The 72,089-nt window shown below is 36.0% G+C and overlaps 1 protein-coding gene and 1 pseudogene across 1 annotated transcript; one reads left to right on the plus strand and one right to left on the minus strand.

The window, feature by feature from the left end:
* Nucleotides 1-2,575: 2,575 nt before the first annotated feature.
* LOC145574570 (4-coumarate--CoA ligase-like 9) lies at nucleotides 2,576-33,018 on the minus strand (annotated as a pseudogene).
* Nucleotides 33,019-33,595: 577 nt separating this feature from the next.
* On the plus strand, nucleotides 33,596-34,534 carry LOC145574579 (uncharacterized). The gene is made up of 2 exons (XM_081632408.1): nucleotides 33,596-33,919; nucleotides 34,079-34,534. The coding sequence occupies exons 1-2, from the start codon at nucleotides 33,596-33,598 to the stop codon at nucleotides 34,532-34,534; spliced, it is 780 nt and encodes a 259-aa protein (XP_081488534.1).
* Nucleotides 34,535-72,089: the final 37,555 nt, after the last annotated feature.

A 72,089-nucleotide genomic window follows, 5' to 3' on the forward strand; every position in this document is an offset into this window, starting at 1 on the left:
ACAAAATAATTTTGAATGGTAATTGTCAAAATCTACTTAGGCCCTTTTCACTTCACCTTAAAAAAATAATCAATCAATCAATCAATCAAAGCCTTAATCCCAAAAGTGGGGTCGGCTAACATGAACCAAATTTGATTATTCCGTGTAGTCATCAACATAAATCTTTCTCCTCCATCCCTTACGATCCAAAACTTCATCCTCACGTAAATCCATGCACTTCATATCCTTCCTCACTCCTTCCAACCAAGTCATCTTTGGTCTCCCTCTTCCTCGTTTAATCCCTCCATGGTCCCACTCTTCCACTCTTCGCACCGGTGCACCCTCGGGTCTCCGTCTTACATGTCCAAACCAACGCAGACGATTTTCCCTTAATTTATCTACAATGCCCGCCACACCTACTTTCTTGCGAATAACCTCATTTCTGATTCTATCTCTTAAAGTGTTTCCACACATCCACCTTAACATGCGCATTTCCGTAACCTCCATCTTTTTAATATGCTCTTTCTTAGAAGCCCAACATTCTGTACCATAGAGCAACACTGGTCTTATGGCAGTCCTGTAGAATTTTCCCTTCAACTTTAAGGGAATGCTGCGGTCGCATAACACTCCCGTGGCCGCTCTCCATTTAAGCCACCCTGACTTAATCCTGTGGGTCACGTCTTGATCAATGTCACCATTCTTCTGGATGATCGACCCTAGGTACTTAAAACATTCACTCATGGTCAAATCCTTTCCATCCAAACTCACCACTTCATTGCTTGTCCCCCTCTGAGTGCCAAAACGACATACCAAATATTCAGTCTTACTCCGACTTAGCTTAAACCCTCTAGATTCCAACCTTTGCCTCCATTGCTCCAACTTGACATTAACCCCATCCTTAGTCTCATCCACCAAAACGATATCATCTGCGAACAGCATACACCATGGAACCTCATCTTGAATTGGTCTAGTTAATTCATCTAGAACCGTTGCAAAAAGAAAAGGGCTTAATGCAGACCCTTGATGCAATCCGATTGTAATAGGGAAATCTTTTGTCAACCCTCCGCATGTCCTCACATTTGTTGACACATCCCGATACATATCCTTAACTAGGTCTACATACCTTCGTGGGATACCTTTCTTCAACATTGCCCACCAAAGTACCTCTCTTGGCACCTTGTCATATGCCTTCTCTAAATCAATAAAGACCATATGAAGATCTTTCTTCTTTACCCTATAAAACTCCATCATTTGTCTTATCAAATGGATTGCCTCCATAGTAGATCTCCCAGGCATAAAACCAAATTGGTTATCTGAAATGCTTGTGCATGCCCTCAACCTTTGTTCAATCACCCTTTCCCACAACTTCATAGTATGGCTCATAAGCTTAATTCCTCGATAGTTAGAACAACCTTAAAAAAATAATATTATGTAAAAATAATTTCAATTCAGTAAAGTAATTTCACTTCAGTAAAAATAAGTTTAGTTCAGTAAAATTCAGTTTTCTTAAAAAAAGAATTATAATAGAAAATTAGTAAAAATAATTTCAGTTCAGTAAAAATAATTTCAGTTCAATAAAATTAATTTAATTTCAGTAAAAATAATTTTATTTCAGCAAATATATATAATTTTGTTTCAGTAAAAATAATTTCATTTCAGCAAAAATAAGGTGAAGTGAACGGGACCTTATACTAGATTAGCCTTTAAAATACCTTTTTTATTTTTTAAAAAAATTACTACCTCCGTTACATATTAGTTGCAACTTTGGGGATTATTTGTGAGAGATAAAATATTCCAAAGTTGCAACTAATATGTAACGGAGGTAGTATTTACTATTTCAATGGCAGCTTTTGTGTTGAACTCTTTCACCAAACAACTACTTTCACATCTTAACTCCAACTCTCTAAGAGCTATTAGTTGTCATTATAGACAATTGACATCTACTTACACACAAAACCCAAATAATACAGCTTGTTGGATTTGCAAGGCTCCTTGTTCGCGGGTTGCTCTAGCTCACTAACCGGCTATTCGAGCTCGTCAGCGAACTTTCTTTTCATGGTGTTTTTAATTGTTTGTTTTTCATTATTAGTGTCCTTGTTTTTTAAAAAAATAAATAAATAAAACTGGTATTTTTCCCAAACACATATGTATACATAATACAAGTACATTACATTTACAATATCAATCTTACATTTGAATTTTTATAGTTGCAAATGATGAAATCCATAGATACAATAGAACAAGAATTCAAATATTCAATAATGTATTTGAGTTTAAGCGCATAATTTAGAGGTTTTAAATTGTACAAAATTTATTTAAAAATGATCTTCACAAGGAATGTCAACACTACACATAAAAGTTGGCACCAAACTTACACGATAGTAACTCTGGCCTATTTATCATAGTTATAAAATAATGTGATTCCTTGAATGAATTGAACAACATTAAGTAGCCCAACCGACAGCAACTGATATAAGTATTTTAGCCTTAAATTAATTGGACTTGCTATGGATTTATTGATGAGCCCTCTCCTAGTGATCTTCCAGCAACATTAACTTTGTAGCTCAAGCAACTGCAACAAATATAAGTATTTTAGTCATAACTTAGCTAGACTAATTGTAGCTTGCTTGATGAGCTCTCTCCTAATGATCTTCCCCGATGGATTCTTCGGAATAGCGTTGACAAAAGAAACACGACGTATCCTCTTTTATGGACTAACCTGCACAAAGTAATAAATCCCCACTGACATAAATGCACAATTTGATAGCATAATTCCATATATACCACCGCTTTTCTTTGTCAGATCAGATAGCCAAAAAGGAACTTGATAAATGAAGGTTAATGACCAAAAGTTTAGAATATGATATTAATGGTTGCAACATAGCTTCGTATATCTCTAAGTAATTCTTAAGGTTGGCCAACTTAGAGTTTTAAATTAAGATCATCCAAGCTTATGATCAATGGCATAAAGTTTCAACGATGTACACAATACTAAATTTGTTATCGACTAGAAGAAGACATGCCTCTTTTGAAACATAATCCATCACTTGAGATGCGGTAATGTTGCTTTCAGGCTCACGGACTATGAATGCCATGGGTATTTGTCCAGCTTTTTCATCGGGATAACTGCAATCAATGGAAACAAGATTTCTACACATAAGGTTAAAAATTAAGGCTAGTTCAAAAATAATATTAACAAATGAATTTTGGGTTAAAATGACACTAACATGTGGAAAAGAAAGGAAAACATTATGAAAATTTCCCAAGCTATGAGCTATGTTGTCATCGAAGAAACTTACAAAATATTAAGCATGAATGAAAGTGAAAGAAATGTTATATTATTACAATCATGGAGGTAAATGCAACGAGAAAAATAATGAAATCTTCAATAGGATCACTTGTGCACAATGTGAAGGTAATAAACTTACGGAATGACAGCAGCATCAGCAATTTTTGGGTGAGATGTTAGCAAACGTTCCAACTCAGCTGGAGCAACCTGGTAATTAAAAAAGATGTGATCAATGAATGCAAACCAACATTTAAGTTGAAGTATTTGTCCTCTTCATTAATAAAGGACTATCTTGTAACCTGATATGCCTTGTACTTAATCAATTCCTTTAATCGGTCAACAATGTACAAATATCCATCAAAATCAAAATAGCAAAGATCACCGGTCTTCAACCACCCATCTGGATGGAAGGTTGCAGCAGTAGCCTCTTCATCTCCAACATAACCTACAATACATTTTTTAGTCATTGCAATTAAACAAACATCATAGTCAAGATAATCACTTTTAATTAAAAATGTACTAGAACCCTATGATAGAGTATAAAACATATTCCTAAGCTTCAACCATCAGCTTAATCTTTTGATTGAGATGGTCTTCCAACACCCTAAAGAGTGAGATTTCCTTATGATTGTATAAATTAGGCAAAATAGGATAACAAATAGTCATTGACCTTAACCATTGTAATAAGTAGGGCTAAAACAATGATATTTACTAACATTGGCATATGATAGTTTTGACATAATAGTTTTGCTTAAACTACTCACAATCATTGACTATATATATATATATATATATATATATCATATAACTAATATATAAAGCTAAACTTTTAGCCAGGCCACGAGACAGCGACACTTGGCATTCCAACTTTTCGCCAAGTGTCGTGCCACGTTGGATATATTTGGATAGAATTCAGAAGATAAAAAAATAGTTTAGAATTCTATTTGGATAGAATTTTAGGATAAAATTGTTAGTTAAAGTTTTATTTTCGATAAAATACCAATTTTTTAGATGTACAAATTGAATTGTATTTTATTCAAAAAAAAATTATTAGATTATAATTCTAAAAAATTATCATATAAATTTACTTTTTTATATCATAATATTTTTTGGAGCGAAGGAATTACTTCAAGGAGTAAAACATACATTTATAATATATACTAACCGGTTAAAATAATATAGTTCACAATCTAATAGAATTTTATAACTATGTATACCTGTCAATTAGGGTCGGGTCATGAGTAATCTCGGATCGAGTCACTTCAGGTTACGAGTCAAAACTGTTCAACCCTTGCCCAAAGTTTTGGGTTCGAACCAACCCGACGGGATTTGAACATTTATTTAATTAAATTTATTTTTTGCTAATTTTTAATTTTATTTTATGTATTAAATCGAACATTTCCACTAATATTATTAGGCATTACATGACCACTAATCTCACAAAAGCACATCAATTCCTAACTAATTTTATATCAATGATATATTTTAAAATTTGATATATATAGAATAAAATTTATCTTAAAATTTTATAAACAACCCGAGCATCGCACGAGGCCCGATACTAGATTAATTTTCTATCATATAACTAATATATAAAGCTAAACTTTTAGCCAGGCGATGAGATATCGACACTTGGCGTTCCAACTTTTCGCCAAGTGTCACGCCACATAGGATAGAGTTATATAGAATTCAATTTGTAGGATAAAAAAAGTTAATTTAGAATTCTATTTTCAGTCAAATTTGGATAGAATTTTAGGATAAAATTGTTAATTTAGAGTTTTATTTTTGATAAAGTACCAATATTTCATATACAAATTAAATTATAATTTTATTAAAAAAAAAATTATAACACTCATAAATTATCATATAAATTTATTTTTTGTATCATAGTATTTTTTTGGAGCGAAGGAATTAGCACCACATCCATTATTTATAATATATTCTAATCAATTTAAACAATATACTTTACAATCTAATATAATTTTATTACTCTATGTAGACCTTTCAATCGGGTCGGGTCACGAGTCATTTCGGACAGGGTCATTATTTCAGGTTACGGGTCAAGAAATGTTTAAATCATCATAAAAACACATCAATTTCTAACTAATTTTGTATCAATGATATGTTTTAAAATTTGACATATAGATTAAAAATTTATCTTAAAATTCAATAAACAACCCGGGCATCGCACGGGCACGAAATAGCGACACTTGGCGTTCCAACTTTTCGCCAAGTAGAACGCCAAGTGTCGCGCCACGTAGGATAAAGTTATATAAAATTCAATTTGTAGGATAAAAAAGTTAATTTAGAATTCTATTTTCAATCAAATTTGGATAGAATTTTAGGATAAAATTGTTAATTTAGAGTTTTATTTTCAATAAAGTACTAATATTTCGTATGTATAAATTAAATTATAATTTTATTAAAAAAAAATTATGACACTCATAAATTATCATATAAATTTATTTTTTTTATCATAGTATTTTTTTGGAGCTAAGGAATTAGCTCAAAATGCACCACATCCATTATTTATAATATATTCTAATCAACTAAAACAATATACTTTACAATCTAATATAATTTTATTACTGTGTGTAGACCTGTCAATCGGGTCGGGTCACGAGTCATTTCGAACAGGGTCATTATTTCAGGTTACGAGTCAAGAAATGTTTTTCACCAATGTTATTATTATTAGTCATTACATGCCTACTATATAGTTTAAATCATCACAAAAACTCATCAATTCCTAACTAATTTTGTATCAATGATATGTTTTAAAATTTGACATATAGATTAAAAATTTATCTTAAAATTAATAAACAACCCGGGCATCGCACGGGCACAAAACTAGTTTATATATAAAGCTAAACTTTTAGTCATGTCACGAGACAGTGACACTTGGCGCTTTAACTTTTCGCCAAGTGTCATGCCACATAGGCGACATATAAGATTTAGTATGATACCTCTAACGCTAGATAAGAGAATTTAAGATAGATTTTTTTAAGATAAAAAAGTTATTTAGAGTTTTATTTCTGATAAAAAAGTTATTTATAGTTTTATTTCTAATAGGACTTCTAATTTTCCATATGAATAAGTAGATTGTAACTTTAAAAATATATCTTATAAATATGTTAAATTGAATTTATATCATAAAATTTATAAAGTTGTACAAAATTATTTATGATACACTTTAATCAACCAAAACAAAACTTGGCATTTTGATTTTTCGCCAAGTGTCACGCACGTCATGTAAACAACAAATATGAATTAGTGTGACACGCATAAGATAAATAATTATAACTTTTAAATACGTTTAACACAACTTTAACCCGTCTTTATAAATAGTGAATTAATGTAAGGATTTTTAAAACATAAAGATATATATTGCGGAGGGAACTCGAGGCATCGCCCGGGATACGTACTAGTATATATATATATATTTATATATATATACTCTTAACTTTATAGGATGAGTAAAATCCAACTTCTTAATAAAAGCATAAAGACATAGCCGGCTAAGGCGTTGTGCATCCTGGTCCTCAGCGCCCCGGATAGATAAGAGCCTTATAAACCAAAAGCCCAAATTTTCGTATTTGCTTTATATTTCTCATTCAAAGCTCTAGTAATAAATTACCCTATAAATCTATGCTTTAAATATCTGTTGAATTTACCCAAAATGTGCGTGATTACTTTTTCTCTTTCCAATTCAGATTTTTTGTATTCTAGCTTCCTTAATTGTAAACTTTATTTCCTTCTTATAGCCAAAATTACCAATAAAGACATACTCTCATCTAATTATTCTCAATTAATTTGCTACAAATTTGAAGAATATTTTCTCATTTCCTTATTATTTTTTTAAAAAAAAACATTTTTCTTTAAATTTTTTTCAATCCTTGAATTACTATGAACTGAAATATTTTTCTATGCTTTTGGATTGTTTGGAAAAAGAAAGCCACCACTCCAATATACCAAGTAAGCAAACAAATTGCATACATTTTTTTCCTGATGTTTTAAAGGTTGAGATTAATGGCAAAATTTTAAGCGTTAAAATTATTGTGTTTTTTTGGTACTTCATTTGGTAGATATAATAATGATAATGATAATAATTTGAGTATTATATTGTTTTTATTAGGGCCCAATATTCAAGATTAGAACAGGGCCTCTAAAATGTATAAGACTGCCCATAAAGAGACTATGAATTACAAATTCAATAAAAATCCAACAAACCCCTTCAAATGAAACTCTTATCAAAATTTTGTTTCAAAAAAAAAAATCCTATCAAAATTATTATATAAACTCAGGGTGATTAGGTAAAATAACTGTGAAATATATGTTTGATAGTTAAATGCCTAATATAATTTTTTTTTCTAAGCTAAAACCCCATGGTGATTGTTTATGCAAGGTTGGAGCCATTTTTTATGTTACTAAGACCCCTATTCAAGTATCCACATAATCTTATAGTGCGACCTGTCTTTCTCAAAGTTATACTTATACTTCAAGTACCCACATAATCTTATAGAGAGACCTGTCTTTTCTTCAAGTTATACTTCAAGTAATTAAGAAAGATGTATTTCATGTATCATCACTCAATTATCATATGCTTTGCTATTTTTCGGTTTTTGAAATTAGATATATTGAAGTTGTCAAACTTTGTTAAACTTGCAACAAAGTCATTCTTCACAGCAAAGCAATTTTCATTAATAAAATACATGAAAGAGAGCCACTAATAATTTGTTAACTCTACACTTCAACTAAACAATGTGTCTCTACTTATCAAACTTCACATTCTAGTAAAATTTTCGACATCTATTATTGGGTCAAGCCACGCACAAAGCTACATTTGATGTTGATGCGCCGAAGGAGTAGGATGGTGACTCAATAAGAGGCTACAGTAGTGAGATCTTGAAAGGTTATGTTATTAAGTTAAGAGCCAATCCATAATTGAAAATAATATATAGTATCTTAGCAAAAACATTATTTGAGATGGGTGTAAAACCACAAAAATTACAAGGAGTTCCAATTTGGTAAATGTTAATTGCAGTACAATGCAAGAGACAGGAAAATCTAGATAGAGAAACGAATGAAAGAATTTTTGTGTTTTATTATTTCTGAATAAAATGATATTATTACAAGAGGAAGGTATTTATAACTCAACTAACAACTAACTAATTTGGGCATCTGTACAAAGTGGATGCTGACTCAACAATCCAATAACAAATTCTGTTATAACAACAAACTAGTGTGGTGTAGGTCAGTTATCCTACACTGTAGCTATGCTGTTATAATCAATATCCCCCTTCAAGCTAGGAAGGGGAGACAACCATTCCGATCTTAGACAACAATTACTTAAACTGATGAGAGGGCAAAATCTTTGTGAAGACATCTACAAGTTGCTATGTAGTAGGTAGATATGAGAGTTGCAAGAGCCCTTGAAGAACCTTGTCACGTGTAAAGTGACAATCAATTTTTATATGTTTTGTTCGAGCATGAAAAACAGGGTTTTGAGCAATATGCAAAGCACTTTGATTATCACAATGCAAAGTAACAGGTTGTAAACTAGTGACCCCAAGCTCTTCTAATAAACGAACAATCCATGCTACCTTAGAAGAAGCTGATGCCATAGCTTGATATTCTGTTTCAGAGCTAAAAGTAGAAATTGTCCCTTATTTCTTGCTTTTCCGGAGATTTCCCAAGTAATAAAATGTATCCTGTGACTGAACTTCTTGTGTCTGTACAAGAGCCTCAATCACTGTCTGAAAAAGCCTGCAATCAGTCCCTTTAAGCAAAATCCCTTGCCCTGCAGTACTGGCAATGTATCTCAATGTGTGTAGTAAGGCCTAATAGTGAGGTTCTCTTAGAGTTTGCATGAACTGGATCAATACTTGAATTGTGTAAGAAATATCAGGACGAGTATCGGACGAAAAATTCAGCTTCCCTAATAGAATTATGTAAAGCTCAGGATCTTGAAATAAGGCTCCATCTGATGCACTCAGTTTCAGGTGCATTGGTAAAGGTGTGACAACAGGTTTGAATTTTGACATGCCTGGAGGAGCTCTTTGGTAAACTTATGGTGACACAAAGTAATATCTTCAGAAGAATAACAAACTTCCAGTTCCAAAAAGTAACTTAACCTCCCTAAGTCTTTTATTCCAAACAAAGAGTCAAGATGCTTCAAAGAATGAATGCTGGCAGGATCTGTTCCTATGATGATCATATCACCTACATACACAACTGCAAGTGTTATATGCCCATGCCCTTTCTTAATAAAAGGGGAGCAATCATTCTTTCTCTGTCTGAAACCTTGAGAAAGTAATTCATCATACAGTTTAGCAAACCATTACCTTGAGGCTTGCTTCGGGCCATACAGAGACTTGTGCAGTTTGCAGACCAGATTAGTTGCATCATCTAACCCCTTAGGTGCCCTCTATACACTTCCTCATTTAGATCCCCATGTAGAAAAGCGTTATTAACATCAAGCTGAGAAACATCCTATCCCTGACAAGCTGCCAAAGCCAGGATGCACCTTATTGTTTCCATTTTTACTACAGGAAAAAAGGTCTCTTTGTAATAAATTCCATATTTCTAGGAGTACCCCTTTGCAACTAACCGAGCTTTATATCTCTCAATTGATCCATCTTATTTTCTCTTGAACTTATAAACCCATCTATAACCAATGGGTTTCTTTCCAGTTAGAAGAGAAACCATTTGCCAAGTTTCATTTACTTTTAAAGCTTGTAGTTCTTTTTCCATGGCAGCTCCCAATTTGGGTTTTTAGAGGCTTCCAAGTAGAAAGTAGGCTCCTGTTCTTTAGAATATTTAGCAATAAAAGCTCTTTGACTGAAAGGTAAAGCACCATATTTAGCAAGGTACACTAATGTTTACTCACATGGGCAGATTTTGTGGGTGTAGATTTAGTGTTTAGAAGTCTTAGATAGAAATCTAAAAACTTCTTGGGGATTCTAACTGGTCTGTTAGAAACCCTGGTTTCTGGTTGAGCAACATGTCAGGACTGTCAACTGGTGCAAAAGAAGAAGAATAAAGAAGAAAGAAAGAAGAAAAAGTAGAAGTAGAATGAGAAAAATCAAAATGAATGGGTGAAGATATGGATGTATGACTAGAAGATGGAAAAATAGGCATATGAGAATGAGATGCTGGTAAATTGTTTGGAGTAAATATGTCGGGAAAATCAGGGAAAGAAATATCATCTAAGGGTTTGGAAGAGGGAAGAAAAATGTGAAAAGAAGGTGAAGAGTAAGAGGAAGGATCTGATGGGTTAGAATGATGGAAAACGAAAAAACAATTTCATGGAAGATTACATCTCTAGAGACTGAAATCTTCCTGTTTTTCAAATTAAGGACTTTATAGCCTTTTTGAGAAGGTGAGTAACCAATAAAGACATAAGGTTCTACCCTGGAATCAAAATTGCTTCTATTTTGCTTCAAGGTTAAAATAAAATAGAAACACCCAAACACTCTCAAATCATCAATATTAGGTGGATTCCCAAACAATTTTTCATAAGGAGAAACAAGACCTTATACCTTAAGGGGTGTTCTATTCACAATATGAACCGCACACAAAACACACTCACCCCAATAATGTGCAGGATTCCTTTATTAGAAATATAGACTTCTAGCTACTTCCAAAATGTGCTTGTGTGGTTTTCTCTCCACCACCCCATTTTGTTGTGGAGTATCAACACAACTCTTTTGAATCACAATCCCCTTAGAATTATAGAATTGCAACATTTCCCCTTCAATCAACTCTCTAGCATTGTCACTTCTAACAGACATAATAGAGGTTTTGAACTGGTTCTCAACATAGGCAATAAAATTTTGTATAATACTTACAGCATCAGATTTGAACGTAAGCAAATGAATCCAAATATTTCTAGTAAAATATCCACTATTGTAAGAAACATTTCAAAACCATTATGATATGATTTGGAGTGGACAAAGGACCCCAAATATCCAAATGAATAAAATGAAATGGAAAATGGGAAATAGAATAACTAGTTGGGAAAGGGAGCCTAGGCTGTTTAGCAGCAGGACAAACCTGACAGATATAACTGTCAAGAGCTTTTACATCAACATTATTTCTTCTCAACTTCAACTTATCTATAGGTATATGACCTAACCTCAGATGCCACAACTTTCCTTCATCATTATTAGACAAAGCTGCTAAAGCATTACAAGGAGAAGATGTCACAAGTTTATTAGATCTATCAACACTTGAACTGGAAACTTCTTTGTGCTGTGAAACCTCTAGATAGTATAAACCATGCCTTAAATCACCAAGATGCACTGTTTTGGTCATGTGAAGGACCTGAAGGACACAAGAAGAATGAGAAAAAGACACATAATAATTGAGGTCTTACACAATTTATGCACTGATATCAAATTAAACTGAAAATCAGGAGCATAAAAAACATTTTTAAGAGTGACTTTGTCAAAAATCTTTACATCACAAACATGTGTAACATTGACAGTACTACCATTAGGTATGGTTATAGTATTGCCAAGGTCAGAATCTTCTTTAATAGTTTGAAAAACATCCAAACTATGACATATATGGTCTGTAGCACCACTATGCATAATCCACATAAAAGTAACAAAAGACATAAGGCAATGTTTACTTGCAAACAATGCATTTCCAGCAATGGAAGTGTCTTTAGAATTCTCTCTTTTATAAGTAGTAAGATCATGTATCTGTTGTTGTTTAACCAGCATATTCATGATCTTACTACACTGTGCCACGGGCCATCAAGGAGTTATCATTTCATCATCATTATTAGCAGTAACTTGCTAAGTCTGATCATAATCAATTTCACCACCTTGAGTAAGATGAGCAACCCTCTTGTTATTATTCTGATTGAAGGAATTAGGACCAGTGTTTCTGTTGTTGTTACAGACATTCTAACTAGGAGGATAACCCTTCAGTTTAAAGCATCTGTATATCCCATGTCCTGTCATTTTACAATGATCACAGAACCATTGTCTTTTGTTCCCAACATGCACTGTGCTTTAAGTTCTTTTTGCACCAAGATTACCACCATTGTTATAACCTCCTCCACCAGAATTATAAGTACCACTAGAATTTTGCTTGAAAGACTTGTCAAAAGGTCTATCATTAAATCTTCTTCCAACCGTAAATGCCATAAACTCAGCACTTGAAGATCTTGCACTCATTTCTTTATGATTCTCTTCTTGTATACATAAATGATATGCAATAGAAATTGTAGGTAAAGGTTGCATCATCAATTTGTTAGTTCTGACCATAGCATATCTCTCATTCAGCTTCATGAGAAACATCATAAGTCTCTTATCTTGTTGGATCTTCAATATCTTCTTGACAATCAAACAAGTACAAGCAGTATAAGCACAGATTTGCAAAGGCTCATTTATGTCCATTTCATCTCAGATTGATTTTATCTTAGTAAAAAACACTGAAACAGATTCAGTAGAACCTTGCTGAAGGTCTGACAACTACTTGTATAAGGCATACTACTGGGTAGCAGAGGTATGCCCAAACCTCTCTTCTAGATCATCCCAAAGACTCTTAGCAGTTTTGCAATACCAAACACTCTTTGCAATGCTCTTTTCCAGGGAAAATAATAACCAACCTAACACCATATCATTGCATCTACACCATGCCTTGTAATTTGGATCAAAAACAGGTGGCTGTTCAACAGATCCATCTATGAAACCTAATTTGTTCCTAGACGACAGACTCGACAAAATTGACCTCTTCCAGTCACCAAAACCAGTGACATACATTAGAAACTAGTGTTTTATTCGATGCATCCGAAGGATGGATGTAGTAAACACTACCGAAAACAGCAGTAGGATCCAAAGAATGAATATCGTTCTCAGGCATTGTGAATCAAAATATTGCGAACTCCAATCAATAACAACTCAAACAACCAGAAATCTCAAAAAGAATCAAGAATCTCCAGAAATCAAACCAAGCAATATAGCTCGTATCTTAATCACCAAAAAAGCAACTTAGGTGCCGCAAATATCAAAGAATCAATCAGAGAGTATCAATTTGATTAAGCAACAACCTCAACAGCAATCAACCTCAAACAACAATCAACCTCAAATTAACAATCAACCTCAAATCGACAATCAACCGAAAACAACAATCAACCTCAAAACGACAATCAACCTCAAATCGACAATCAATCTCAAACAACAATCAATTCAAACACAACTTTCAACAGAAAAATCAACAATCACAACCAAAATTCAAAGAGTCAACTAATCGCAGTCGTTAAGAAACGATTTAAGAACAAATGAATCGAAGAATAGCGAACGAATTCATACCAAAAAATGTAGAAGAAACCTTGTAAGATGCAGCGGAAACATTCCACAAGCTTAGCAACACGAACAATCAATCAGCACAAGCAAAATGATTGAGGAAAAATCGCGGAAGAAACAAGCTATGAAGGCTCTGATACCATGTTAATTACAGTACAAGAGAGAGGAAAAATCTAGAGAGGGAAATGAATGAAAGAATTTTTTTGTTTTATTATTTCTGAATAAATGATAATATTATAAGAAAAGGTATTTATAACTCAACTAAAAACTAACTAATTTGGGCATTTGTACTTCACGGCTAGCTTGCCCAAACCACCTTCAGTCCTTCACCCACCTAAACCACCTTTACCCACCACCACTACCCACCTTTACCGACCCTTAAACACCACCTAGAATACACCTTCACTCCGAGTAAACCCCAATCAACCACCACAAAATCTACCCATAAACAAAATTAACAATTCGAACATAAAAATCAAACAAAATTAAACCTACTAAAATTAACGAAAATCAAATCCAAAAATAAAACAAAAAAATCAACATTAATGAACCACAAAAATCAAATAAAAAACAACCAAAATTAAATCAACCAAGAAACACATACATCAAATCAAACTAAAAAAATAGACCAAAAACAAACAATAAAAATTAACCAAAATCAACCAAAACGAAACGAAAATCAGCCATAAACAAGACCAAAAATTAACAAAAAAAAAAAAAAAAAAACATACCTCAAACCCCAAATTGGCTTCGAACTTCACCTCTTATTTGGTTTAATAAGGCCAAATTCGACCATGAAAAAGTCTAGATCTAGATTTTTCATGGTCGAATTTGACCTCAAAAACCATAAGCTAGATATCAACACCAGCTAAGCACCGAACATGGAGTGCTTGCGGTGGACGTTGAGAGGTAGAAGACGGTGGCAGAGTAGGCTTAGCATTAGGAAATTTTTCCTGAAACATAGGGCAGCGGTATAAGGAATGACCAAGTGTATGGCACCATTGGCATTTGCCTTGGTAGCCCTGAGGTTTGGTATTGGTATTGGTTTGGTTGTGCTTCTTATAAGGAGCAGCAGATTTGGGTGGATTGGGGAAAGAGTTGCGATTATAGGAATCAGTAGAATAAGTGTTTGGGGGATGAGAGCGAGTGGTGGTAGCATGAGCGGTGACCGATAGCGGGGTAGATGTAGAGGTCTTACGGATACTGACTTCTTTGATAAGAAGCTTCTCATGCAATTCATCGAAGCTAATTACGGTATCACGACCATTGACAGAGTCAATCACAGACTGATATTTATCATCATCTAGACCTTCGAGTACGCGCTCTATAAGATCATCTGGTTTGTAAGGTTCGCCGAGGACGGCTAACTGATCTGCACATATGCGAATTGCATTCATGTACTCGGTGATTGTTTGAGTACCCTTTGTGATAGCCTTCATGTTAGCTTTAACAAGCTTAGCATGACCACGAGAATGACGAGCAAAAGTGTGGGCAAGAATATCCCATGCCTCCTTGGTGGTAGTAGCACGTGAGACAAGGGGGACGATAGACGAATCTAAGGTTCCAATCATGGAACCAAATAGGAGTTTGTCTTGTCTAACCCATGTAGTATATGCTGGGTTTGATGAAGAGACGTTATTAGTGGTGAGTGTCGAAGGCGGTGCGGCATGTGAACCATCCAAGAACTTGAAAAGTCCATAGCCAATTAGAGTGGATTCAAGCTGCAATTTCCATGAAAGGTAATTGGTATTTTTGAGCTTAATGATATTAGTAAGATCAACAACAATCAAAGGAAGGGTGGGTGGGTTCAATATCATTAGGAATGGTAGCACCTCCCATTATGCGTAGAGTAGGAAAAAAAATGTTTAGGATTCTTCCAGCTTTGATACCATGAAAGGGTAAGAGTATTTCATAACATCATGAATACAAGGTTACAATATTTATAATACAAGAGTATCTGCTAAAGATAGGTAGCACTAACTAATTAAAGAATAAAATATATCTAATACAATAAGAATATTGAGAGAAGATAATAATATACAATAATAGAATATCACAAGATATTTGCATGATCAAAAGATATATGATAAGCATAAATTACGGTTGTGATATCAAGGAGAATAATATCAATATACTTCCTTGATATTATCTCCAATAATCGTTAGGGAGGAGTTTCCAAACTCAGAACCACCACACCGACGCCGCCGGAGAGTTAAGAGGAAATAAACTTGACTCGTTCCGAAATGATATGGAGATGCGAAAATTGGAACAAAAATAGAGAATGAATTTAGAGATGTGAAAATGGAGAACGAAAATGGAGAGGAAGGAGAAAGGAAAGAGAAGGACATGGAGGATCATAAGAAAGGAAAAGAAGAAACAAAAAGAAAGAGGAGAAGAGAGGAAAGAGAAAAGAAAGAGGAGGGAGAGCGGCGTGCAGCTAGTGAGTAAAGTGAGGAGAAACGACTTAGGGTTTTGAGAATAAGGGTCGTTTTATACTATATTATTTTATTAAAATTTAAAACCTTTTTGCGACCACTTTTACGACCGTCTATGACGATCGCAAAAAAGTTATTTTAAATTATAATTATTTTTAATCGTTCAAACATCTTTGCGGCCGTTTAAAAGGATAAAAACAGTCGCAAATCAGCCCGAATCTGCGACCGTTTCGAAAACAGTCGTAAAATTGCGACCGTATGACGGTCGCAAAAAAGTTATTTTAAATTATAATTATTTTTAATCGTTCAAACATCTTTGCGGCCGTTTAAAAGGATAAAAACGGTCGCAAATCAGCCCGAATCTGCGACCGTTTCGAAAACAGTCGTAAAATTGCGACCGTAAAAAAAATGGTCGCAAATATCATATAATTACGACCGTCTATGACGGTCGCAAAAAAGTTATTTTAATTTAGAATTATTTTTAATTGTTCAAACATCTTTACGACCGTTTAAAAGGATAAAAACGGTCGCAAATCAGTTCGAATCTGCGACCGTTTCAAAAACAGTCGTAATATTGCGACCGTGAAAAAAACGGTCGCAAATATCATATATTGCGACCGTTTTCTTGACGGTCGTAGAAAAACGGTCGCTATTTAACCGAATTTCTAGTAGTGGTGGATGCTTACTCAGCAATCCAATAACAAAATCTGTTACAGCAACAAACTAGTGTGGTATAGGTTAGTTATCCTACACTTCAGCTATGCTGTTATAATCAATAGTAAATGATGAGATTGAGTGGTTATCCTTTGTATGATCCGAAAAGTGGCAAAGCCCTAAAGGTTGGGTAGTTTAATTACTAGTGAGATCCAAAACCATCCAACTCATCAGTGTAATTTTATGAAATTTTAACCATTGTGATCTTCAATAATATAAGAGAATTGCATACTTCTTCAAAGCTAATGTTAGCCTCCTTTTACAGTGTCTTGGTGCTCGGGTTTGGGTAATTGTGGGGACTGCCATTTTCTGAGGTATGTTTAGGTTCTTAGAATTGATATTGGCTTGTTGTTTGTATGTTAGTTAGCTCTTTGGATTACTACGGTCAAGAGAGTTTTCAAAGGTTATCCCTTGATAACCTTTATTTTAGCTTAGTAATGGGATTTTCAACTCATTGCTTGGAAAAACCTTTATCTTAGCCCTGCTCTCAACCATGGGGGCTCCCTTAAGTTTCTTTTGGGGTTTTACAGTATGGTAATGGTCTTTTTTTATTAAAGAAGAGACCAAAGGTATCAACAATTAAGGGTACTGAGTCACTTTTAAAGAAACTCTAAGTGTGTTGTTAAGCGTGGGTCTTCTGTTGTTCCTACCCCTGTTGCCTAATGTTAAGGACTATTGGAGTCGTTTTGAGCTCATGTTATTGTAAACAACCAACAGATGTGTGGTCTATGCTCTTCCATCCATTCTCCAAGATCAATGATATATGGAATGCAAAGATAACAACGGTAACATTAGGTATCTTCCGAAGCATGTTCGAAGGCAAACACTTGGTTTTTCAAGCCGACTTTTTCTCGCAAGGATGATGTTTAGTAGTTTTATTTGTAATAGTTATACCATTTGAGTTAGCAAATTAAAGTTTCTTTGGGTAGTTTATCGATCTTACTCCATAGTTTGTAATTTTTATCTTAAGTTTATTATGCCGATGTAAAAAAAAAAATCTAATGTTATGCATAAATCCCCCGATCCTTATGATATTGGCCTTATAAATAAAAGAGGTCCAATGGTACAACCTACTTCATTGGTCATACGAAGAATAATAATAAATTTTTTAAAAAAAAATCACCCGTTAGAATTTTCTTTTATGGGTATGAGAATTTTTTTATTATAGTTTTGTCAGTAATCCTACCTTCCTATATTTGTTGATATCAGAGGTTACCGGGGCACATATTGTATAGAAGAACTTACCTTTCATGATGGTTGGAGCACACAACCAAAGCTCTCCTTCTTGGCCAGGTGGCAAGTTATCTTCATTTAAGGGGTCTACAATTTTTGCTTTAAAGTGAGCATTTATGCGGCCAACAGAACCATAACGTTCACATTTCTTCAGGTCCAATTGTAAAAGATATCCCACCTGCCTCAGTCATTCCGTATCCCTAAAAAGAGAACAAAGTAAAAATGGCATATATAAAACAAATATTAAAGGGATGACCTTTATTAACTCTTAGAGTGACACGTACAATTCATTCCCTTGTACTCCCTCCGTGTTTTAATAAGTGTTACATTTTGACCGACACATAGTTTTAGGTAATTTAATTGACTTAAATAAAATAAGAGGTGAGTGGGGTATTTGGTGTATTAAAAAATTGTAAAAGAAAGATAGTGGGGTTAATAATTTATTGAAAAGTAATGAATGTGAGAGGAAGTATATAGGGAAATTCTCTTTGGTAGACCTCTAATAATAAACATTCTCAGTGGTAAAATGCAAAAAAAGTTATTATCCTTGGTGAACTATATTTTAAAAAGTTTAGTCATTGGTAACATTAAGCAAGGTAATTAGGCATTTCTTTAACTATAGTTAGTTTATTTATGTATTTTATTATTATTTTTAACTTTTTTTTTAAAAAAAAAGAAATAATTTTTTTAACAAAAAAAATAGCCACCCCTTCCCTCACCAACCAGCCACCACTCCTCGCCTTCACCCACGCCGGCACCCAGGCCCTCTCCGCGCCAGTGTCCCCTTCACCCTAAACCGACCACCCAGATCGCAAGCATACAACTGCAACCTAGAACCTCGAATATCGATCACCCTTTCCCCCACCAACCAGCCACCACCCTCCTCAACCACCACCAACCTTGAACCTCAAACCACAACCGTCCTCTCTCTCTCCTCCTTCCACGCAACCACAACCACCTATAACCCCTCCCCTGGATTGCGACCCCTATTCCCTCCCTTGCCGGAATCCCCTTCACCGATTCCCCGAATCCCGATTTCTACCCAAAACCCTAATCCTAATATAATCCCCAATTTCTCTCTAGCAACTCCCAATTTGGAAGATCGACAGCAAAGAAACCACCCATCAATCTCGACGAAGAGAGAGGAGGTCAAATTGGATGCGAATTGATCGAAAAAAGACGTCGGTGATTGAAGGTGAAGGTCGAAATTAAGGGCGGGGAAGGTGGTTAGCATGTAAATTAAGGGCGTTGGTGGTGGTATAGGTGTTTTTGGCGTCAATGGTGGTGTGGCTTTGGCGTCAGTGGTGGTGTAGTGGTTAGGGCGTTGGTGGTGGTTTGTAGTTTGGGCGTTGGTGGTGGTATGTGGTTTGGGCATTAGTGGTTGTCGGGGTTGGTGTTCGGTTAGTAGAGAGAGGAGAGGCCTTTTTTTTTTTAAGTTAAAAATAATAATAAAATACATAAATAACTAACTATAGTTACAGAAATGCCTAATTACCTTACTTAATGTTACCAATGACTAAACTTTTTAAAATATGGTTCACCAAGGATAATAACTTTTTTCGCATTTTACCACTGAGAATGTTTATTATTAGAGGTCTACCAAAGAGAATTTCCCAAGTATATAATAAATAAAGTAGTAGTGGGTTTGAGTGGGGACTGTGAGAGGAGAAAGATATAATATTTAAAGGTAGTTTTTTGCCAAAAAAAAAAAGTGTAACACTTATGAAAACACGGAGGGAGTAACTTGTTTAAGCTTTATTAGACATAATGAATACATCACATTAAATATTAATATTAAATGTTATGTCAGTGGTTAGATATCTATAATTTTAACTGGTTCAAATCTTTCCCCTATACTTTTAGCATCAAGATCCGCTACTAATATAATGAAGTTATAAACCGCCCTAACTCTAAGTGAAAGTAATTAACTCCTTATACTCGTTGAGTAACTATCAGTTTTTTGTATAAATAAAAAAAAATTATACTCTCAGTTCTAAGAAGTGATTTCTCTTTAATGAAAACTCAGAAATCAATGTAGAAACTACATACTAACATATACATCCTGTTACCAGTAATTAAATCACTAGCTAGCAATTAATATTTTTGGTTGAGCTGAAAAAATATCAGGTTTTATACATATAATACACATGGTTTCACACTTTTATGTAGAGGTGAGCATCGTGCCGTGCTGTGCTGGGCCACCATGGGTCGTACCTCGCCGTGCCTAATGGTGGCTCGTGTCGTGCCTATATTTTGGTAAGCCGTGCCAGGTCGGGCCATCATTTCAAACATCCCAGCTCACGACACCGCACGGCCTACGAACCTGGTGTGTCGTGCCGGTGCCGGTCACCGTGCCGCCCATGTTATTTTTTTATTAAAAAGAATCAATATATATTTTTGAACAGCTTTTAGAATGGATACACTATTTAAATAATTTTATAAATTTATGCATACGTTATTTTATAATTATATTATTACTGTTCTTTTTTATTATTCTTCTTCTTATTATTATTTTTATATTTCTTTATTATTTATGTTATTTTTATTATTAATTTATTTGAAGCGGCGAATGAGTATTCGTTTTGCACAGGACCTGCTGTTCCTGGCGTGTCACATGCCGTGCTTGGTCGTGTTCGCGGGCCAAAGTATCGTGTCGCTCGCAGGTTCGTGTCCGTGCCCGTGCCGAATTTGCAAAATCGTGTTCACGACACGACCCACTCCTTGGTCATCGTGTCATGTCGTGCTGCTGGCGTGCTCCTGTTGTGTTGTTCGTGTCGGGTCCCTGCCGCCCGTGGGACGGCCGGCCCATGTCCATCTCTACTTCTATGACACACCAAAGGGGCTCCACTGTTTCTACACTTTGCCTTACTACTATTACAAGATATACTTAAAATCTATGGTAATATCTACAGTTTCAACAAAAATTGAGCAAAACGGGCCTTTAAGGGCTGCTTGTGGAGCTCGGATTTGGGCCTTGAATGGACCTACAAAATGAACCCCGACACCCCGGGATGGAGCCTCCGATGCCTAAGTTAGATGTCAAACAATGCATATTTTGAGAAGAGTTTAGGAGAGAGAGGGAGGAGGAGTATGGTCATCTTAGTGTAAGAGTGATCCCCCCCCCCCCCTTTTTTTTACCTTTGGCCCCTTGAGAGGTATATATAGTAGTATATGGTGGGTGTTAGTGAACCCTAGCAATACACATATGGGCAATTATGGGTCATATTAGTGCATTTAGCTTATTTAGAGCCCCTTGAGCCTTTTTATGCCCTTTGGGATTATATGGGTAGAATTACCCTAGACTAAAATAGGTATGACCATTTTAGTATCCAAAGAATTAGCCCCCCGACCGAATTCTATTTTAAAAATGAGTTGGGTTTTATTTTAACTTCCCAAGTAATTCATTAATAGAAATTGAGTCGAAAGTCTTTATTTGTTCAGGTTTATTATTCGAGGCAACATTCTTGATCCGATTATTGTAAGAAATTTTTACCCAACTTTAACTCTTGATCCGAGGATCACTAGAGTTTTTATGAGGAAACGGTCTTGATCCGAGGATTGTAAGAGATCATCCAAGGAAACACTCTTGATCCATGGATTGCAAGAGATTTTCACCCAACTTTAACTCTTGATCCGAGGATCATTATAGTTTATCCGAGGCAACACTCTTGATCCGAGGATTGTAAGAGTTTATCCGAGGAAACACTCTTGATCCGAGGATTGTAATAGATTTTTACCCAACTTTAACTCTTGATATGAGGATCATTAGAGTTTATCTGAGGCAACACTCATGATCCGAGGATTATAAGAGTTTATCCGAGGCAACACTCTTGATCAGAGGATTGTAGGAGTTTATCCGAGGCAACACTCTTCATTCGAGGATTGTAAGAGATTTTTACCCAATTTTAACTCTTGATCCAACGATCATTAGAGTTTATTTTTGCATACATGTTGCTCGAAGCATGTGAGGCGCCTTTCAAAAGTCGTGGACTCCGAGAAAGGTATCTCTTACTTCGGACAAAGGTTTTTATGCCAAGCTTACGAGGCAATGGTTTATCTAGAGCACAATGCCAGTGTTTGGCTATGTTTCAGATTCAACCACGACCCCCTTTTCCACAACAAACTGACTTATTCGAAGCACAATGTTAGTTAATACTATGCTTTGGTGGTGAATTCATTGTTTGCTGTTAGGATATCCCCAACACACTTACTCATCCGAAGCACAATGTCAGTTAAGACAATACTCCGGTGGTGAAGTCATTGTTTGCTTTTGGGATGGAGTTCATCAGTTGTCTAGGATACCATGCCTCAAGTTGGCTATACTATAGATTGCGTCGGGGTTAACTCCTTGCCCCCCAAAAACTGGTTTATCCGAAGTACAGTGCCAGTGGTTGTCTATACTTTGGTTGTGAAACCATTGTTTCTTGCTAGAGCGGTGTTTGAACTGTTGATCGGAGGAGCCAGTGGCTAAAAAGCCTAACTCTTGATCGATAGAGCTAATCAAGGATCAATTTGTCCGAACGGATTTGCCTTTAAACTTGGACGTATAGTGATTCCTTGATGAGATTAAGTAATGATCTGAACAACCTAAAGAATTCCGAAGGGATTGGACTTCGTTGGTTGAGATAGGTGGATCTTTTACTTTTTTTTTGTTATATAACATCACCATCGTGAGGATGGTTGATGATTATTAATTATTTCATCATCATCATCGTGAGGATGGTTGATGATTATTATTATTTTTGGTTTGTTCGGCTCAGGTGAACCTCGGCTTGGACCCCGAACTTTCGACGAGGGTGAACCTCGGCTTGGAGCTCAAACTTTGGCAAGGGTGAACCTCGGTTAGGAGTTCAAACTTCGGCGAGGGTGAAACTCGGCCAGGAGCTCAAACTTTGGCGAAGGTGATCCTTGGCCAAGAGCTCAAACCTCGGCTAGGAGCCTGAACCTTAGCCAGGAGCTTGAACCTCGGCTAGGAGCTCGAACCTCGGCTAGGAGCCTGAACCTCGGCGAAGGTAACCTTCTTCGGCTCAGAAGACTTTTGGTTTAGATGAACCACTTTCGGCTCATATGAGCTCCGGTTCGGCACCCACTCTCGGCTTGCCTTAATTTTGGCTTTCTCAAGCTCCATGTAGCTAGCTTCAACTCACTTCGGCTTCGGATCGGTTAGCCTCGACTTTTGACATTGTGAGCTGCAAAGCTTCAACTATGGCGTTGCGAGCCTTAAAGCTTGAATTGTCTTGGCTCGCCGAGATTTTTTTTTTTATTATTATTATTTTTGAATTGAAGAGCTTCAATTCTAGTGGGATGACAGAGAATGGTGGACTTGTGATAGCTTGTTGCCTCTTCAACTTGGCCGTGTGAATGGAAAGTTTGCTTTGTGAGCTTTCCATTAGAGCCACGTAGATCTAGCTTCTTTTATTCTTCCACAAGAATAATTAAAGCTTGGTCATTTATTATGGAATATATCCACCTTTTTCCTTTTTTTTTTTGTAAACGCAGGTAGTGACATTGGTGATAAATCAGAGTGTTTATCCAACACCTCTACCATTTACAAATGATTACCCCGATATGACAGGAGTAATAAGTTTGGGTTAAATTTGCTAGAATGTTTACCCATTTTCGTGGTAGAACACGATAGCCATGAATTAGTGAATTTTCATGGGTAGTAGTTCTCGTCTCCCCACAGACACACCAAATTATTTCGGCAAAAAATGAGCAAACCGGGTCTTGAAGGGCTGCTTGTGGAGCTCGAATTTGGGCCTTGAATGGACCTGCAAAATTAACCCCGAGCCTCGGGTGTGGATCCCGGGGCGGAGCCTCCGACGCCCAAATTAGATGTCAAACAATACATATTTTAAGAGAAGTTTAAGGGAGAGAGGGAGGAGTATGGTCATCTTTGGCCCCTTGAGAGGTATATATAGTAGTACATGGTGGTGTTAGTGAAACCTAGTAGTACACATATGGGCAATTATGGGCCATATTAGTGCATTTGGATGATTTGGGGCCTCTTTGACCTTTTTATTGTCTTTGGGCTTATATAGGTAGAATTACCCTTGACTATAATGGGTATGACCATTTTAATACCCAAATATCTACTACTCTACAACAATCAAGCCTTAACCATCTCCAATGATAAAACTAAGAAGTGCACTTTTGTATACCCTACTCATCAATATAGATTCATAAGAAATTTTTTTTTTTTTTTTTTTTTTTTTTTTACATAAACTATTTTCTATAAAGAAATTTATTGTTACCACCTTAGCCTTTTGAGGGTGCGTTTTCTTTGCCTATTTTTTTTTTTAAAAAAAAGTTAATGTTATATTATGTCATGTCTAATACAAACAGAAGTAGTTCCAAGGCCACAGAGCCCACATATAGACACATAGGAGTAGTGATAGACCACTACCAGGTATGGGCTCGTTGGGTCCATACCGGGGGTAAAAATATAATTTTGCGTAATAATTCCTATGCTGTAAAAAACTAGTCTCTCTCCTCTTAATAACAATATTCAACTCCATAATAACTGTATAGAAATCAACCATAACAGTACACAAATCAATAATAACAGTATACAAGTCAATAATAACAGTATACAGGTTGATAATAGCTGAGCACCGACAACCAGTTATCATCGTCAACTTCGACCGAACTCTGAACTTTCATAAGTGATGCGGCCAATTGCTGCTTTGGCGAAGAAGCGAGTAGCAGAAACACGGTCGCTAGAAACACTAGAAGCTGATGAAGTATTGAAAGTTGTAAAAGCCAAAAATTGAAAAGGAAATTGGGGAAAATTGAAAATCAAATTTGAAAAATTGAAAGTGAAATTGAGGAAAAGGCCAAAAGGGGAAGAGAGAGAAAGAGGAGGGTCTACACTTAGCAACATAGAAGAGAAGAGGGGAAGAGGAGCTGCAACCCAGAAGAGAAGAGGGGAAGAGAGAGAAAGTGAATTTTTCTTTTTTTATAAATATTATTTTTTTATTATGGTATGGGCTTCCCACTATCCATACCTGGTAGTGGTCTATAGTTACTCGACACATGAGGTGATACAGGATTGAAAATCAAATTTGAAAAATTGAAAGTGAAATTGAGGAAAAGGCCAAAAGGGGAAGAGAGAGAAAGAGGAGGGTCTGCACTTAGCAACATAGAAGAGAAGTTTTATACAGGATTGTGAGGGATAATTGTCTGCACACATGAGTAGTGATCAGAGTAGGGCATGCTGTGACAAAAGGTTGTTATACAGTAGATTGTTTTCATATTATGTGAATGATGTTTATGCTATATATAAGACACAGTATAACCTTGTAATTTGCAAAGAATTTAGAAAGCTTTAGCTAACTTTAGAATTTTAATTGATGTCAGTTTTTTTATTTTTCTTAGCAAATATGATAAGCTAATTATTTAATTTTTCCAAAAAAAAAAAATAAAAAATAAAAAATATCAACTTAGACACTACAAAGTCTAAAATCACCTATTCCGGAGTAGCAAACTCCAATACTTTTTAGGCATTAATCATCTAATTTCTCATATGAGATACTATTTCACTGCTTGCACATATGGCCAAAAACGACATTCTTCTTAATAACAGACAATTATCCCTCACAATCCTGTATCACCTCACCAAATCAGATCACATCAGAACAAAATACAAATCATAATAATATACTTATGTACAGTATACACAATAAATCTATACTAATATATTAAAAGGCGTTTCTAAAAACGTCTCTATGCCACGTAGACCCCCTCACTACGCCACGTCACTAACTCAACATCTTATTATGCCGTGTCATCTACTCAATTTCTCAATATGCCACGTCACCCGCACTACCAACGGTACTCCATGTTGTATCAACTATATTAAAAAAAATATATATATCGATGAGATGGTTCGAACACTTGATCTATTTGAGGAGGTGTTATTGTTTAACCAACTAGACTAATAGCCAATTATGTTTTAATATTGCACACTAAATAACATTATACAATAAAGAATTGAAAATATGTACTACATACTATTAAATGCTTTTAAAAAATAATAATTGCACAACGATAAAAAGTAGTATCTTAGGGCAATGCCCGGACTACTCACTAGTTAACATTGAAAAGCTACATTACTAGGGAGTTACAACTATCATGGCACTTCAATATTATTTTCACAGCACATCACACGTCCAATTGTGAAACCCGAATGTTATGGGTCCAGCCCATGCCTCGATAAAATGTATTTTACTTTTTGGCCCCTTTATTTGGCCCAAGTTTATAACATTTTACTTGTTTGGGTAAGTCCAATTTAGAATTTAAGATCTGTTCTGTTCAGCTTTATTTGAGTTCAGTTCAATTCAGTTTAACTCTAATCACTTAAGTTAAGTTAAGTTCAGTTCAATTTAGTTTAGTTCAGTTCAGCTCCAATCAGTTCACTTCAATTCAGTTCAGTTTAGCTCAATTCAATAAATCAAAACAGGTCTTTAATTTGGTGGCTTCTTGAGCAAGTCTTGTGTTAGCTACCCTTAGAGGAAACAAGGGTAGTAAGTGTGAGCAAGCAGCAGTGAGAACACAAACAAAAATTATAAACAGAGAGTTTTGATGAGAGTTTCCTTTTTTAGCTTTTTAGGGCAGCTTTCAGAAAATTATTCACAGCAAAAAAAATTTATCGTTGGATCGTGGTCAAATTTGAACAGCTTGTATAGTTGTGTCCCGACATTAAGAGCTTCATTTAAAATAGTCGGATTATCGTTTTAAGCTCTGCTTTTGTCATAGTTGTTGCTATTAGAGACCCAGTTTTCTTGGGGGGAATTCTACATCATTTGTTCTCTATTTTTAATCTTTTATTGTTTGGTTATTGTTGATGGATTGTGAATCCTTTGTATACTGATTAGAGGTTCTCTTCTTCCTCTCTATTTTTCAAGTATAGGGTGAACTCCTCAAACGGTCTCGTGGTTTTTATCATTTACGTCGAAGGGGTTTTCCACGTATTATTCATGTGTATTGTTTACTACTCCCTTCATTTTTAAATACTTGCGCAACTTTTCTTTTCCGGTCGTTTTTAAACAATTACTTGGAAAACTTTTATAATATTTAATTAATTTCTTTCACCTAATGAACCTACCATTAATCATATTTTATTAGTTTCATGTTCTATCTCCTCCAATTCTCTCCATTACTTTTGCTTTTTACAATTTTTATTCACCAACCTACCCCACTACCTCCATATTTTATTACTTTCTCCGATTTCTCCTAAACTCCGCGCATGAAGAAATAGAGTAAGTATTTAGAAACGGAGAGAGTATTTTATTTTTCCTACTATCATTGTTGGTTTACATTATTGTTGTTTTAATGTAGTAATGTTGAGGTGTGTCTAGTGTGTGACATTCTGAGGCCCTGTTCTACTATTAATGTTATTATTATTATTATTATTATTATTATTATTATTATTATTATTATTATTATTATTATTATTATTATTATTATTATTATTATTATTATTAATGTTGTTGTTATTATTATTATTACTATTATTGTTATTATTAATAATACTATTATTAATGTTATTATTATTATTATTATTATTATTATTATTATTATTATTATTATTATTATTATTATTATTATTATTATTATTATTATTATTATTATTATTATTATTATTACTATTACTACTACTACTACTACTATTAAGTGCATATACCGGTAATTTAGGTGAGTGAAAACATAAATATATGTATACCATATTTAACATATGTTAATAGTAGAAAGATAAAAGACAACGGTTTACTTATATTTATGTCACAAAAATTTTAAAATAAAATGATTTAATGAGTAATAATGATTTTACTTATAAATTTGTCTTAATTATATATTTTTTAACCCTAAAAATAATAATGATATACAAAGTACTACTTGAAAACAACCTTTTTTTTGTTAATTCTTAAATTGTTTGGAAATATTTGAAAAATAATTCAACTCAATGAACTAACAATCAATACCCACATACATAAAATGTTTCTACACATTGTGGTTCTAATATCAAATGTTTATAAAAGAAATTGTTATTATTATTATTTATTTATTTGAAAGAATTGTATAATTATTAGAAATTATTAATTAATAATATTATTAAATATTAATTTTTAATAGTTTGAATTATTAAATATTAATAATGATAACTATTATTATTAATTATTATTATGATTAATAAATATTCATTATTATTAATATTAGTAATTATTAAAATTATTTTTAATATTAATAATTATTATAATTATTCAAAATAATAAATTATTATCATCAATACAATATTAATTATTATTATTATTATTGAATATTAATTATTATTATTGTTATTATTAATTATTATTAGAAAATAAAGCAAAGCAGATTACTTTCGAGCAGAGCAGAGCAGCTCTAAAGAACGAGGCCTGAGTGGCGTAATGATTCCTTTCCGATCCATAAAACTAATCGAAACTATACAACTAAACTTTTGCCTTCAACTTTGTGTTCAATAAAAAAAATTACTAGCAATTTAGCAAAATAAACAATATCTGGTCCATGACGACTCTCAAGCATTCTCCTACAGGTTCATAGAGTTGAGTATACTACCATCTATCTAACAATATACTTACATGATAAACTTCATTATAAAACTAATTGCAACAAGTCAGATCAATATACCACATGATAATTTTGTTTTGTTATATATAAATTACAAAATACAGTTAAAGTTTTATAAGTTTGACCATATATATGATAAACAGTGCATGTTCTGTGTGGCTGGCCACACCACACGGTGTAGCCAGTTGACACACACCAAAATAGTAACCGAGTAATTCCTGACTGAATAACCTCTAATTGACTGAGTAACCCTTAATCAAATAGCCCTTGATCGACCGAGTATCCCCTGATCAAGTAACCCCGATTACACGGTGTGATCTGCCACGTATAAGGGTCTGTTCTGATACAATTATTTTCAGTTCAGCTCTAATAAGTTCAGTTCAGTTCAGCTCAGCTCTAATAAATCCAGTTCAGTTTAGCTCTAATAAATTCAGTTCAGCTCCTAATTTCCTTCTCTTATAAAATATTTATTACAATTCAGCTCTAATAAGTTCAGTTTAGTTCAGTTCAGTCAATTAGAAGAGGCCCTACAACTTTGTTAATGATAAATGAGAGATTAAAAAAAAATCCGAATAGAGTATTTGTGTTTAACAGTATCGCAATATCCTAATTTATATTTCAACGTAAGTCATGAATTAAATCGTAGTACTTAGTCTTTTTTTTTTTTTTAGAAAAATTGTACTCCCTCTGTTTTTTATTTTTTTATTTTTTTTATTTTACATAAGCTAGAATTACTATTTTCTTCCATTTTTTTTTTAAGTTGGAGTACTATTTTTGGAAATCTCTTACAATTTAATAATAATCCCTCTGTCCCTTATTGATAGTCCTTTATGGACAAACGGGAATTAATAAACATGAACAAAGTAGATAAAGTACTTTGAAAAAATTAGTTTTCACTGGGTATGCAAAAAAAGTAGGGGGAAAAAGTAATAAAGTACATGGAAAAGACAAATTTACATGGAAATGTTAAATTTGCACAAATACTGTTGCAAACTGGAGGAAATTTCGATAAAAAATTGATATTAATGGTACTTGAAAAAAGCAAATGAGACTATTAATTTGAAACATAAAATTGGCCATAAGAGATTATTATTAAGGGACGGAGGGAGTATATCTTTACTCACTAATGCCCCCACTCTTTCTTACTTTATTATTTCTCATTCTTTCATTGGTCTCCACTCCCTTTCACACCCCTAAACTTTTCAATAAAATAATAACTTTTTACCCACTAACATCTTATTTTATATATTAAACCTCTTAAAATATCGTGCAACTCATCTCTAGCCTATAAAAATATAGAGGGAGTAGTACTTAGTTCGTAAAACTTATAATAATAATCAGTGCCCATTACTATATATTACTTCCCTCCGTTTTTAAATATTTGCTCCATTTCTCCATGTGCGGAGTTTTAGGAGAAATTGAAAAAAGTAATAAAATATGATGGTAGTGGTGTTGGTGGAAGAATAAAATATTGTAAAAACCCAAAAGTAGTGGAGAGAATTGAAGGAGAGAGAATATGTTATTAATATTGTTGGGTCCACTTGGTAGGAGAAATTAATTAAATATTATAAAAGCTTTCCAAATAAGGAAATAGAACAAGTATTTAAAAACAGTCGAAAAAGGAAAATGGAGCAAATATTTAAAAACGGAGGGAGTATTATACTTCCTCAATTTCGTTATAATAATTGCAACAATTTGATCGGCACATATGTCGATGCTTAATTTTGACCTAATATGTGTAATTATACATTACTAAGAAGTAAAAAAATATAATAATCTAATAAAAATACATAAAGACTCATCTAAAAATATAGGGAAAATACACTTAAATCCCAACTATGGGCGATTTACCTACAATAATCCCAACTATTGATTATTCTACAATAATCCTAACTCTTAGGTCAGTTTTTCCTCCAGCAGTCCCAAATCGGTCAACAAAAGTCAACAACCTATTATTTTAGGTTGTGACTGGTTCAAAAAAAGAAAAAAAAAACAGAAAACAAAAAAAAAACATTCTGGCAGCCACCATTCCAGCCCTAACCACCACCTCATGCCACAACCCTAAAACACCACCTTCTCCAGCCACCCAAGCCAGAAATGACTCCCACGACCAGTCGCACCCCCGAAACCGGCAAAAACACCTAACCCTTGCCCGTGAAACCACCAGCAGCCCCAAATTACACCAAAATAACCGAGATAAATGCTTGAGAAAGTCCCTTGAATTTGTCTGGGAGCCTTTTGCTAGAAACCGCCATCAACCCTTCGCCGAACCTATTAGCTGGAGAAGGTGGTGTTTCAGGGTGGGTATTCGTCAACGTGGGTGTTCGTGAGAATTCGGTGGGTATTCGTGGGTGTTCGTGAGAATTCGGTGGTTGTTCGTCAGTGTTCATCAGCGTGGGTGCTTGTGGGTGTTCGTCAGCGGAGGAGAGAGAAAGAGGCACGAGAAGGAGAGAGAAGGGAGTTTTGTGGGTGGTTGCGAACATCAGCGTGGGGCTGCGCTGCTGCGGTTGGTCGAATGGGGTAGGTGAATAGTCGAGGCGATGGAGCCGTGGTGTGTAGGCGATGGAGCCGTGGTGTTGGGCGAAGAAAAAGGGTTGAGCCGCCATGGCCTAGGGTTTCATGGAGGGTGTAAGGTAGCCGGAGGGATGAGGGGGTGGCTGGGATGACTTTTGATTTTTTTTTTTTTTTTTTTTTTAATATTAAGCCAATCATGTGCTGACATGTGACATTAAAAAAAAAAAGTTTACCCTTTTAGCAGGTAACCGGTTTTTGGGACTGCTGAAGGAAAACTCACCTAATAGTTAAAATTATTAGAAAATAAACGCTAGTTGGGATTATTGTAGGTAAATCGCCTATATTTGGGATTATTAAAGTGTATTTTTCCAAAAATATATTACATGACAATGTATATATGTTTTTTTTAATGATTTCAATAAAAAAATATATAGAGTTAAAATATAAATATAAATACTACAAAGTTAAAGTGTTGCGATAATTACAAAATGGATTGAAAATAAACTAATAACAATCATGAATCATGATGAATCGATGATGATAGTAATTTGTACAACAATGCATTAACAATCTTTAAAAAGATACTTGGCTCCACTACATATCAAACAAATCAATATTCAATATTCAATATTCAATATCTACTTCAATTTACTTTCGTCAATTAAACCCCAACATTTATATTTTATCCTTAGGAACCAAACTACCAAACCCCATATCCTCTAATAAATTTAATCCACCTTCAATCAACCAAAACCAAATATCTCTTCAGCAGGGAAAATTCTAAATCATCTATGAGATTTTCTTAACAAACATATCATTGCATTGTCGATTTGTCATTAGATTAACGTCAAATACTTTATAATGATAATAAATAATTGGAAAATACAAGTAATTAGTAACTCTAAATAAAAAAAAAATATATTAGAAAATTAAGTAAACAAAATTTAAATTAAACAAAATATATATGAAAACTTTTATATCCACGCGGTTTACAATTTTTAGGGTAACTTTTTGCCTTTTTTGGGTAACTTTTAGCTAAATTTTAGGATAAATTTTTGCCTTTTGGGTATCTTTAAACATAATACAATTTTATATAAATAGACAACAAGAAAAGTTTTATAAAGGTATTTTAATTACATTCAATCACTAATAATTGATTTTTAGTCATTTAAAATGTGATTCTTTACTAATAAAGAGTATATAATTTTTATTTGTATAGGGTTACTTTTATACATATTTGGGTACTTTTTTTCATTTCAAAGGTAACTTTTGATCACTTTATAATGAATGTACAATAATTATTGTACAACAAATTTATATATACTTTGAAAGAAAACAACGATTTATTTAGAAAAAATAATTTTAGTTTACTAAAAAAAAAATTATCAAGCTGAAAACAACATGACTTATGGAGTAATAGTCTTAAGCAAATAGCAAGATTTGTTTAACAAAGATTTTAAATTAATCATGTAATACCAAAACATGCGTCAAAAAAAAAAAAAAATGTAATACCAAAACAATGTGTTTTCCCCATGTTGCCCCTAACATAACATTAGACACAAACTGATAAAAGGAATATAAAAAATACCTGTACAATTTCAACATTAGGAAAGCAAGCTTTAAACCTCAGAGCAACCTCCTTTACAAGTGGCGCACCACCGCAGCTAACGGTTTCAAGGGAGCTCAGATCATATTTCTTAGCCAATTCCGATTTTTCCAGCGCCACCACTAACGGTGGCGAAACCGGTATGAAACTAATCTTGTACCTCTCCACCGTCTCCAACATCTTCTCGAAATCGAATTTCGTCATTAAAACTTAAGTCTCTGCCAGTACTCCTGCTTTGACAAACATAAAGAATCCGAAGGTAGGGAACATTGGCAGAAAAAACAGATTAATTGTTTTATTTTTCTTCTCTTTCTCTTCCAGTAATGTTGTGAAATTGATTCAAAATTAGTTATTATTTAGAATTGTTAGTGTACGTGGGTTTATCATATTTCAATAATTTTAGGAGTCTAATTAAGTGGATTATTACGAATTAGTCAAAGATTACATTGTGGGTGTTAGCGGGTCAGTTTGTTAGTACTTTGTTAGTGGAAAATGGCATTAGCCGTTAGTGGAGTATGAGTTCCTATTATTTAGGAGTTTAAGTTATCAATTTGTTAGTATTAGTCTTATATATATCTTTTGTATTTTCCGTGAAATCGTGAATTAGTGTGTGAAATGAATCATATTTAGTTGCTTTCTATTATCTTCTCTTTAAAATATGTCTTCGACCTTTTCATATTATTAAGTTTTAGCTTCAACATGGTATCAGAGCCGATGGTTCAATCCTAGGACTTATTAAAAGAGTCGTGAGTGAAACAAAGAAGAGTCGTGAGTAAAAAAAAAAAATGTCGTGAGTGTCGTGAGATTGTTTTTAAGTGAAACCAAAAGGTTAAGTCGTATTTTATTTTTATTAGTACAGATTGTTGTAGTATTTTTTGTGGGTAAGTTTTTTTGAGTAAGTATGGCAACCAATGGTTCAAATGCAAATACACAACCCTTAATTCCAATTTTCAAAGGTGAAAAATATCATCTTTGGAGTATCAAAATGCAAATAATGTTCAAATCTCAAGAGTTGTGGGATATTCTCGAGTGTGGGTATGTAGAACCGACGGAGTCGTCGACGGAGACAAATCAAAAGTTGCGTGAAAATCGCAAAAGGGATGCAAAGGCATTGTTTTTTATTCAATCAGGAGTAGATGATGATATTTTCCCTAGAATTTCATCTGCAAAGACATCCAAGCAGGCATGGGATATCCTAAAAACTGAGTATAGGGGTGATAGTAAGGTAATATCTGTTAAATTACAAAACCTTCGTCGTAATTTTGAGTCACTATTAATGAAAGAAAAAGAGTCGGTGCAAGAATAATTGTCTAGAGTATCAAATATTGTTAACCAAATGAGATCATTTGGTGAAAATATTAGTGATCAAACTGTTGTGTGTAAGGTGTTAAGGAGTTTAAACCCTAATTTCAATCATGTTGTTGCGGCAATTGAAGAGTCTAAAGACCTGTCTAATTATAGTTTTGATGAATTAATGGGTTCCCTTATAGCTCATGAAGATAGAATTTCAAAGTCTCATGAGAATGAAGGAGATGAAAAAGCCTTTCAAGTTGAAGGACAAATGTCAAATGGAAGGTATTATGAGGGTAGTCGAGGTCGTGATGGAAGTGGTCGTGGTTATGGTCGAGGTAGTCGTGGTCTAGGTCAAGGTCGTGAAGAAAGTGGTGGTCGTGGTCGGGGTCGTTCATCAATGAGTAGTGTTCAATGCTACTATTGCAAGAGGTATGGGCATAAAGAAGACCGTTGTTGGGATAAACAAAGAGATGAGCAAGTTGGTGATCAAAGCAAGCAAAGCAACTATGCTCAAAAGGTCGAAGAGGAAGAGACTAAGCTCTTCTAAACATAGTGTCGTGGTTGGGTTGTGAAAGTCGGGGTTGATCGAGGTACCTTGCAATGTCGAGTTCATTAAAAGTGTCGAGTTAAGATTTGTCGAGTTCATTAAAAGGTCCGAGTTCAAGTTATTGTAATATGTCGTTGGAGTTAGTTGCAATGTTTAACAATTGTCTGCCACTTTTGAATCAAGGGGGAATGTTGTGAAATTGATTCAAAAGTTAGTTATTATTTAGAATTGTTAGTGTACGTGGGTTTATCATATTTCAATAATTTTAGGAGTCTAATTGAGTGGATTATTATGAATTAGTCAAAGATTACATTGTGGGTGTTAGTGGGTCAGTTTGTTAGTACTTTGTTAGTGGAGAATGGCATTAGCCATTAGTGGAGTATGAGTTCCTATTATTTAGGAGTTTAAGTTATCAATTTGTTAGTATTAGTCTTATATACTCCCTCCGTTTCATATTACTCGCAACAATTACCAAAAATGGTCGTTTCACATTACTTGCAACAAACTTTTTTTTTCCCCTCTTATAGTAAGTTTTTTTATGTTATTGTACAAAATTACTGTAGACACCCATTTGTGTCTCCCCAAAACCAAACCCAGTGATGAGTACCTTTCACGTCGAATCATAATCGAATGAAGCGAAAGTGTGAAAAGTCTAGTGTTGCGGAAAGTTTTTATTTCTTTTCTCTTTTCTCTGTTTTTGAAAACTTTATTTTAAGAAAACAGCCAATCCAGTTTGGTTGGTCCATGATATGGGTCCAATAGTGGTGTAGTTGGATGGGGCTTGCAAAGACCTTTCCAAATTCCGATGAATATTGAGGAAGTTATGGCCAATTTACTAAACTGGGCCCGGTTTGAGCTTTATGTACGACCCAATGATCTTGGGGAGGGCCTAATATGATTTATCATTCCTAATGCAATTAGGAATGGTTTTAGTCTTCTAGAATCTTCTAGAAGGTTCTTTTCATTCCTAATTCAATTAGCATTGATAAGTTGACTTTGTTGACTTTTCAGAGTTGTAATTAAAATCAAATAGCATTTTCGAAGAAATTATATTATTTTATCCTCTAGTACGGTAAAACTTATCGGATTTTCGAAAACGCGTTAAAATCAAGCTTGGCGTCCAACACCAGGCCTTGGCGCCTGGAACCAGGCTTGGCGCCTGGCGCTAGCCATCGGCGCCTGGCGCTAGTGCTGGTGCCTGGCGCCAGCTAGCCAGGGTTGGTGCCAGCTCTGTTTCCTGAGCGTCAGACTCTGTTTTGTTAATTTATCTTTTTTGGCTGATTTTTTCTATAAATAACGTATTAAAACTCTGTTTCATTCATCATTGATCATCTACATCTATTATTCACCATTCATTCACTAATTCTCCTTATTCACATGTTTTCCTCAACAATTAGTTTTAATTAGCATTCTTTCATTCATCTCCCTCATTCATCTTTCCTCTAAACTTTGGTTTTTCTTATACAAAATTCCGCATTCGCAAGATCTAGAAACACCTAGCCATATTCGAAGTTGCCTTCGTCCTAGATGTGAAAGGTTTAATTTCTGAGGGTTTGGTCCCAAATCTCTCTTTCAATTATTTAATTTAATTGTTTGTTTATTATTTTCCTTGAAGTTACTAACGTGTGTATTTTGTTATTAGAAAAGAGGTACGAAGCATCCAAGTAAGTACTTTAATTGATTAATTGATATTATGATGTAGAAATCATGTTTACATTGTTATTATGATATTCCTAGTATCATGTCTAGGGTATTTTTAATATTAAATATGATTCATGCGATGCTTCCTATGTTCTTCCTAATATTTATGATTGTTAGTATCATGTTAGGGTTAAAGATTTGATTTTTATTGCTTAGTGACATGCTAGGGTTTGTTATTAATCTTGTTAGTATCATGCCTAGGATCTTGCTATTATTATTATGCTTTAATATTAACATGAACATGATTATGATTATAATCGTTATAATTTATGATTATGAATATTATTATTATTATTATTATTATTATTATTATTATTATTATTATTTTGATGATAATTATTTTATTTATGATGATATTATTATTATTATTATTATTATTATTATTATTATTATTATTATTTTGATGATAATTATTTTATTTATGATGATATTATTATTATTATTATTATTATTATTATTATTATTATTATTATTATTATTATTATTATTATTCATGATATTGATTATTTATTCTTTGTTGCTTGATACATTATTCTTTATTGCTTGATCACGCCTTTTATGCATGTTTAAAGGGAATTTGGTACTTGTAATCACGCTTAATAAGATAATTAATAATCTTGTTTAGGTTTAATATGATTATAATTCAAGTGATCGCCAATAATAGATTTATTTGTGCATTAAATTCAACCAACATAGATTAAACAGGTTTAGGGTTAATCCTAATGATTGCATGTTAATTAAAAAGCGCACATGAATACGATCAGAATAAAGTAGAGGCCTATTATTAGGGCAGGTTCAATCTCTTTTAGGTTGGATTTGTACCTTCATCCCCGAACCCTTATTTGGTTCATGACCTTATGGAGTTGACGATCTCTTGGATCGTTAAAGGGTGTAACCTTCACCTCGTGAATGGTTTACAAGTTCCTTAAAAACTTGTTGGCGACTCTTTTGCTCTATCTTCTTCCCTTTTGGACGCCACCGTACTTTAGTGTATGATCACAGTAGGGTTCAAGCTAGTGGGATTTAAAGGCTTGAAATTATTCCCTACAGTTTTTTGGCAACTCCACTGGGGAGGATTTCTATTTTAATTCCTGAATTTGTTTCGGCAATGATTTAGAATGAGTGGATGAGACTCGAAAAGTTCTAAGTATTTCATGTGCGTAATTTTGATTAACGTTATCGTCATATGCATAAAAAGGATCTCATTGGAAAGACCATCCGTAATGAGTCAAAAACATAGGATTTTACACGTAGGAAATTTGAGGAATGTCTTTCACAACTAGGACTGAAATAACACCGCGCGAAACTGGAAGATTTTATCGAGCACAGAAAGCTGCTGAAGCATGTGGGAAGTAGCGTCAGGGGCCAGAGCTTGGCGCCACACTTTTAGCCGTAGCGCCAGACGCCAGTATTGGCGCCAGGCGCTACAGTTAAAAGTTGGCGCCAGTCTCTGTTTGTTGGCGCCAATTTCCCCCAATACCGAGCCAGAAATATGCGTTCTAATTTCGACCGGTTTTTCGTATTGTTTGCTCAATCCTACTTCCTGATTGAATTTTTTTCTCACTTTTCTGAAACCCATATGTGTTCTACATATGGACATAACCCTCTGGGAATTCATGCTCCATCTACCCGATTGAACGCTCCGTGCAACAAAGGGTACATCCGAGATGTTGAATTCACCAAACCATGGAAGCGAGTTTTTTCTAAAACTCGCGGTGTCCCATCCACTCGCGCCAACCCTTCACGGTTAGGCTTCCGCGCGGTGCATCTGGACAATTAACCATGGACCCTCTTTGACTAAACCATATCCCGAACTTTAGAGAACTAGAGCCATGGTTAGGTTGCGAACGCATTGCATCATATTGTGCCTACTTGACTAATTGTGCATTATTTGTTGTGCATATATATTCTATGTTTCTCTTAACCGTTTGTTGACTTGTGTTGAGATTAAATAAATTAATGACTTAAAGAACTTTGCCTAATTAATTAATTAATTAATTATTTAATTTGAGTCAATAAAGTCTAATTTTTTTTAATCGGAATTGACCTAGTACGACTTTAGGCATACCCCAGTTGACTAATAACACCGAAAACAGTCCCAGAACGAAGCTCCAATATTAGCGCCAAGGTCTGAGCTGTAGCGCCACACTATGAAGTGTAGCGCCTGACGACAGCTCTGTCGTCTGGCGCCAAGCTCCATGGTGTGACGCCAGTCCTGTCGTTTGGCCGACAGTTCGGATTATTGGTCGAGTCATCGCCTAATGTCTAATTAACCAGTTTGCTAATTAATTCGGTTAATTTTCGCTGTCAATAACACCTTGTTGAGTCATTAATCGAGTCTTAGTCACATAGTCTAGCCACATGGTCATGACACGAGTCTTAACGTACCATCTACACTCACTAGTCTTAGCACACACTTTGAGCACATGTCACCTTGACCATGTCTTAGGTTCATGCATGAGTCGGTCTTTCCTTCATTTGAGTTGGGGGTACATTCTACTCCTAATTCTTCATATCCCTCCATCTAAATCTTCATCACATTCTATTCCAATCTTTCTTCACTTCCTCCATCCATTGCATGTTGAATAAAGTGAGTCAAATAATTAACAATAAGTATCCCCAAATTCCTTTTCCACAGTACTTGGTCAAGGAAAGAAGGGCGATTAATCAAGGACAACCTCTTTATTCAGGTCTCGCTTTTTGATCAACCGATTCGTCAAAAGAGGAAGGCTAAGAAGATAATGGCAACTCAAGAAGAAGTCAATGATCTTAAGAACCAATTGGCTACTATGACTGAGACACTGAAGCTTCTCACACTTAAGGTCGATGATCCCGTGAAGCAACAACAGATGGATCTCATGCAAGAGAGTCTAAGCAAGCTATCTAGTGACTATAAATTTCAGGGCATGAGTTCACAAGGGGTCTTGCTGGACAAGGAACTTCTTCCGCATAAGTTCAACGCCACTGACATCCCTAAATTCAAGGCAACAGATAACCCTTACTTCCATCTAAGAGCTTTTGAAACTATAATGAGCATTAAGGGTATCGATAAGAAGGTTTTCCCCTCTCTGTTCCCACTATCTCTTGAAACCGTTTGCCAACAATGGTTCTTCTCCCTTGACAAGGAGAAAACCTCTACCTGGGAATCGATAGTGAACGCTTTCGTTGATAGGTACAAGTGCAATATCCAAGTTGAAACCGACCATAGACAACTTGAGATGCTAAGACAAAAAGAGAATGAAGGCTTTACTTCTTTCTTTAATAAATGGAGGGAAACTTCCGCCAAGATGATTGAGGTCCCCACCGAAAAGGAGTCTGTGAGGATGTTTATCAAGAATCTCCAAGAAAAGTATTCAAAGCACTTAAAATATCAACACAACTTGAATACTTTCAAGGCCGTTTATGACATCGGAATTGAAATCGAAGACGACCTCGCAAAGAAAAAAGCTACTAACAATAGTAACCACGGTGGCTGGAAAGGAAAGAAGAACGACAATCCTTCTTCTTCCAAAAACGCCCACTCTAGTAATAATGTTAGTACCTTTGACCATAATGGTGTCTTAGCCATAGATAATCAAGGATCTAAAAGGAAACCCAGGCGAGAGTTCACACCCATTGGAATGACCTACGATGCTGCTTTCAATCGTCTCTATGATCGAGGATTAATCAAACCTATTGGCCCTACCGAGGATCCAACACCAGAAAATCGATCTTCGAGATGGAATCCAAACTCCTATTGCAAGTACCATCGAGGGCGCGGTCATACTATTGATGAATGCTACAGGTTTCAAAACCTCATTCAAGATCTCATAGAGGCAAATAAGATCCCATCGCCTCTAGCTAGCGAGAAGACTGGATGATGTCGGAGCAAACAACACAAGACAAGAGGCGAGCTTCAATGACAAGATTTCATGACCTCTTTTTCTATTTCTTTTTCATTTTTTCCTTTCCCCAATAAGTCTAGCATAGGCACCTTTTCTTTTCCTTTAGATTATTTTTGTAGTTTTTCTTTTCTTTTCCCTTTTTAATAAAATGAGCATTTATTTCCTTATATATGATCATTTCATTATATTGCATCAAATATAATAAAAAAAATAAAAAAAGAAAAAAAATCCATGTCGAATTAAGCACAAGGTATACCAATGATTTGAGGCACCCCTTGTAGCCACATCATATCTCCTTTCGCCTTTCTAATTTACAAATCCTTTCTTCATAAACCACTTTGAGCCTCGTCTAACGATAGACCTTTCTTTTTTCAACCTACATCTATCTAACCTTGAGATGGGATGGTGTGCAACTTATGCAATTTTCAAAGAACAAAGCTTGAGTGATTTCAGAAATTCAAAAAATAGTAAAAATAAGCAAAAGCAAAAAAATAAATAAAAGTGTACAAAAGGGCAAGTATTCCAATGTCTTTGATATGAAAATATCTTCGATATGAACACGTCTCAGATTGCGTCTAACCTAGTTATTAATATTAGGATGATACTCCGTGACAAAAGTTGAAAAATCGTGCATAGCACGGGATCTAACCTAGTTATTAATATTAGGATCTTGTTAACGAACGTCACTAGGCGTTGGATAAGCATTTAAAATATTGTAAAATGGTACTCCCTGCGTTTCATAATGTTAGTCTCATATACTATTTTGGGCGTTTCAAAAAGATCTACCCATATTGAATATATTTCATTTATAACTTGATTTTTTTTTATTTAATTGGTTATGGATTGATGGCATGACTCTAAGTAAGTAAATTATGCAATAATGACTTGTCTTTTCCTAATTAAAATCAAAAAAGTTAAATAAGGTAAACTAATTATGAATTAATGAATTATGTTGTACTTTAATGTTAGATTCCAAATGTATTTCTTTTCTTATTTTATTTGATTAATTCCATATGAGACTAACATTATGAACAGGGCGTTTCTGGTGCGGTTAGCCACACCATGCGGTAGGGAGCCAAATCAGCAAATGACAACTTAACCCCACCAACCTAGTAACTCCTGACCCACTAGGTGACCCCTGGCCGGACTTAGTAACCCCTGAACGGACCTAGTAACCCCTAACCAAGTAAGTAACCCCTAATCCTACACCACCTCAAATCCTTAAACTCCACCAAACCACCAACTCCCGTATAGTACCCACTGCCCCACGCCACCAACTCCAGCCCCAACCTCACCAGCCCAAAACCCACTCTAACCACCAACAACCACGAAATTACCACCAAAAAAATTACCACTACCAACCTAAACTACCACCAAACCACCACTACCCACCCACAAAATAACCACTACCCACCCACGGAACCACCACCAAACCACTTCTACCCAAAACGAACCACTGCACCACCAAACCCACCCACGAACAACCCACACCCAAAACCCACCCTAACCCTGATCGAACCCATAACCATACCCACATCAGCCCCTAACACACGATGACAAAACCACCTTAACCAGCCCCTAACCCACGACGACGACGACGAATGATAGATTGAAGAAGAAAAGAGGAGAGAGAAACGAAGACGACGGCGATCTGGGTTGGAGTGCCAAGAAATTTGGTGCTTCACTTTTTCAGGGAGGAGAAAACGGAGGAGAGGAGAGAGAAGAGAAAGAAAAAAAATTGTGGTTGGCCGTACGCTGCGGCCAGCCACATATAAAACTTTGGGCAGTATGAAACGGAGGGAGTATTAATTTGGAAAAGCATGAAAAAATCACACATCGATCAGTGTAATTAATGTTCATTTTAATTTAATTTTTCTAGTTTTAGCTAGCTTATCCAATGCCCTCAGGGCGTTCGTTAGCTTTTGCCTTAATATTAATATATATTCACATGGAATCTTATTAGAATCGTCTCTCTCATAGTATATTTTATGAATATGAATTTTTTTTTATAATTTTTAACGCGTATAAATATAGAGATATAATTGTTTGAATACACATCTTGAATACCGTGAAAAGTCAAATGAACCAAAAAAATAAAGGATGGAAGGAGTACTGGATAATAAGATGTTAACTCATGTTAGTTGTGAAGTCACTAGGATTATAAGTAGTATTACTTTTGAGTTATCAACTACTCACTCGGTCACTACTATGTGGTTCTCGTAGTAATCCGTATGAATCACGCAAATATTGTTCATCGTACAAAGTACTCCGTATATTTTATAATCCTTCCATCCCTTTATTTTTGTGGTTGTATGTTTATCAAGTATAGCTTACTCTAGTGGTAAGGTTTACATCTTACAACCAAGGTTATAGGATCAAAACCCACTAGAGACACTTTGGGTTGAGGATTTCCTTACCCTCCTCCCACCCTTCACTCTCAAAGTGTTTAGCCCACTAATAAAAAAAAAATAAAGATACTAGTATACTACCTCCGGTCTACTTTACTAGCAACTTTGAGGGTGATTGCGGAGGCCGAGGCAAAAAATCATAAGCATGATTATTGAAAGATAAGGGTATATGCTTAAGTTTTAATTCAACCTTAAAAAAAAAACAAATTCAATTAAATTTATTTAAAGTTTACCCACCACTGCCGGCACCACCTAGCTGCACAGCAAACACCCACCGGCCACCACCACCACCACCTACCACCGAACCCAGCCACGACCACCAACCCAACCACGACCACCAAACCAACTACCAAACCCAGACCACGACCACTAACCTACGACCACTAACCTACGACCACACCCAGCCACGACCACCAACCCAGCACACTGACACAACCAACCCAGCAGACCCGAGGCCATCGATCTTAGACCACGCCGACACAAACAACACCGAAACCACCAACCCCAACCCACCGATTTGAAACCCACGAGGCCAACGATTGTAGACCACGCCGAAGCCAATCTTAAACCACGAGGAAGGAGAGGAGAGAGAAACCAACCAACGATCTGAAACCACCCCAAACCCACAGACCCAAAGATCCACAAACCCACGAACCCAAAGATCCACGAACCCACAAACCCAGCAACCGATTTCCTAGCTCGCCACCAGAAGGAAATGCAGTGAACACTCGCAAAGGAGTCTGCCGAATTATCGCCGGAAAATTCCTTCGACGTCAAACTCTTAAAGTCGTCGGAAATCGCCCCTAAAATCTGATAAAACTCACCAAAAATCGCCGCTGAAATCAAGACAGGTTGAAGGATGAGAGAGAAAAAAATGGGGATGAGGAAGAAGATGTAGAAATTTGATGATGGTGATGAGGAGGAAGATGAAGGTGGCTGATTAGATGGAAAGGGGTTGATTTTGGTGAAATAATTAACATAATTCATGTTAGGGTTTAAGGTAATTAGATAAAATCAGTTTTTTAATTAGGGTGTTTTAAAATAAAAGTAAGGGTAAAATGGTAACTTTACCACTAAAAAGTTACTAAAAAATGAAAGAAATGGAAAAGTTGCAAGTAATTTGGACCACCCCAAAAAGGAAATAGTTGCGAGTAAAGTGGACCGGAGGTAGTATATAAAATGCATTTTAAAGACTGTAAAAAGTCAAATGAGACAAAAAAAAAAAAAAGATCATATGGAGTAATAACTGACATTTTTGCTTACCAAAAAAAAAAAAAATTGACAATTTTTAACTTCCTTGATCTTTTACAATCAACATCTTTAATTATAAATTACAAAAAATAATAAAAAGTTGATGTGTCAATCATATACATTAAAATATATCCAACTTACGGTTTTTGTATAGGTTTTCTATTTTATGGTTTTTGGTTTCTCAGAAATGTCACCTATTGAATCAAAAATTAATTAAACTTGAAATCATAATAATTTTGAAAACTGATAACAAACTAGTAGATACACATTTTTCTTGTTTTCTATTTTTGAATTTTTTTTCCTATGGGCGTATGCACCAGTTGGTGCATACGAATTTAATATTAATTTTTTTTTTTTGAAAAAAATGAAATGAACATATAGTTGTTTTGTAATAAACAGATAACTGTTTTGTAAAGAACATATAGTTGTTTTATAAAGAACACCCACCTTTACATTTTTATTTATATATCCTAAGAACATCCGTAATATAATGTAATGAACATTATTTTTAATCAACCACCATAATCTAAAAACAAAATTCAATTAACATTTCAAAATAAACGGTAAACATTATGTCACATCCATAAGTCATTACTCGTAAAAGAACGATAATATTTTAGCATAAGAGTTTCAATATACTGACAATCAAAGAACATGGAGATAAAGAACTTTATTTAACAGTATGTTCTTTTCACTCTAGATACATGTTCATTACATTTTAATAGTATGTTCTTTCCAGTCTAAGTATGTGTTTATTACGTAGTATATATTAATAGTATATTCTTTTCACTGTAATTATATGTTCATCACATTTCCATAATATGTTCATTCCGCTTTTTTTTTTTTTTTTTTTTGATGAAACGTATGCACCAAGCATGGTGCCTACACCTCTAGGAACCACAATCTATCTAATTTTGGTTTTTTGTTTTTAAAAAAACTAAAAACTTAAAACAAACACAATATCAAACAAGTTCTTATTGTATACGCTTTGTTTCATATCAAATGCAACACTAATGTTTTCACAAAGTTAAAGAAAATTTACAAGATAGAGCCTAAATAGGGATTTTTTTTTTATAATATAAAGTATTATTGGTAAGAAAGAGAAATAATAATAATAATAATAATAATAATAATAATAATAATAATAATAATAATAATAATAATAATAATAATAATAATAATAATAATAATAATAATAATATAAGTAGGGTTGGTAGGAAAGAGAATTCTATTACATACTCCCTCTGTCCTTATTTTTTTGCCCCATTACAAATAATGGGGTCAAACTTCAAAATCTTTGACCATAAATTCCCATCAATTAATAATAGGTAATATATATAGTCATGTGAGATGTTGGATTCGTCTCTTTATATATTTTATTAATATCAATTTTTTATAATTTTTACGCGTAAAGAAATAAAGTTATTTACGTTACAAGACGCGTCTTGGATACCGCGTAAAGTCCATTGGGGCAAAAAAAACAGGGACATACTAAGCAAAACTAAAAATGACGTGTACACTTGGCAATGTATTATTAAAAATTTTCCTCCAAATTTACTTGCTTAAAAAAATCATTGTTATATATTTAAAAAAAAAAAAGTTTGTATCTAAGTTATAACATTCAAAGTAAACTTCCTAAAATAAAAAATGCCTATTAAAACCATTTCATTAATTAATTATATTTTAACTTTTTCTTGTTTTTTAGGAAAACAGAGCAATTCATTCATTAATATCAAGTTCCGCCAAAGTTAATAGGCTTTGGGGAATTGCTAATACGTTCTTTGACTTAGTAAATATCTAATTTAGCATGTGTATAAATCCTAGCCTAATCATAGCCTAGATTGTAGCTTAGTAGTTGCCGAGTTTATCTCGTAATATTGTATGTTTATACTCTCAGCCATTCAATGAGGAGACAAACGATCATCTTCCTTCATGGTATCAGATTCATTAAATGCAATATTAGATGAATATAATGCTATAATTGACAATCATACTTGGGATTTGGTCCCTCGGCCTCCTAATGTGAATGTGATTCGCTCTATGTGGATTTTTCGTCATAAACGAAATTCTGATGGTTCTTTTGAGCGGTATAAGGCTCGTCTTGTGGCTGATGGTAAGACTTAGCAGCAGGGTATTAATTGTGATGAGACATTTAGTCCGGTTGTCAAACCGACTACTATTCGTACTGTTCTTAGCATTGCTATTTCTCACTCTTGGCCGATCCATCAGTTGGATGTCAAGAATGCTTTCCTGCATGGTAAGCTCAATGAAACAGTTTATATGCATCAGCCCATGGGTTTTCGTGACAAGAGTCGCCCTGATCATGTGTGTTTGTTACGAGGTTTCTTTTTATGGTCTCAAACAGGCTCCTCGGGCTTGGTATCAGCGTTTTGCAGATTTTGTCACCTCCATTGGATTTGCTAACAGTAAATCTGACACTTCTCTGTTTATTTTTAGGCAGGGATCTGATACTGCGTATATTCTGTTATATGTTGATGATATCATTCTTACCGCATCCTCTGACCGTCTGCGGACACGTATTATGGATCTATTGTCCTCCGAATTTTCTATGAAGGATTTAGGTCCTTTGAGTTTCTTTTTGGGCATTGCTGTGACTCGTGATGCTAATGGTATGTTTTTGTCTCAGAAACAGTATGCTTCTTCTATCATTGACAAGGCAGACATGTCTAACTGTAGTCCTTGTCCCACTCCTGTTGACACGAAATCTAAGCTTAGTGCTTCTCATGATGCTCCATATGAAGATCCTACTAAGTACAGGAGTCTTGCAGGTGCTCTTCAGTATCTGACTTTTACCAGATCTGACATTTCTTATGCAGTTCAACAGGTGTGTCTTCACATGCATGATCCGCGCAATGCGCATATGGCTGCTCTAAAGCGTATTTTACGCTATTTACAAGGCACTTTATCTTTTGGTTTGCATCTGTATAAGTCATCTATTAACAAACTTGTTGCTTATACTGATGCGGATTGGGGAGGGGGATGCCCCGACACCAGGCGATCTACTTCAGGTTATTGTGTGTTTTTAGGTGACAATTTGATTTCCTGGTCTTCTAAACGGCAACCTACATTATCCAAGTCAAGTGCCAAGGCCGAATATCGTGAGGTTGCTAATTAATGTTGTGTCCGATTTTTGTTGGATCAGAAATTTGTTGCTTGAGCTTTATTTTCCTATTCGTAAAGCAATTATTGTTTACTGTGACAATGTGAGTGCCATCTACCTCTCCGGTAATCCAATACAACATCAACGTACAAAACATATTGAGATGGACATTCATTTTGTACGAGAAAAGGTCGCTAAGGGCGAGGTACGGGTACTACACGTTCCTTCCCGTGACCAAATTGCAGATATTTTTACGAAGGGTCTTCCACGGGTTTTGTTTGATGATTTTCGTACCAATCTTAGCATCCGTGATGCTCCCGCTACGACTGCGGGGGAGTGTTAGAATATATTGCTAATATATTCTTTGACTTAGTAAATAACTAATTTAGCATGTGTATATATCCTAGCCTAATCATAGCCTAGATTGTAGCTTAGTAGTTGCCGAGTTCATCTCGCAATATTGTATATTTATAGTCTCAGCCATTCAATGAGGAGACAAACGATCATCTTCCTTCAAAAAGAACTCGTACAAACTCGATCTCTCTGACATTCACAATAGAGTGGGATACCGTGTTAATCATGCAATGGAGTGAGATACTGTGTTACAAACTCTATTAAGACAAGAAAACTTATAAGCATCAAATGACGTGCTAAGTTGCGAACTTCATCATAGACAAGCCAAATTGGAGATCAGCCACACACACACTACTGTTCAAGGTGTTATTTACTGTCAAAGTCCCTTCGATCCAAACCCGATCATAACCCAGCCTCTTAGCAACCTGGCATCCAAACTTTATCGAAGCCACCTCTACAAGCTCAACATCCTAGCCTTTTGGTATTCTCCTTAATGCTGCCCATATAACGTCTCCGATCCATTCTCATCCCTAGCAACAGCACCCACACCACCCCACATATTAGATATGAGTGAGCATCCACATTGATCTTTATAATACTTGTAGGAGGCCTGCACCAGTTTGTACTCTGAGCCTGCGCGGTATGTGGGTTAGCATTGAACACCCTGGTTAGGGAATAATTTCAAGCTTTAAATCCCACTAGCTTGAACCCCACTGTGATCATACACTAAAGTACGGTGGCGTCCAAAAGGGAAGAAGATAGAGCAAAAGAGTCGCCAACAAGTTTTAGGAACTTGTAAACCGTTCATAGGATGAAGGTTACATCCCTTAACGATCCAAGAGATCGTCAACTCCATAAGGTCTAGAACAAAATAAGGGTTCGGGGATGATGGTACAAATCCAACCTAAAAGAGATTGAACCTGCCCTAATAATAGGCCTCTACTTTATTCTGATCGTATTCATGTGCGCTTTCTGATTAACATGCAATCAATAGGTTTAACCCTAAACCTGTTTAATCTATGTTGGTTGAATTTAATGCACAAATAAACTATTATTGGCGATCACTTGAAATTATAATCACATTAACTCTAAATAAGATTATTAATTATCTTATTAAGCGTGATTACAAGTACCAATTCTCTTTAAACATGCATAAAAGGTGTGATCAAGCAATAAATAAATAAATAATATCAAGCAACATAATAAATAATAATAATAATCATAAATAAAATCATCATCAAAATAATAATAATAATAATAATAATAATAATAATAATAATAATAATAATAATAATAATAATAATAATAATAATAATAATAATAATAATAATAATAATAATAATAATAATAATCATAATAATATTCATAATCATCATAAATTATAACAATTATAAACATAATCATATTCATGTTAATATTAAAGCATAATAATTGCAAGATCCTAGGCATGATACTAACAAGATTAATAACAAACCCTAGCATGTCACTAAGCAATAAAAATCAAATCTTTAGCCTTAACATGATACTAACAATCATAAATATTAGGAAGAACATAGGAAGCATCGCAACAATCATATTTAACGTTAAATTTACCCTAGACATGATACTAGGAATATCATAATAACAATATAAACATGATTTCTACATCAATAAATCAATAAATCATTAAAGTACTTACTTTGATGCTTCGTACCTCTTTCTAATAACAAAATACACACGTTAGTAACTTCAAGGAAAATAATAATCAAACAACTAAATTAAATAATTGAAAGAGAGATTTGGGACCAAACCCTCAGAAATTAAACCTTTCACGTCTAGGGCGAAGGCAATTTCGAATATGGCTATGTGTTTCTAGATCTTGTGAATGCGGAATTTTGTATGTAAAAGCAAAGTTTAGAGAAAGAAAGAAAGAATTGAAAGATTAAAAAATGCTAACTGATTGTAGATGAGAACTTGTGAATAATGAGGAGAATTGGTGAAAATTGATGAATGAAAACGGAGTTTTTAATACGTTATTTATAAAGAAAATCAGCCAAAAAGATAAAATATCAAAACAGAGCACTTGGCGCACGCAAAATGAGGTTGGCGCACGCTAAACAGAGATGGCGCCAGCACCAGCTAATTGGCGCCAGGCGCCAATGGCTGGCGCCAGGCCTGGTTCCAGGCGCTGATTTCAGAAATTCACGCGTTTTTGTTTTTATCATATCTTTTGATCCGAAAGTCCAAATAAGGCATATAATATGTCTTTGGAAAGCTATTAAAGTCTACTTTCCAACCCAATTAGAATCAGATTAAAATATTTTGTAGATTAAAAGATATAGCCAAAATAGTAGAAGGGTGTCAGTTTTGGATAAAGTTTCATGTCTCATTCATATCTTTTTCGTTATAACTCGGATTTAATATTATAATATATCATTGGAAATATAATTTCAAGATCTATCCAACCATATAAAATTTGGATAAATATTATGAGGCACGAAAATAAAATCTGAATATATTCCACTTCGTACAAAACAAGGATTCTTAAAAGGAGTAGTTTTATTCAATTTCAAACTCTTTAAAACATAATTATCAATCCTAACTCCATTAGGATTTAAAAGAACCTTCTAGAGTATTCTAAAAGAATATAATCAATCCTAATAGCTTTAGGAATGATAATTAATAATAGGCCCTCCTCTAGATCATTGGGCCGCATATAAAAACCAAATCGGGCCCAGTTTAGTATTTTGGCCATAACTTCCTCAATATTCATCGGAATTGGGCTTATAATATATCGTTGGAAAGCTCTTGTCAAGCCCCATCCAACTAGACTACTATTGGACCCATATCATGGACCAACCAAACTGGATTGGCTGTTTTCTTAAAATAAGTTTTCAAAAACTTTCCGCAACACTAGACTTTCCACACTTTCACTTCATTTGATTATGATTCGACGTGAAAGGTACTCATCACTGGGTTTGGTTTTGGGGAGACACAAATGGGTGTCTACACCTGGCTGCATACTTCTTCTAATCATGAGTGAGCTTTGAATTAAAATTGAACAAGTTGTAGCATAAATAATCTATCTGAACCCCATCAAAGTTGCGCGTGTTTTGGCAGAACCATACAAGCCAAGCAATTGTGAAGATCATACATAAATCATCCCCACTAGGGATGTCAATGGGGCGGGGCGGGGCGAATGTTGGCCTTCCCATCCCCATCCCCACCTAATATTTTCATCCCCATCCCCATCCCCATCCCCGCGGCGGGTCCAATTTTCATCCCCATCCCCGCCCCATCGAGTACAACTCCAAAACCATCCCCGCCCCACTCCCCACTTGGATATCCATCCCCACCTAATCCCCACCAAAGACCCGCCTAATCCCCACCCAAGATCCACCTAATCTCCGTATCTCAAATACACAATCCTACATAATTAATACGAATTATAAAATAAATGTTCTACGCACATTTTTGTGTTATAATATAAGTGTCGTACAAAGTATTATAATTAATATTGTATTTTACGTAATTATTTTATAAATACTACAAAAGTATGTAATTTTTCTTTAAAAGATATATAGATGTGGGTATGAGGTGGGGATGGGGCGGGTACGAAGTGGGGCGGGGCGGGGATGGGGCGGGTATAACTTAAAATCCACCCCCACCCCATCACCCATGGCGGGTATGGTTTTCATCCCCATCCCCGCCCCACCACCCGCCAAACCGAGACCCATCCCCGCACCACTGGGGCGGGGATGGGGCGGGTCTCCTACTTGACCCGCCCCACTGACATCCCTAATCCCCACCCACCTTGCTTGCAAAACCACAATATTCTCTCGGCAAAAGTCATGTGAGTTGGAGTATCAAGGATTAATTGCACATAATTGCTAGACTCCTAGACATGTTTCACAGCCACGCGATCAAATAGGACATGTGAAATCAACTATAGCAGAGTTACAAACATCACATACCTCATTATTAGCAATGTGTTGTCTAAAGAGTTCTTGCTTCACACCAAGACTCCCTTTGCTAGCCCTCTAAGCAAAGTAGCAGAGCTTAGGAGGACCTTTAAATCCCCACACTAATTTCACACTTTCCTCTCATCCTCATGCTAACCATTGCTGCTGTAGGAAATATTTCAAACATCAACTTTGAGCCCCACTTTGATCATGCATTTAAACATTGTGGCGTCCAAAGGAAAGGAAGCTAGATCAAAAGAGTTGCCAACAATTTTTAGGAACTTGTAAACCGTTCACGAAGTCGAGGTGAAGGTTTCACCCTGACAGTGTAAAGTCGTATCCCCTAATCAAAAGTAATACCTAAGTCCTCTAACTAATGCAAATAGGGAAGTATGGTCGAATCCACAGGGAAACAAATCTTTCTACTCCTAATTAATTATTATAATCTAAATTATCGAGGTAACCAATATTGTTGTAAATAAAGTCTATACTACGAAGAATAAGATCGAAGGAAATAAAGTAGGGAGAAATTAAATATTAAAAGACCTAGGGCATAGGTTCACTAATAAACAATAATCCAGAGCAAATCATAATAAGCAATCATCAAGCATTGATTAATCAGATTATAAAGGGCTTTCGCTACGTATTATAATCACAGAGTTAATTTACCGGTATTAAATCTCATCTGTCGAATCTCGACTTAACCATTTATAAATTAGTCCGCCTATTGAAACTAAGCCTAAACATCAATTCTCATCTGTCGAATCTCGAATTAATATTGCTAAACTCGTATAATTAAATCTGGCCAAACCTAATTGCATAGCATTAAATCAATCAATAGAATATTAACCAAGCATTGATAATCAACAATCACAAATTTACCCCTTCATAATATTTATTAGATACCCATAAACCCTAGAAATAAAACTACTCAAGCATCATCATAACTAAACTTATCAAATAAATAAAGCAAGACATAATCAAAGAAGTAAATAAAACAACAGAAATTAAAAGAGAAGAAATTGTTACCAAAAGAAATCTGGATTAATGAAAGTAATTAAGAACAAAGTTGAGAGAGAATTTAAGAGAGAGAAAATATCCTAAGTAGAGAGAGAAAATCTAAAAGAGAAGGTAATCAAAAATTCTGTACATGATTCGTACTTAAACATTCCTAAAACCAAAAACTAAAACAAAATCAATCAGCTACTAAGAAAAACACGCGCCCGATTGAGCGAAGGGCCGCCCGATCGGGCCCGTGTTTTTACTATGCCCCTTGCTTGGTATGCTGCGCCTGATCGAGCCTACGCTCACCCGATCGGGCGCGCTTCTTCCTTGAGGTTGCTTTTGCGCGCACCCGCCCGATCGGGCATATGCTTTCCTGATCGGGCCCGGCTTCTTCTTCGAGGCTTGGATTTCAATTGGGCTCGATTCCTCGGCCCAATCCGGATTTCCTCATCGGGTCTTGATTAATTGATCCAATAGCCCCGGTATCACATACCGAGCCCTTAATCAACGGCTCTCACCGATCCTGGGCTTCAAGAATGGTCGTGTCCTTCTAGCTTCCGTAGTTGATCCATGAAAACCCGGGAAAATGCTCTAAAAGTGCAATTTCTTGTAAAACTCAACTAAAACTACGAAAACACTAGAAAACACAAATTATTAATAAGTGGCCCTAAAGAGCCAAAAACACTACTAATTATGACCATGGGACGGGGGTAAAACACTATATAAATTGGACATATCAAACTCCCCCAAGCCAAACCTTTGCTTGTCCCTAAGAAAAGAGCTCATCAATGAACATATAAAACATGCCTCATCCCAATAAACAAAATCAAGCACAAACGATTCAAGATAAATCTAATGAACATGCTTCAATGTCAATCAATCTCATTCATCTAATCATCCTTCATCCCCAACAATTGTCAAGTAAAGCAAACCACATGAGCATATAGAATTCAAGACTAGTGCTCACGCACTCAACTCTCATTTATGTGGCGAGTAAAAGATGTACTCGATCGCTCTCCAACCAACCCCTTTATTTGTGAACAATGCCCTCCCAACTCACACTCTCGTGTGTTTAAAACAATGAACGCTCAACCTACTAGTCGACTCGAAATATGTCAAATCATATTTTGCATTGATAAACAACACTTTCACATTCATACAATTCTATGCACAAAGGTCGGAAGGTCTTTAAAGCTTGTAATGTAAGGCTAGGGTAAAGGGTAGGATAAATTTAGGAAAATGTGAGAGTAAAGCCATGCTTAAGGGATCCATATCCTAATAAAACCCAAGGTCACAACAAGTGATGACCAAAACATCTCCAATCACAACTCTACTCCACAAAAGTTCACCAAACAATCATATATACAACACAATCCCAACACTTACATATTCACTCACAAAATATGATAATATGGAATAGAGTGAATTAAAACAAACTTTGAACCACTTATTCTTTTTCTTTCTTTTTTTTTTCAAATTTGAACTCTTTTTTTTTCTTTTGAATTTTTTTTTCTTTTTTTTTCCTTGAACAACCTTCAAATAGAACATTTGAACATATGAAACAACTTTTTTTCTTCTTTGCTCTTTTTTTTTTTCCTTTTTTACATCATATTGGAAATTTTCAACTTTGTAACACAAAACATCAATATTTTCCAATCATAATTATAAAGAACAATCACTCTTCTTTTATTCCCACATTGTGCAAATAATGTGCACACCACAACTCTCTCACCTCACCAACTAATAGCTCCCCCAAGCCAAGATTGGGACTAGTAACCAATGAGGCTCATATAGGCTTGTAATGCAGCTAAATAAACAATAAAAGGGCACAAGAAACAACATGGGTAGCAAGAAGGGAACAAATGTAACTAATATCGTCTGAATGGTTCCTAAGAGAACAAATTCCTTCGTCCTCCTCAATGTGCATAATATTGAGCTATATAAACATTACTAATAGTTGCAAACCAATACTCAAATTCATTGACATACCAGGAACTAACACACATTCCTAACCAAATCAACTAGTCAAGCACTATATTCACAAATAGTTGGCAAAATTGACGCATGTTTAGGAATCCAAACAATTAAACTTCAAATCATGACCAACAAATTCACAAAGCTCATTATCATATACCAAGAATTAAAACAATGTTTTCTAAGTATGGGACACAGGGAAGCATGATTTACAATTCATTGGAACATATTTTTGAATTTTTTTGTTTTTCAAATTTTTTTGTGTTTTTTTTTCATAAAGGAAAGCAATAAAAACTACACTAGGAAAGCAATAAATAGAGAAGAGAGAAAGAGAGCTACCATATATACAAGAAATCTCCCCCCAAGCCAAATCAAGCAATGCCCTCATTAACTTGGGAAGGTAGCTAGGAGAAGCTACTCCTCATCATCATCCATCCTCTCGTACCCTCCTCCATAGCTCGAGCTGGCACCACCCTGGCTCGTTCTAGCACCACCATAACCCGAACCACCTGCAAAGTAGTTAGGGTTCACATTTCCCCCCATACCCCCAAAAGGAGCATCACCCCCATATCCATGGACTGAAGAGTAGTCCACATAAGTACCAAATGCTCCGGGAGTGGAATACCCTCCTTGGGGGTATTGGAACCAGTCGGGAACTAATGCCTCGGGGGGAATAGACCCTTGGCGTGCATAGTCATCGTACATGGGGTATAGACCCCTCCCAAGGTTCCTTTCTATATGACCCACCCGACTATCCAAGGTGCTTAACCTAGAATCTAGGTTTTGCACCATGCCCTCTACTCTCCCTTGCCCCATATCTATACGGTCCAGTTGGCTCCTAAAAGCCAAAAAGTCATAAGGGGCATTGAGGTCGATGTTATAATCGACCGAGGAAGTGGGTATGCCATAGGTGAAGGGTGGAGGTGGTGGGTAGTGTGGTGAATGGTGTTGGGGGGAATGGTCTTGGGGTGATTGGTGGGGTTGTGGTGAAAGGTGAGGTTCTTGAACCTCGCCTTGACCGTTAATCTCAAATGTATAAGAAGGCTTCCCCTTCTCAAATTTGGTAAAGGCGGGGTTGGGTAAGGTAAAGGCTTGATCTCTCTTACCCGATTGTCGGTGGACTATCTACCAAGTGTCACCTCCTACGGGTTGCACCCAGTTTAGGCTCCCTAAATAAGCTAGGTCCATGAGGTTTGAGCCCACTACTTTCCTATGCCCATCCAGGTTCCAACCTAGGTATTTGATGGCAATATGGGTCACTGACCCCCCAAAATAGATAGGTGCCCTACACCTACCCGTTTCGGCCGCATTGGCCGCCCTTTGAAAGTGATTGGCAATCCTATGGGGTATGTTTAATTTTTCAGCATTAGGAATTACATAGGATGCCAACAATTCTAATTCATCCCTCCTCACGTTTTCCGGTTCATGCCTCCCAAAAATAGTGAGGCCGACAAACCTTTGCCAAAACTTTGGGACGGATGTTGAATCCACGTCCCTTTGGCGTGTTGGAGGTTAGCCAAACCCTCCCCAGTGAGTCTCTTGTAGACCACGGCAATGTTGTCTTGGGAGGGTTCAATAGGTTTATCCGATTTCAATTCAAACAACTTCCCAAATTCTTTTAGAATTAATCGCACATCGTTGTTTAATAATCGGAATTGTACATGAGTGATTATAGCATTCATTTTAATAACATTAAAACTAGAGATAATTTCTAATGTTAAATAATCATAAGTATCATGATGCATTTGGAAGAAACCACTCATGCCTATACCCTTAAACAATTTTTCTACATATTTATCAAGACCTAATCTAGATAACGTAGGATGATGAACAAAACGGGTTGAGATTACCTGCCTCTCGATGAGATTGAGCATCCTCGCCCGTTGTTCCGCCGAGGTGATAACAACCTCCTCCCATCCCGGTATTTGAAGCTCCGGGTCGACCATTGGTTGTTGTTGCTTCGAACTTTTGCCCCTTTGTTGTCTAGAACGTTTGGAAGCCATATGTAGGTGGAAATTTGGGTATTTGAAGCTTTCTCTCTCTAAGGGTTAGAAGACATTATGAGAGAAAGTGGGGGAAAGTGGGTGGAAAATGTAGAGGAAGATGTGAGGATTAAGAATATGTAAAAATTTTAAGGTTTTGATGGGTGAATTTGAGGAGATCTTGGAAAGAAAGTGAGGTTGAAGGTTTGAAAATGGAGGTTTTAGAGAGAGAAAGTGTGAATGAGAAAGAAGAAGTAAGAAAGAAAAGGAAAAAAGAAAGGGAGAAGGAGGAATAAATCCTCCGGATAAATAGGCGCGCCCGATCGGGCGAAGGTGGTTCTTGCTGAAATGTAAAGTGCGCGCCCGATCGGGAGACCTTCGCCCGATCGGGCGCGAACACGAACCTGAAAATTGCCAATTTGCTCGCCCGATCGGGCGAGCTTCGCCCGATATTTCTTTTTGTGGCACTCGATTTCTCCAAAATTCCGCCCGATCGGGCGGCCTCGCCCGATCGGGAGAAGATTCCCTTGATTTTCTTCCTCACTTGCGCGCCCGATCGGGACTCCTTGCCCGATCGGGCGAAATAATGCTCCGATAAAATCAATTTTCGCGCCCGATCGGGCGAAATATTCTTCAATTCTGACCCTTAGGTGCGTGCCTTATCGGGCGAGCCTCGCCCGATCGGGCCTGTGCCCAATCCTAGAGCTTCTCTTCTTCGCCTTTTTCTCTTGAAACCTCCGTACTTTGTGATCTAAAACCTGTAAAAAACACTCATGAAAGGTAAAATTTCACTCTCCTCACTTCTCTAAAAAGAAATAAAAATATAAATAAAAATAACGAAAAAAAAATTAGTCTAGAGAGCAAGAAATACGGGTTGCCTCCCGTAAAGCGCTGGTTTATCTAGGTCCCGCACGACCCTCTTACCACATTGAAGCTCAAAGTGAATCAGAACCGCTTAGGTGGGTGAAGTAATTCAACTGCACCAATCGTAGCCCCCTCATGATATAGCTTGAGTCTTTGACCATTAACCTTGAAATCGTTACCATGTTCGTCGAAAACCTCCACAGAACCGAATTTATTGGCCCTTTTTACAATAAAAGGACCCAACCACCTTGACCTTAACTTTCCTGGGAATAGTTTAAGTCGAGAGTTGAACAGTAACACTTTATCACCCTCATTGAATTCTCCCGGAAGGATTATCTTGTCGTGCCACCTCTTTGTCTTCTCCTTGTAGACTCAAGCACTATCATAGGCCGTCAACCTAAACTCATCGAGTTGGTTAAGTTGAAGTAATCTCTTTTCTCCCGCTAGTTTGGCATCCAAATTGAGCTCCTTAATAGCCCAATATGCCTTATATTCCAATTCGAGCGGGAGATGACATGCTTTACCGTACACGAGTCTATATGGAGCAGTACCTATAGGGGTCTTGAATGCAGTTCTGTACGCCCAAAGGGTGTTGTAGGGAATAGTTTCAAGCCTTAAAAATCCCACTAGCTTGAACCCCACTGTGATCATACACTAAAGTACGGTGGCGTCCAAAAGGGAAGAAGATAGAGCAAAAGAGTCGCCAACAAGTTTTTAAGGAACTTGTAAACCATCACGAGGTGAAGGTTACACCCCTTAACGATCCAAGAGATCGTCAACTCCATAAGGTCATGAACCAAATAAGGGTTCGGGGATGATGGTACAAATCCAACCTAAAAGAGATTGAACCTGCCCTAATAATAGGTCTCTACTTTATTCTGCTCGTATTCATGTGCGCTTTCTGATTAACATACAATCAATAGGATTAACCCTAAACCTGTTTAATCTATGTTGGTTGAATTTAATGCACAAATAAACTATTATTGGCGATCACTTGAATTATAATCACAATTAACCTAACAAGATTATTAATTATCTTATTAAGCGTGATTACAAGTACCAATTCCCTTTAACCTGCAATAAAAGGTGATCAAGCAATAAAGAATAAAAATCAAGCAACATAATCAATTATGAATAAAATAATCATGAACAATAACGAATATCATAATCATAGCAATCATAATTATAACAATATTCATGTTAAAGCATAATAAAAGTAAGATCCTAGGCATGATACTAACAAGATTAATAACAAACCCTAGCATGTCACTAAGCAATAAAAATCAAATCTTTAACCCTAACACGATACTAACATGAATTAACATTAGGAAGAACATAGGAAGCATCGTACTTTTAATCATACTTGATATTAAATTTACCCTAGACATGATACTAGGAATTAAAATAACAATATAAGCATGATATCTACATCATAAAATCAATTAAACCATTAAAGTACTTACTTGGATGCCTCGTACCTCTTTCTAATAACAAAATACACACGTTAGTAACTTCAAGGAAAATAATAATCAAAGCAATTAAATTAAATAATTTAAATAGAGATTTGGGACCAAACCCTCAGAAATTAAACCTTTCACGTCTAGGGCGAAGGCAACTTCGAATATGGCTAGGTGTTTCTAGATCTAATGAATGCGGAATTTTGTATGAAAACCAAAGTTTAGAAAAGAAAGAATGAATGAAGAGATGAATGAATTCAAAGAATTTGATGAATGATTGAGAGTTGATGAATACTTAAGAATAGAGAGAATTGGTGAATGATAGATGTAGATGATGAAGATAGTTGATGAAGACTTAAGAATAAGGAGAATTCGTGAATGAAAACGGAGTTTTTGATACGATATTTATAGAGAAAATCATCCAAAAAAGATAATTTATCAAAACAGAGTATGAAGACCACAAATCCACCTTGGCGCCAGACCTGGCTCATTGGCGCCAGGAACTGTGGCTAGCGCCAGGCGCTTTCTGGCGTCTGGCGCTAATCTTGATTCCAGGCGCCAAGGCCTGGGGTTGGACGCCAAACCGGATTTTAACGCGTTTTCGAAAATCTGATAATTTTACCGTACTGGAAGATAAAATAATATAATTTCGGTCGAAAATGCTATTTGATCTAATTAAAACTCTGAAGAATCCTAATTGAATTAAAAATGATAAAACCTTCTAGAATGTTCTAAAAGACCAAAACCATTCCTAATTACATTAGGAATGATAAATCATATTAGGCCCTCCCCTAGATCATTGGGCCGTACTTAAAACTCAAACCGGGCCCAGTTTAGTAAATTGGCCATAAATTCCTCAATATTCATCGGAATTGGGCTTATAATATATCGTCGGAAAGGTCTTTGCAAGCCCCATCCAACTACACCACTTTGGACCCATATTATGGACCAACCAAACTGGATTGGCTGTTTTCTTAAAAATAAAGTTTTCAAAAACAGGGAGAAGAGAAAAGAAAAGAAATAAAACTTTCCGCAACACTAGACCTTTCCACACTTTTGTTTCATTCGATTATGATTCAACGTGAAAGGTACTCATCACTGGGTTTGGTTTTGAGGAGACACAAATGGGTGTCTACAGAAGCCCCCACTTTGACTGAGTTTGGAGAAACGCAAGTTTCGGAAAACGAAAGTCAAAGTATCGATAGGGACGGAGAATGATTCAGAACGTTCTGCGATCCTAAATCACTCTTGTAACGCCGATACCTGCAAAACTAGCATTAGTTAAACAGATAAAAGAGTTAAGAAACGCGTATCTTGCACCGTCAAGCACACGTCTCTAAAAGTAACCAAATATTGCCGTATGTTGCTTTTTTGATGACCTCCTGCAAGCTAGAGAATGCCATCCCGCCTGAAAACCGCTACGCCTTGTAACCGCTTCCAAATTAGAAGATTGCTTCACCTAAAACTATCCTCCCCGCAATGATAATATTCCACGTCCCAGGGAATACCATCGAAGATTGCTTCTCTTGAAACAATCCTCAGTTGTTTGTGACAACTCTCCATAATCCAGGGAACGCCACCTTGCTGTTTCGATGTTCACTCGTCTCTGAACAAAGAGCTTCTTTTTGATATGATCTTCTGAATAATGTGTCCACGCGTCTCTGAACGAAGAGCTTGATAATAGGAAATCTTTGATGATATGTCCACGCGTCTCTGAACAAAAGAGCTTGAAAATAGGAAATGTCCACGTGTCTCTGAACAAAAGAGCTTGAAAGAAATGTCCACGCGTCTCTGAACAAAAGAGCTTGAATGAAATGTCAACGCGTCTCTGGAGCAAAAGAGCTTGAATGAAATGTCCACGCGTCTCTGAACAAAAGAGCTTTGATGATATGCCCACGCGTCTCTGGAGCAAAAGAGCTTCTGATGGAAATGTTCACGCGTCTCGGTGCTTGAATGTTTGTTGCGATAATGTTCTGAAGAAAAATTTCCAAAGACCAACGTTTGTCGATCTCTGAAGCTCGCCTGAACTTTATTCCGCTAAAACCAGTATGTCGGTGTTTTCGTAATGAGCCATATCTTAGGCGCTTTAAGCTAAGTGAGACGATCTTTCATCAGGTCGATCACTTATTGCAATTGTAATCAAACTGACTACTTAATCATGTCAAATTGCTTATAGGGGCTAACTGGCGCACCAAGGAACCCGAAATTGCTGTATGAAGTCGAAATCACCTTTCTGAGAGGCTTCGAGCTCTGTCGTTGCTGAGATATTTCTGGCGCCAAGAATTGATTCTGTCGCCGAACGCTGTGATAGGGTCTTCCCTGTTCTGCTGCACTTGTATTTATTTTGACTATAGAACTTTGCCAATCTTTTTAATTATCTTAGGGTTGACCTAAGGCTTAAAATTATCTTAGGGTTGACCTAAGGTTTAATGTTGCTTGACTCATCGACTTGACACGACTCAAGGTATAAACTTGACTCGATATGATTGACTGACTCGAGGTTGACTCGACTCGAAGTGTAATGACACATGTGTTAGACTCAAATCAAAATGATATGACACGACATGACTCAATGTGTACATGACTCGTGTGTGCATTGTAATGTGATCGTACGACTCGAAAAAAGCAAAAAAGAAAAAAATTTCTGTCAATTGTGGAGGGTACCGACTTTCTCCCGAAAAAGAAAGACGTGAAAAAGAAAATTCAAAAGTTTGAAGATGCATGTTGAATGAGCTTAGTCAAATGTTGTTTGATACTATCTCTCAAGGTTCAAGGATTAATTCATCCTAGGCTATCTCAACTGTTGACTCCATGATGAAAGTATTTGGGTAACTTAGGCACGGAGGCTAAGCACTTCATACTTCGTGATGCAATGACAATTATGAGTGATTTTGACGAAGCATGCTTCAGCGTTGTGTTAAGATTTCATGACAAAGGGTTCCTAAGGGAAGTATATTTGGTCATGTATCTGTGCAGTGTGTGATAGTGACACTAAAGCTAGGCCGCAAGAGCTAAGTGTGTGAAAAGATATTATTGAAAAGAGTCAAATGGTGGTGACTCTTAGGCTAGGTAAGCTAATAATATAGGGATCAAGCCCCCAAGTCTAGCTCTAAATGAAAAGGGATGAGCATAGGGAATTCCTTGATATGATCATGGTGCAAGTGTGTGAATGTGAATATGAATGCATGTTTATTACGGTCGCACCTCGATGGGAGGTTGCCTACGTATCCGTAAGGAATCAGGCCAAACGTAGCTCTAGCCAAACCTCGCACAAGTGTGTATACCTCAAAAAGGTCTTTTTAAGGGTTGTAACGTGGTTAGGCTAAAGGTTTAAAGAAGAAGGGGATAAAGGCTCAAGACCCTAGATAAGCCCCCAAGGTGTGCAACCTTGATTTTGAATCTTTGTATTTTTATACTTGAGTTTTCTACTCTTTTTTTTTTGGCTCTTTCTTTTGCTTTAGCATTTATTTTATTTTTATAAGTGTGAGCAATCTCGATCATGCGGTCTATCACTCACTTGGCATTCATGTTTCTCAGGCACGGTACCAAGCACTCGATAAGAGACGCAATCTGAGACGTGTTCTTATCGAAGATATTTTCATATCAAAGACATTGGAACACTTGCCCTTTCGTACACTTTTATTTATTTATTTTTTGCTTATTTTTGCTATTGCTTTCTTTTGAATTTGCTCAAGCTTTCTTTAGAATTGCATAAGTTGCACACCATCCCATCCCAATGTTAGGTAGATGTAGGTTGAAAAAAGAAGGGTCTATCGTTAGACAAGGCTCAAAGTGGTTTATGAAGAAAGGATTGTATAATTGAAGGGCGAAAGGAGATATGATGTGGCTACAAGGGGTGCCTCAAATCCTTAGTATACCTTGTGCTTAATTCGACATGGTCCCTTTTTTTTTTTTTTTTTTTTAAATGCAATGCAATGAAATGATCATATATAAGGAAATAAATGCTCATTTTATTAAAAAGGGAAAAGAAAAAAAAACTACAAAATAATCTAAAGGAAAAGAAAAGGTGCCTATGCTAGACTTATTGGGGAAAGGAAAAAAAAGAAAAAAAAATAGATAAAAGAGGTCATGAAATCTTGTCATTGAAGCTCGCCTCTTGTCTTGTGTTGTTTGCTCCGACATCATCCAGTCTTCTCGCTAGCTAGAGGCAATGGGATCTTATTTGCTTCTATGAGATCTTGAATGAGATTTTGAAACCTGTAGCATTGATCGGTGGTATGACCGTTTCCTCGATGGTACTTGCAATAGGAATTTGGATTCCATCTCGAAGATCGATTTTCTGGTGTTGGATCCTCGGTAGGGCCAATAGGTTTGATTAATCCTCGATCATAGAGATGATTGAAAGCAGCATCGTAGGTCATTCCAATGGATGTGAACTCTCGCCTGGGTTTCCTTTTAGATCCTTGATTGTCCATGGCTAAGACATCATTATGGTCAAAGGTACTAACATTATTACTAGAGTGGGCGCTTTCGGAAGAAGAAGGATTGTCGCTCTTCTTTCCTTTCCAGCCACCGTGGTTGCTATTGTTAGTAGCTTTTTGCTTTGCGAGGTCATCTTCGATCTCGATACCTATGTCATAGACGGCCTTGAAAGTATTCAAGTTGTGTTGATATTTTAAGTGCTTTGAATACTTTTCTTGGAGATTCTTGATAAACATCCTCACGGATTCTTTTTCAGTGGGGACCTCAATCATCTTGGCGGAAGTTTCTCTCCATTTATTAAAGAAAGAAGTAAAGCCTTCATTCTCTTTTTGTCTTAGCATCTCAAGTTGTCTATAAACGGTTTCAACTTGAATATTGCACTTGTACCTATCAACGAAAGCGTTTGCTATCAATTCCCAGGTAGAGGTTTTCTCCTTGTCAAGGGAAAAGAACCATTGTTGGCACACGGTTTCAAGAGATAGTGGGAACAGAGAGGGGAAAACCTTCTTATCGATACCCTTAATGCTCATTATAGTTTCAAAAGCTCTTATATGGAAGTAAGGGTTGTCTGTTGCCTTGAATTTAGGGATGTCAGTGGCATTAAACTTATGCGGAAGAAGTTCTTTGTCCAGCGAGACCCCTTGCGAACTCATGCCCTGAAATTTGTAGTCACTAGATAGCTTGCTCAAGCTTTCTTGCATGAGGTCCATCCGTTGTTGCTTCACGGGATCATCAACTTTGAGTGTGAGGAGCTTCAGTGTTTCAGTCATGGTAACCAATTGGTTCCTATGCTCATTAACTTCTTCTTGAGTTGCCATTATCTTTTTAGCCTTCCTCTTTTGACGAATCGGTTTATCAAAAAGCGAGACTTGAATAAAGAAGTTGTCCTTGATTAATCGCCCTTCTCTCCTCGACCAAGTACTGTGGAAAAGGAAATTTGGGATATTTATTGTTAATTATTTGACTCAAACTTTTTTCAACATGCAATGGATGGAGGAGGTGAAGAAGATTTAGGTGGAGGGATGTGAAGAATTAAGAATAGAATGTACCCCCTCAACTCAAATGACGGAAAAAAACCGACTCATGCATGAACCTAAGACATGGCCATGGTGATGTGTACTCAAAGTGTGTGCTAAGATTAGTGAGTGTAGATGACATGTTAAGGCTCGTGTCATGACCATGTGGCTAGACTATGTGACTAGACTCAAGCAAAGACTAAGTTAAGACTTCACGTATATGCATTAAACTGGACAGACTGTGGTATTTTAGTCATAACTTTTGATCTGCGACTCTGATTGGGATGAAACCAACGCCAAATTAAAGATAAAACTCGGGGCTACAGATCCATAGGTTGTACGACTCGTAGTTCTTTCTAGAACTCCAGATATGACCAAAACAAGTTGACGTTTGTGCAGTATACGGGAATAAAAATCCGGGTTGAGTTAAAGGAACTATGACTTGATTTTATGTTTATTTATTAGCTCAAATTAATTAATTAATTAATTAAAAAAAAGTCCTTTAGTCATTAATCAGTTTATTTAGTCTTAACACAAGTCAAACAAACGGTTAAGAAAAACATAGAATATATATGCACAACAAATAATGCATAATTAGTCAAGTAGGCACAATATGATGCAATGGCCTTAAAAATCCCACTAGCTTGAACCCCACTGTGATCATACACTAAAGTACAATGGCGTCCAAAAGGGAAGAAGATAGAACAAAAGAGTCGCCAACAAGTTTTTAAGGAACTTGTAAACCATCACGAGGTGAAGGTTACACCCCTTAACGATCCAAGAGATCGTCAACTCCATAAGGTCATGAACCAAATAAGGGTTCGGGGATGATGGTACAAATCCAACCTAAAAGAGATTGAACCTGCCCTAATAATAGGCCTCTACTTTATTCTGCTCGTATTCATGTGCGCTTTCTGATTAACATACAATCAATAGGATTAACCCTAAACCTGTTTAATCTATGTTGGTTGAATTTAATGCACAAATAAACTATTATTGGCGATCACTTGAATTATAATCACAATTAACCTAACAAGATTATTAATTATCTTATTAAGCGTGATTACAAGTACCAATTCCCTTTAACCTGCAATAAAAGGTGATCAAGCAATAAAGAATAAAAATCAAGCAACATAATCAATTATGAATAAAATAATCATGAACAATAACGAATATCATAATCATAGCAATCATAATTATAACAATATTCATGTTAAAGCATAATAAAAGTAAGATCCTAGGCATGATACTAACAAGATTAATAACAAACCCTAGCATGTCACTAAGCAATAAAAATCAAATCTTTAACCCTAACACGATACTAACATGAATTAACATTAGGAAGAACATAGGAAGCATCGTACTTTTAATCATACTTGATATTAAATTTACCCTAGACATGATACTAGGAATCAAAATAACAATATAAGCATGATATCTACATCATAAAATCAATTAAACCATTAAAGTACTTACTTGGATGCCTCGTACCTCTTTCTAATAACAAAATACACACGTTAGTAACTTCAAGGAAAATAATAATCAAAGCAATTAAATTAAATAATTTAAATAGAGATTTGGGACCAAACCCTCAGAAATTAAACCTTTCACGTCTAGGGCGAAGGCAACTTCGAATATGGCTAGGTGTTTCTAGATCTAATGAATGCGGAATTTTGTATGAAAACCAAAGTTTAGAAAAGAAAGAATGAATGAAGAGATGAATGAATTCAAAGAATTTGATGAATGATTGAGAGTTGATGAATACTTAAGAATAGAGAGAATTGGTGAATGATAGATGTAGATGATGAAGATAGTTGATGAAGACTTAAGAATAAGGAGAATTCGTGAATGAAAACGGAGTTTTTGATACGATATTTATAGAGAAAATCATCCAAAAAAGATAATTTATCAAAACAGAGTATGAAGACCACAAATCCACCTTGGCGCCAGACCTGGCTCATTGGCGTCAGGAACTATGGCTAGCGCCAGGCGCCAATTCTGGCGTCTGGCGCGAATCTTGATTCCAGGCGCCAAGGCCTGGGGTTGGACGCCAAACCGGATTTTAACGCGTTTTCGAAAATCTGATAATTTTACCGTACTTGAAGATAAAATAATATAATTTCGGTCGAAAATGCTATTTGATCTAATTAAAACTCTGAAGAATCCTAATTGAATTAAAAATGATAAAACCTTCTAGAATGTTCTAGAATACCAAAACCATTCCTAATTACATTAGGAATGATAAATCATATTAGGCCCTCCCCTAGATCATTGGGCCGTACTTAAAACTCAAACCGGGCCCAGTTTAGTAAATTGGCCATAAATTCCTCAATATTCATCGGAATTGGGCTTATAATATATCGTCGGAAAGGTCTTTGCAAGCCCCATCCAACTACACCACTATTGGACCCATATTATGGACCAACCAAACTGGATTGGCTGTTTTCTTAAAAATAAAGTTTTCAAAAACAAGGAGAAGAGAAAAGAAAAGAAATAAAACTTTCCGCAACACTAGACCTTTCCACACTTTCGTTTCATTCAATTATGATTCAACGTGAAAGGTACTCATCACTGGGTTTGGTTTTGAGGAGACACAAATGGGTGTCTACAGGTGTCATCCAACTTGTCGCTCCAATCTTTCCTTGACTTTGCCACCACCTTCTCTAGAATGGCCTTGATCTCACGGTTAGAAACTTCAACTTGGCCACTAGTTTGGGGGTGGTAGGCTAAACCTGTCCTATGGTAGACACCATAGTTTTTGAGGAGGGTGTCTAACTTCCGCTCATGAAAGTGGGATCCTCCGTCACTTATTATCACTCTAGGCACGCCAAATCTTGGAAAGATGGTCTTCTTGAAAAGTCTGTGGACCACCTTGGCATCATTGGTAGGAGTGGTAATGGCCTCAACCCACTTGGATACATAGTCGACGGCGACAAGAATATAGTGGTTCCCTTTTGAAGAAGGGAACGGTCCCATGTAATCAACACCCTAAACGTCAAAAATTTTAACTTCTAAAATTCCGGTTTGGGGCATCTCATGCCGCCGCGAGATGTTTCCAGTCCTCTGGCAAGAGTCACAAGCCTGCACAAAAATGTTAGCATCCTTAAACATTGTAGGCCAATAAAAACCCAACTCAATAATCTTGGCCACCGTTTTAGTGGGTTCATGATGTCCTCCATATGGTGAGGTGTGGCAACTAGTAAGCACACCGTGGACTTCCCATTCGGGAACACACCTGCGAAACAATCCATCTGCACACTCACGAAACAAAAAAGGATCATCCCAAAAATAATGTTTAACATCAGAAAGGAATTTCTTTTTTTGTTGGTAGGACAAGTCAGGAGGTAGAGTACCGCCCACTAAATAATTAGCAAAATCGGCATACCATGGGTGTTGCTCTACAACTGCATATAGGTTGTCATCAGGGAAATAATCATCTATAGGAAGAGAATCCTTACCCTCATCATACCTGATGCGTGACAAGTGATCTACCACTACGTTCTCTGCTCCCTTTTTATCTTTAATTTCGATGTTGAAATCTTGGAGCAAAAGAACCCATCGGAGTAGCCTTGACTTTGATTCCGCCTTAGCTATCAAGTACTTCAACGCTGCATGGTCAGTAAAAACAATGACTTTAGAACCAACAAGATATGATCTAAATTTTTCTAAAGCATATAAAACAGCAAGAAACTCCTTCTCCGTAGTGGCATAGTTGACTTGGGCTTCATCCAAAGTTTTTCTTGCATAATAAATAGCATGCAAAACCTTGTTCTTTCTTTGTCCGAGCACGGCTCCTAGCGCAAAGTCACTTGCATCACACATGATCTCGAAAGGAAGATTCCAATCGGGAGCACATATGATGGGTGCCGATATCAAAGCCTGCTTAATCCTGTTGAAAGCCTCAAGGCACTCGTCAGTAAAAATAAAAGGAGCATCCTTGAGCAAAAGCTGAGTCAGTGGTTTAGCAATTTTAGAAAAATCTTTGATAAAGCAGCGATAAAACCCCGCATGACCCAAGAAACTTCTAACTCCCTTAACATTAACTGGGGGAGGTAATTGCTCAATCACTGAAATCTTAGCTTTGTCTACTTGTATGCCCTTATCAGATACAATGTGACCTAGGACTACTCCCTCTGTAACCATAAAGTGACATTTCTCCCAATTTAGAACTAAGTTGCATTCTTCACATCGTTTCAAAATTTTAGCGAGATTAATTAGACATGAATCAAATGAAGAACCATACACGCTAAAATCATCCATAAAGACTTCCATAATAGACTCTATGAAATCAGAAAAGATGCTCATCATACAACGTTGAAAGGTAGCGGGTGCATTGCATAAACCAAAAGGCATTCTACGATATGCAAAAGTGTCATAAGGGCATGTAAAAGTTGTCTTTTCCTGATCTTCAGGGTGAATCGGAATTTGAAAAAATCCCGAATACCCATCCAAATAGCAAAATCATTTATGGTTAGCTAACCTCTCAAGCATTTGATCTATAAAGGGAAGAGGGAAGTGGTCCTTTTTAGTGGCGATATTTAGTCTACGATAATCAATGCACATACGCCACCCTGTTATAGTTCTAGTGGGAATTAATGCATTTTTTTCATTAGTTATCACAGTCATCCCACCTTTTTTAGGCACTACCCGCACAGGACTTACCCATTTGGAGTCAGAAATAGGATAGATAATACCTGCATCAAGTAGTTTCATAACCTCTTTCTTGACTACTTCCTGCATGTTGGGATTTAATCTTCTTTGGGGTTGAATGCAGGGCTTATAGTTGTCCTCTAGATGTATCCTGTGCATACAAAAATCAGGGCTAATACCCTTGAGATCATCAATACTGTACCCAATAGCTTTCTTATGGTTTGAAGAACCCCTAGAAGTTGGGAAGTTTGTAGGTCATTGAGTGCTGATGATCACGGGGTATAGTTCCTGCTCATCTAGAAAAATATATTTTAAATGAGAAGGGAGAGGTTTTAGTTCAGGTTTCTTGACCTCTGCAAGTTTCGATTCCTGAACTAAATTTACTACCTTCATTGTTTCCTTGGGGCTTAACTCTTTTAAGGAAAGAGCTTTTTCAATATCATGTACCTCATTCCCCAAACGCTTGCATTGTCTTTAGATAAATTCCCGCAAAGAACTTCCTCCAGGGGATCCCTTGCAAGAACCTGTGGCAAGCTATCATCACAAATATCATCCATTATATCAATTATATCAATATAACAACAATTTTCCTCTAGCATAGGCCCTTTAAAACTTTCCCTATATTAAAAGTAACATTATCATCACCAACAGAAAGGGTTAGTTTGCCATTTTTAACATCAATAATTGCTCCTACAGTATGGAGAAAAGGCCTACCTAATATAATGGGTATTTGCGTATCCTCTTCCATGTCTAAAACAACAAAATCAATAGGAATAAAAAATTTACCAACTCTGATAGGGACGTCCTCCAAAATACCTAAGGGGTATTTTACAGAATGATCTGCCATTTGCAAAGTTATATTAGTAACTTTTAATTCTCTCATATTAAGTTTAGCACAGATAGACGATGGCATAACACTGACACTAGCACCCAAATCACACAAAGCTTTATCAATAAAAACATTCCCTATATGACAAGGGATAGAAAAACTACCGGGATCCTTTAAGTTAGGAGGGGATTTATTTTGCAATAAAGCGCTACACTCCTCTGTGAAAGCTACAGTTTCTACTTCATTAAAGGCCTTTTTCCTAGTCAGAATGTCTTTCATAAATTTAGCATAAGCAGGAACTTGAGTGATTAAATCAGTGAAAGGAACTGTTACCTGCAGGTTTTTCACAACCTCTAAGAACATACCAAATTGTTTATCAAACTTACTCTTCAGTTGTCTATTAGGAAATGGTAGTTTGATAACCGAGCTCTGCACATCTCCTCCCTTATCTTGAGATTTACCCTGCATAGAAATATTAGTAGAGTTAGTATCTATTTGTAGCCCTGCAGGATTAGCGTTTGGTATAGATGAATCTAGATCAGGAACTGGCCTATCTTCCTTTGGCATAGGAGGTCCATCATAATGTGAACCACTCCTTAGAAAGATTGCATTGGCATGATCTGTAGGATGGATAGGTTGTGATGGTAGAGCTCCCTGCTGACAGGATTGTAGGGTAGATGAAAGTTGTGCAATTTGATTATCCATGATTTTATTATGGGCTAAAATAGAATCAATTTGCGCATCCCTACTCTCCATATGCTTTTGCATATTGGCAAGCATTGCTCTAATTTCTGTCATGGCAGGGTCGGAAAATGATGAGGGTGATGCTTGGCTTTTCTGGCCGGAATTTGGGTGGTAATATTTTTGCTGTGGTGGGGGTTGATGTTGTGGTTGTTGTGGAGGTGGAGGGTTTTGTACATTGGTGCTCCGGTACGAAAGATATGGATGGTTCCGATAACCGGCATTGTAAGAGTTGGAATATGGGTTATTCTGCCTATAGGTTTGAAAGGCAATAACTTGTTCCATAGAGCTCCTACAATCTTGCTCCCAATGCCCTACAATTCCACAATTTTCACAAAAAGCTTCATTGCTAGCAACAGCAGAAACATTAGTTACAGAGTTAGGAGTAGCAGTAAGATTATCTAATTTTTGACAAATAGACGTTAATTGAGCTTGCAAAAAGGATACGAAATCGACATTATGTTTTCCTTTATTTGCAAACCCTCTCGGATTCCCGTATTGGGAATTATGTATTGCCATGTCTTCGATAACCTGTCCTACATCGTCCACATTTAAATTCATGAATCTCCCACTCGTTGCAGAATCAAGAACTGATCTAGAAGAATTTCCAAGTCCATTGTAGAATGCTTGGATCAGTTGTCATTGTGCTAGATTGTGGTGGGGGCATTCTCTCTGTAGATCCTTGAACCTCTCCCAATCCTCATATAGCGTTTCGTCGGCCTCTTGAGCGAAGTTCTGAATAGCACTCCTTAGTACCGCTGTTCTCTCTGCGGAATAATATTTATTATAGAAATTCAAAGCAAGAGTTTCCCAGTCAGTAATACCAAGTGCAGTTCTATTCAAACCATTAAACCATAATTTAGCTTTGCCACATAATGAAAAGGGAAAAAGAATCTCCCTAATTTGGTCCTGCGTGACCCCGACTTGTCTAATGGTGTTACAATACTGGCAGAAATCTGCGATGTGAAGATTAGGATCTTCACCCTTAGCTCCACTGAATTGCTTCCTCTCTATCATAGTGATAAATTGGGGCTTGATCTCAAATTGAACTCCATCTAGTGTCGGAGTGGGAGTAAGGTGCGGGAAATCTGTGAGCTTCGGCTGCGAGTAGTCACTGAGTTTCTTCTGGGCCGTCATCTCTGATTCTGAATCTGAAGGAATTTCTGTGTCACTAGAATCAGAGGGGGGATCTCTTCAACTGTTGTCCTCCTCGGAACCCGCCAGAATTTTTCTATAGATTTTCCTTTGACTATTAAACGAGTGCTCGATCTCAGGATCGAATGGGATGTAACCTGATCTGGAACACCTGGGCATAAACAACGAACTAAAATACAAATATGAGAATTGCCTCAAAGAACTAACGTTCTCTTAGACAAAAGGGGATAATCTAGACTACAAAAAATTATCAGAAAATAAAAATAAAACCGTTTTCCCGGCAACGGCACCAAATTTTGACAGGGTAAAGTCGTATCCCCTAATGAAAAGTAATACTTAAGTCCTCAAACTAATGCAGATAAAGAAGTAGGGTCGAATCCACAGGGAAACAAGTCTTTCTACTCCTAATTAATTATTATAATCTAAATTATCGAGGTAACCAATATTGTTGTAAATAAAGTCTATACTACGAAGAATAAGATCGAAGGAAATAAATTAGGGAGAAATTAAATATTAAAAGACCTAGGGCATAGGTTCACTAATAAACAATAATCCAGAGCAAATCATAATAAGCCATCATCAAGCATTGATTAATCAGATTATAAAGGGCTTTCGCTACGTATTATAATCACAGAGTTAATTTACCGGTATTAAATCTCATCTGTCGAATCTCGACTTAACCATTTATAAATTAGTCCGCCTATTGAAACTAAGCCTAAACATCAATTCTCATCTGTCGAATATCGAATTAATATTGCTAAACTCATACAATTAAATCT

This window comes from Chenopodium album, chromosome 2, assembly GCF_948465745.1.
Source record: "Chenopodium album chromosome 2, dcCheAlbu1.1, whole genome shotgun sequence".
In the NCBI taxonomy this organism is placed as follows: Eukaryota; Viridiplantae; Streptophyta; class Magnoliopsida; order Caryophyllales; family Amaranthaceae; genus Chenopodium; species Chenopodium album.

What these genes read in the sequence shown, in the direction of transcription:
- LOC145574579 (XM_081632408.1), top strand. Translation starts at nt 33,596, where the DNA reads ATGGCAACCAATGGTTCAAATGCAAATACACAACCCTTAATTCCAATT. An exon ending in AGTATAGGGGTGATAGTAAG is followed by an intron (nt 33,920 to 34,078) that starts GTAATATCTGTT and finishes GTTGTGTGTAAG; the next exon opens with GTGTTAAGGAGTTTAAACCC.